General features: G+C 40.2%; 5 protein-coding genes across 5 annotated transcripts in view; 2 read left to right on the forward strand and 3 right to left on the reverse strand.

The window, feature by feature from the left end:
- The first annotated feature begins 4,143 nt into the window (after positions 1–4,143).
- f13a1b (coagulation factor XIII, A1 polypeptide b) lies at positions 4,144–21,431 on the forward strand. The gene is made up of 15 exons (XM_080890384.1): positions 4,144–4,298; positions 8,340–8,564; positions 9,587–9,775; positions 11,398–11,646; positions 11,758–11,876; positions 11,955–12,062; positions 12,149–12,323; positions 16,434–16,572; positions 16,873–16,976; positions 17,150–17,238; positions 17,403–17,556; positions 18,190–18,465; positions 18,669–18,829; positions 19,525–19,661; positions 19,855–21,431. Exons 2-15 carry the CDS (start codon positions 8,378–8,380, stop codon positions 19,994–19,996), a joined length of 2,229 nt encoding a protein of 742 aa, XP_080746510.1. The 5' UTR covers positions 4,144–4,298; positions 8,340–8,377; the 3' UTR covers positions 19,997–21,431.
- Positions 21,432–21,651: 220 nt separating this feature from the next.
- On the reverse strand, positions 21,652–37,371 carry LOC308401834 (protein mono-ADP-ribosyltransferase PARP14-like). The gene is made up of 13 exons (XM_080890280.1): positions 37,130–37,371; positions 36,913–37,037; positions 31,158–32,672; positions 30,837–31,073; positions 30,242–30,466; positions 30,101–30,155; positions 29,793–29,939; positions 28,302–28,511; positions 28,041–28,217; positions 27,300–27,926; positions 26,299–26,435; positions 25,056–25,236; positions 21,652–22,011 (listed from the first exon to the last, which is right to left on the reverse strand). The coding sequence occupies exons 1-13, from the start codon at positions 37,299–37,301 to the stop codon at positions 21,725–21,727; spliced, it is 4,095 nt and encodes a 1,364-aa protein (XP_080746406.1). The 5' UTR covers positions 37,302–37,371; the 3' UTR covers positions 21,652–21,724.
- Positions 23,883–40,269, forward strand: LOC308401998 (coagulation factor XIII A chain-like). Its single transcript, XM_080890501.1, has 4 exons — positions 23,883–24,922; positions 25,202–25,283; positions 38,953–39,089; positions 39,589–40,269. Exons 1-4 carry the CDS (start codon positions 24,915–24,917, stop codon positions 39,728–39,730), a joined length of 369 nt encoding a protein of 122 aa, XP_080746627.1. The 5' UTR covers positions 23,883–24,914; the 3' UTR covers positions 39,731–40,269.
- Positions 40,270–40,720: 451 nt separating this feature from the next.
- Positions 40,721–47,508, reverse strand: LOC308407928 (protein mono-ADP-ribosyltransferase PARP14-like; the record flags this gene model as incomplete). Its single annotated transcript, XM_080899905.1, has 5 exons — positions 40,721–41,037; positions 43,629–43,809; positions 44,715–44,851; positions 46,670–47,290; positions 47,403–47,508. The coding sequence occupies 5 exons, from the start codon at positions 47,506–47,508 to the stop codon at positions 40,751–40,753; spliced, it is 1,332 nt and encodes a 443-aa protein (XP_080756031.1). The 3' UTR covers positions 40,721–40,750.
- Positions 47,509–63,921: 16,413 nt separating this feature from the next.
- Positions 63,922–71,620, reverse strand: part of LOC308404793 (protein mono-ADP-ribosyltransferase PARP14-like) — a 10,595-nt gene continuing 2,896 nt past the window's right edge. Inside the window, exons 3-14 of the mRNA XM_080895014.1 lie at positions 70,525–71,620; positions 70,204–70,440; positions 69,602–69,826; positions 69,411–69,465; positions 69,102–69,248; positions 68,292–68,354; positions 68,031–68,207; positions 67,766–67,942; positions 67,020–67,649; positions 66,543–66,679; positions 65,405–65,585; positions 63,922–64,512 (exon numbers count right to left, since the gene is read on the reverse strand). The exon at positions 70,525–71,620 is cut by the window's right edge and continues 419 nt beyond it. Coding sequence (XP_080751140.1) covers positions 64,226–64,512; positions 65,405–65,585; positions 66,543–66,679; positions 67,020–67,649; positions 67,766–67,942; positions 68,031–68,207; positions 68,292–68,354; positions 69,102–69,248; positions 69,411–69,465; positions 69,602–69,826; positions 70,204–70,440; positions 70,525–71,620 — 3,412 coding nt within the window. The 3' untranslated portion in view covers positions 63,922–64,225. The remainder of the gene's footprint in view (positions 64,513–65,404; positions 65,586–66,542; positions 66,680–67,019; positions 67,650–67,765; positions 67,943–68,030; positions 68,208–68,291; positions 68,355–69,101; positions 69,249–69,410; positions 69,466–69,601; positions 69,827–70,203; positions 70,441–70,524) is intronic.

Consider the following 71,620-nt stretch of genomic DNA (forward strand, 5'->3'; position numbering starts at 1 on the left):
ACACGCGAGCCTTGTGCTTTGCACTGGGAAGAGGGGGGAGCGGCTGATAGGTTTGTAGCATAAACCTATTCACTGGAACGTTAAGGACAATTTAATTACACAGCAAAGCAAGACACGAGTAGGCAAAGTTCTTTATCTTTCTCGTGCACAGGAGAGAACTGGAAAAACGCCGTCCCTTCGCTTGACCCCAGTCGCTCTCATCCGCTCCCCTGTAACACTGCTCTTTTATTGAGGTTACATGAATATGCATAGGTTCATTGACATACGACGTCTACATACACACAAAGAGTACCTTACCTGTGCGTTGTGTAAGTGTGTGTGTGTGGGGTCAGTGTGTGACCACATAAAGACTTCCCTAAACCTGCTGGTCTGGAAGTCCAGCAGTTCATCTAAACAAAAGGCACTTAGACTAAAACAGATATAGATACGTTTATCCTACCACAAAACAATAAGAGAAGGTACGACCTCTCCCATGCTCCTAGGATGTGGGTGTGAATGCCAGAACACTCTGGAATGCACACAAAGTTGCAGACTACTAAAGTAGTCTAACTACCCCTAACCCTAACCCTACACATCCAATCACTAAACAATCGATTATACACCTCTAAGCATATATGGTTAAATATTTCTTAATACAAATGACAATAATAAAATCTAAACCCATCAGAGGCGGTAGTTACACTCGCAGTAGCACAGGAAGAGAGCGGGAGGGAAAGAGAGAAAGAGAGCCAGGGATAACAACGTCACTGTCACAGTACGGCTGTGTGCAGGCAAGAGTAGGACCCAAACGCAAACTCACAGAGTCAAAAGGTAAACTCAAAAAACACAGCTTTATTGCTGGCGTGAAGTGGGACACGAAAAACAATACAAAGTAAACTAACCTGGGAAAACTAAAGCACAAGGTGCCACAGGGAAAAATCACACAGCTATGAGGGAGGACGCAACACTGACAAAGAGAAACTTGGGGCTTAAATACACTGAGGGATAACGAGGGGGAATGAGCCACAGGAGGAGAGCACAGCTGAGAGTAATTAAGCAGGACGAGGCAAGGGAAGCAAAACTAGAAACATTAACATAGAACAGACTGTGAAAGTAAAACAGGAAACACACTGACGGAACTCAAGACATGTGAACTTAACAGGCTGGGGGAGACAGAACATAGGGATCTGAAACATGGAACAGAAAGGCACAGAAGATCAACATGAACATAACAACGCCACAGGGGAAGAGTAAAACTGAACACGATGAACACAGAAACACCAGACCTCTTCACAATAAAACAGGAAACATAATGAGACGTAGACAAACTTCACAATGAAAGACGCAGACATGAAACACATGAAGAGCAGGGGAGATTTACCATAGTTGGAAACACGAGGGGGAAATAATAACTAGAACACTTAAGCATGATAACAAATGAACTTAGGAACCTGAAGGGCTTACATAAACTAAAACATCAAAATGAACTAAAACTCAAAACACTGGGTCATAAGACCCAGGATTGTGACAGTCACATTGGAAAGGTATAGTAATCATCCACAACTATTTTCAGCTGCGGATGATAAAGGATTCAGAAAGTTTATTCATGCAGGCCCGTATGACAGAGAATGTGCATCTTCTTTTTGTTTTCATATTTTAATTTATATTTAATTGTGTTGTGGTTTGCAGGTTTAGTTAAAAGTTGAACTGTGACCAGTTGGTTTTTGTATTATATGATTTATTTATTACATTTTATGTGGAGTGAATAAATAAAAGTATATTTACGGTGGCCCCAACAGACAAAACACGTAAAAACTTAGAAGCACATAACAACTCCGAAGCACCTACAAACTCAAAAACACGTAAAAACTCCAAAACACAACAGAAGTACTCCAGGATGCTGGGCGCAGTGCTGAGCTTTTGTTACCCAGAGGCTACACAAGCCAGCAAGTACCAACGACCGGATTTGGTGTGTGGTAGTAACAGGTAAATGAAAGTTTTTTTAAATTATTTGAATATACTTGAATATACTATATGAGTGCTTGTGTATTTATACACAAGCACTCATATAGTGCTAGAGCACTTTCCTGTGTGCAGTGTGTCTTGTTTTGCTTCCCCTTGTCTCGTTAGGTCTGATTTGTCCCAGCTGAGGGCCCACCTGTTCCCAATCCTCTCTTTATCTTTCTGTGTATTTAAGTCCTCTGTCCTCCTTTGTTTAATGTCAGGGCGTCTGTTGTCTTTTGCGCCATGTCTATGTCATATCAGGTATCTTTGTATCCACGCCAAGTTTCATGTTTAGAGTTTTTCATGTTTTATTTTTAGTTTCCCCAGTTTAGGTCATTGTTTGTTCTCGTCTTTGTTTGACATATGCATTACTTTGTATTTTTCCATCAGCCATATTAAACGGCTCTTTTTTCTTGTTGACTCAATTACGTTCTACGTTCTGTCTGCACTCGGGTCTACTGTTCATACTTCACACAGTCAGCTACTCAGCCAGACTGTAACAAAAACAATGTATGCAACTTGAGATTCAACGAGTGTGAGGCTGAAGCAGTGTAGAAATGTCCCAACAAGTAAAGCAAGTACTTCCTTAGTTGCCTTAGTGTTAAAATAGGAATTTTCACCCAGTGATTCCAGTGGATCATTGGGCTTTCAAGAGTTAAAATGTTCCCATGAGCCAGTTTTAGAAATGATAGAATAAATAGCTTTGCCATACCGTCTAACCTTAGCCTTTTTAAAAAAAACCAGACCACGCTCTTACAAACATAACCAGGTATGTTTTTATTCCCCCAAGCTGACCAGGCTTTAACCCCAGTTTTTCACATCAGGATTTTTCTTTCACATCTGATATGGTTTCTACATAAACTTTGTATTCCTGCCAGCAGAGAAAATGTTATGCTTTTTTCTTGGAGTCATTTGACAAACCAAGAAGCTTGATTTGTGAAGCTATTTATTATATACATACAAATATACTTTAAACACAGCACAAACAGACTGAGATGGCAAATACTTTTTAGTGGCGTAGCAGAGTTATCATAACCTTGAAATAATAAAAAACCAAAGCCAACACTTTCAATAAAACTAGCACATGAGCAAATAGCAACAACAAACAGAGTCACCGCTATTAAAAGTGAATGAACATGCAGCACAAAGACCACATCTTATACTGAGTAAAAGGGTTATATTTAAAAAAGAAAGCTAAAACAAATCACATTTAATTTATAAACACACTGAAATAGACATCCTCCATCAAAATGCTTTTGAACCAACAATGAACCGACATAAGTGGGAGGAAACTATAAATAATTTACAATGCTAAATTAATACATAACAAACATAACACAAGGTCGACAGCTACTTTTTGTGAGTTAAATTTACTATTAATTTCAGAAGCACTTATGTTTAAGTCTAGAGTGAACCTTCTAGGTGTACAGTACTGTGCAAAAGTCTTGAGCCATTCTCATTTCTTTATATTTAGCTTTGAAAGTGGGAAAAAGGTGCAATGATTTAGGGATAGCACACAAAGTGTCTCATTCTGTGTGTTTTTCCATCCAGGTATGTTCTTACTGCTTTGACAGTATGTTTGGGATCATTGCCATGATGAAAAAGGAAGCTTGTCAATCAGACAAAAATGTATAAATTTTCCTCATTTTTTAAAGATCACACTGCCTAACAGAAACTGTAATAATACCTTTTTGATACTATTGTTATATGTTTTAAACTGCACGATGTGTGATGTAAAATGAGCTAGAAAAAGGTGGTTTTATTTGAAGCATTTCTGAAAACAAAATAAAATAAAAACATTCTGAATTGCTACTCTGCCACGTACTGCATCTACTTTTATGACTGTAAACAGCAACATTTAAGAAGTGTTGTGTTTAATAACAGTTTCCGCAGTGTTCAAGGTAGAAAGAGTTAAGTGCAGGTTTATTCATGTGAGTCCTCAAATATCTCAAACCAGAAACTTAGTCAGTGACTTTATGTGCCTGAGCCGCATCCATCTGTGGGTTGTATGAAGATGGTACATTCCACATCCTGTTTCTAAGCTGGACAGCACAGTTACACGTCTTTCTCTGCAGATGTCTCACACACACACACACACACACACACACACACACACACACACACACACACACACACACACACACACACGCGCTTTTCCTTCCTTCAGTGGGGTATATAAGGAGAAGCAGAAGACTCCTGCATGGGGCAGCAGCAGACCGACTCCAACAAACAACAGCTTTCCTCTACAACTTCAGCTGAGGTGTGTCTGTGTCCGCTCCACATTTTGAGCTCTTTCCATATACGAAGATTGACTGGTAAGTAACAGCTTTGGTGAAACTATTTTACTACACTAAAATTCCTTTGCAATTTGGCAAATGTTTGTTTATAACTTCCAGATGTGAAGAAATGTATTTCCATCTGAGAGTCATTTAAGAACTGTTGTTGTGCAATCACAACAACTCTGAGTGTGTCTAACGAAGCTTCTAGCACATCACTATATGCCCTATCATCACTCTTACTGATACACTTTGTTGCATTTTAATTTAGTTATGTTTAGTGGGTCACATTTTCACATTTTCCACCAAATTAACTAAATGTAATAACCAAGTGGTTATAACCTGAACATTATCAGTGGGCAGTAACTGTGAGAAAATGACCAGAGTTATTAATATATGTGCAAATGAAAAAACTATAACCAGAGGTTAATCACTAACTATGCACATGCTGCGTCTACAAACCCTTTAATGCATCCCAGACTTAGTCTGCTTAAATAAAGGCTTTAACGAGAGTCTTTGGCTCTTTTCAGGGTTTTATTGTTTTACCTGCAGGGTTTTTTTTTCTGTGTCAGCAGTTGCCCCAAAAACACTGAAAAAAACAAACACATTAAGCACTCCAGTGTTATTCGAAAACAGAGAAGTAGTGTTGTAAAGTAACAAAACAGGTTTAATTATGATTGCAGCTATTCAGTTTATGACAGTTTTGCAGATTCACTTCAGCATTCACAGTGTCATACTTTATCCAATCCACTAACTTTTTGAGTTAGGTTAATTGTGTCCTTTTTGCTTTAATATATTCATTTGGTGGGTATTATTACTCTCCCAAGTTAATATTTTACTAAATATGACCGTATAATAGCTCAGCTGCAAAAAGAGAAAAGGTAATGACCACTGTGGTGACTAATCAAACTGCTGGATTCAAACTTGGCCCTAGGTGTGAATAAACCAAAAGGATGCAAACAGACACAGTTGGTGTACTCAGTGACTCATTAAATCCACAAAACAAGAAACAGGACAAAAATGACATCAACCCTTTAGCCCAGATGGGGGTTACCAAAACCCTGCTTGCAACAGGCAGAGTGGGCTGCCACTGCCGTGCAGGAAGGCGTGCAGCTAGTGCCATAAAGATTACATAAGTATAGGAAAGGCTGATTTAAGCATTATATACACAAGTGCTGCTTTCATAAGATGCTTGCAGGGTGCACACTATGTGGAGTCTGTGGTAAAAACACCTGGCTCAGAGTAAAACCCACTGTTGTATAATGTGGGGGTGTGTGCTGGATGACTCATCATACAGCACAGTGAGCGCTCTGTTTTCACCTGAACCACCAGTGGCACAGATTGCCTCATTGGGATGCCTTGGAAAGACAGAGTGATGCAAAGTATCATTAAGCCCAATATAGCCTACATAATTTGAAATATCCCATGCATTATGGCACAAAACGTAATGTGGGAGGACCTCTTGGAGTGGGCATGCTGGTTGAACCTTTCATCCCCAGTAAGAGGAAATACATGTCAAACAGCTCTGCTAAGTTATACCTCTGTTTGTTTTTTTGCCTTTACTCAAGTCTCAAGTCTAAAAGCAAGGCTCTTAGCAACAGTAGTTGCATGATTAAGCCAAAAACAACCCGAAGCCTCGAGGGCGTGAGGGGTGTGACTTTGACATTAAATGGATTCAAAAGGTCAAACATGCAAGTTATCTCTTTATGCATCATAAAGCATAAAGCACAACCTGATATTCCAATTCATCCTCATCACAGTTCTTACTCTGATGACTTAACCTCTCCAAGCAAAGAGTAATTTACTGGGAACTTCCAGGTGAGCCGGTGGATATCCAATCAAATAATTCCTATCCTGGCCACCATCTATTGTTTATGAATGCAGGTCATTTTAAAAAGCTAACAAAAGGCACATTATCATCAGACAACAACCACTGCATTTGAGATTGGAGTTCAGCAAATGCAATCCTCATTTTACTCACTGTTTACCAGCATGCAAAAAAGCCTGCTCTGATGTGATTGGCTAATAAAACACAGACCACAAGTGGCTGCTGAGAGAAACCACACATTTCCAGTAATGAAAAGCTTCTCCTTTGTCCTTAGATTATGTATGTGAATGCAAAGAGTAGCAAGCTTACCACCATAATCAGAGAGCTTACATTGTCAAAAACAATGGGCGTCCCAGGGGGGCTCAACCCACCAGCTCTTTGGTTGAAACAGAAACAGGCTGAACTACGGGGCTGCAGAGTGTGCTGTGTCTTCCTGTCTAATGGGCCTCTATTTGCTCTTAAGTTATAGAAGCTGTATCTTTACATCTTTTCTCTCATTAATAATAATAATAATAATGGATACTTTATTGATCCCCATGGGGAAATTACTTGTTTTTCTCTGCATTTGACCCATTCACTCAGTGAAGCAGTGGGCAGCCCACTAAGCAGGCGCCCGGGGAGCAGTGTGTAGGGACGGTACCTTGCTCAGGGGTACCTCAGGGTAGCCGTTAAGTGGATTCGAATCGCCGACCTTCCGATCATGGGGCGACCACTTTACCTACTGAGCTATCCCTGCCCATATTGATTAAACAGCCAGGCTCTGTTAATCCACAGCTTTATTTCCTGAGTTTTTGTATGAAGGTTTTGATATCTGAACTAAGAGTGACTACACTGCTAAAGCAGGAAACTCTCATGAGTGGGCTCAAACCACAAAGGTAGCAGCCGAATGTGCTGACCTATTACCAAAGAAACAACCGCAGTTTGAAAACACTGAGGTCACAGTGTGGCTCACTATTAGCACCACGAAGACACCTCTATACGTGGATTAACCATGAATTAAAAGCAAAAAGTTATCGATTTTCACCAGTGGCATTGTGCTTTATGTCACAACCTTTATGTAATCTGACCCGATGTTAGCAAAAAACAACTTTGAACAAATACAGACTGTTCCCTTTTCTATAAACTCAAACAGACTCAACCTTTTGACCACCAGTGACAGATATGACTGGCTCAGTAAGTTAGAATATGTAAGATATGGATATAAAATGCCCCAAACCACCTAAAGATTCAGATTTAAAAGTAAAAAAATATATAAATATCACAGTAATAAAAGCATGCAGTTACATTTCAAACATTTGGGGAAAAAACTACTGCCACTGTATAACATACAATCACTGGTACTACTAGTAGTAATAACACATACCCCCATTTTTAAATCTCCTCGTAATGATTTCAGGAGCTTTGCTTTTGTTTTCTGCCACAGCTCAGCTTCATGTACCTTTATCACCTACAATGTGTTGTCTGTCTTTCAAAACACTTTGCAAACTGACATGTGAATAAAGTCTATTGATATTATTGCCAAACTAAGTAATCTTACTTCAGTAAACACACTGAAGTAAGATTCTTTGTGGTTTCCATTCATGACTGGAATAAGTCCTTTTCTTTTAGACATGATAAATGCTCTGTGCTGAAGCTTATGTCATTTTTTCCACGTTCTGTAACCACAAAAACAAACATTATTTGTGGAGTGAAAATAAATCATAAAACACTAAAATTGTCTTTCATGACCAGGAGCTTGCAGGAATGGGAGTGACTATAAACCAAGTCTCTATCCAAGCCACAAACACACATGCAAGCCATGTGTGACATAAAAGATATAACCCGAAAAGTATTTATCGAGGCATGTGGAAGGTTTGGTTACACCCCAACTTCATCTTAGCGTGTGATCTTTTTGGACTTTAATCTATCTATATATGTATGAAAATCTTTCCCCAATTTTCCAGAGGTGGAAGGCAGATCAATTTGAAAACAGGCCTTTAGGAGCTTGACAGATGAATTGGAAAGAAAATAATTTTACCAACAGTAAATAAAACAAGATGGTTGTTGTTGTTGATGGTAATGGTGTCGGTCTTTAATTCTGTTATGGAGGTGAGCACATTCTTCTTCACTTTCTTTATGTTCTTACAGATTCTGCTTCAGTCTGTGGCATGTGCCCAGATTTGGACTTGTTTAAAGTTGCATGACACTGACTCTACTATTTCACCCAGCATTGCTAATAATTTAGTATTCACACATCCTCTCTTCCCTCCTAGTTCCTGTCTGAAATCACCCACCCTGAGCAATCACTATCATGTCTGATGAAGCTACCATCGCGGCTCCTTCTCCTGCTCCTCCCGCTCCCACTGGACCTCCTCCCAAAGTGACAAACCGTGGCCGCGCCGCAGCTCCTGCTGCCAGCGCCAACTCTGAGACAAGCGACATCCCCGAGTATGAGTACTTTATTCAACCAGGCCCCAGGGGATACCCTCCTCTGACAGGTGAAGGAGGAATTTCATGTTTATGTATGTGATACGTTTCTTGAAAATATGCATGCATTGAAGTGAGAAAAAAGTTCAGTAAACCCAAAGGGGAAGACGCTTGTCAGATCATGTAAAGAACTGGACGAGTCTGTTCTTCTCGACAGTAAGCTGTTATTTATAGAAAATTTAAAAAAAAAAGTTATTTGATGACACAGTGGGTCTTCTGTGGAGAAGATAAAGCCCCTTTCCTGTCAGTTTCCAGTACGTTTTACGCATGACTGACACATGAATGACGTCCAAAGGGGATAAATTCTGCTCACTTCCTGCTGCATGTCACTGCACTGCAGTCTGAATTACCGTCAAAGAGCTGCACACACAGAGATATCCAGATGTAACAGGAATTTATGAAAGCAATGACTGGAATTACATCAGTAAACAACCGCAAATGAACAGTCGATTGAATTTCCCTATTGGCGCAACACTTATGTTTTTAATAAGGAGAGAACAGTTCAGACTGTGTTCCCAAAAGATAGCTTTTCATCACATAAACTGTTGACTACGACCATCCAAAGGCTTTCTGTGGGAGGCAAAGCACAAAATAAGAGTGACCTTTTCAATGCCGAGAGCAGGACTGGGGAACCACTGAAGTGTAATATTAAGCCAGAGAAATAACCAAGTTAAAGTTTTCAGATAAGGTCATTTGAGGACTTTCAGCTCAGCCGTCCCCACTGCAAGTGAATAAGCTTGATAAAGTTTTGAACTTTTGAAGAACATACTGGGTTCTGAATATCATGTAGGTCAGAAATAATAAAAAAAAAAAAATACGTTTTTCTAGAAAATACAGTTTTTTTCTGGAAGCATGATCAGCAGCATCTGATATCCACTTTCTCTACAGATGCTTCTCTTCATTTTCTGTCACTCATCTGATTTCCTCCAAAGTGGGGCGATCACTGTCCTCTTGTGGTAGGAGACAAAAAAAAGAAACATTGAGAATTTATGCATCCTGTGTCTTCTCTCTTTGTTTCTCCCTGTCTGTTCAGAATATCTGGACATCAGTGAGGTGGACATGATGAAAAGGCCCGATGAGAGCAACAAGATAGCTCATCACACCGCGCTGTACCACTCTGACTATCTAATCGTGCGCAGAGGACAAGAGTTCCAGGTCAAGATCACCTTCAGTCGTCCCTACAAACCTGCTGAAGATAAGTTCGCTTTGGAGTTTGTCATCGGTGAGTTAAATCCACTAAGTACTACTCTTATCTGTGGTCCCCATGGAGCAGGTGGTAACGTAGTTTTAAAGTAAACAACTAAGGGCTTAAAGGTACTTTTTGTAATTACCCTTTACAGTATTTAACTAAAAACACTACCAGGGGACAAAATTTTACCAGATAGATGTGTTGCAATGCAAGAAACTTGATTCAGATGCAGATCAGATTCACTTTTTAGGATTTCCTTACCTGGATTATTTGGCATGCATCAAGCCGGGGTGTCGACATTTTCACATCTGTGCTTCTCTTCAAGTTTTAATTTTTCTTTTCAACCAGCCTGATCTGTTTCTCTCCTAGTGAGGCCTTAAATTTCTTCCAGGCCACTGTGACAAATAAAAATTCAAGGTGTTCTTAAATGAAGATTTCACTGATTCGCTGCACCATCTAGTGGTACAAAGTGGTATTACATGCAAAAGTCAACACGTCTCTGTCGCCGAACTGCAGAGCCCCCCCTTCGGATGATCTGATATCCTCGTGTTGGTGTTGTTCCCAGACCATCATGAAAATGTTGTTCCAGGTTCAACATTGCAAGTGACCAATCACATTGTTGTGACGTTATTCCTTTGCGCGCCAAGCCATTCGTGCATTTATGAAATTCCAATGTTGCAAGGACAATATTAATTCTGCTTACTGTTTATTAAAGGGTTACGGTTAGGGTTAGGGTCAGGGTCCGTTGATCGGCGGACAGAGGCGGTTTCACGCAGCTTAAGTACAGTTTTTTGTTTTACGCCGGTTTTTCCCGAAGTCGCAAAGGTATGACGTCACAACATTCTGATTGGTCACTTGCAATGTTGATCCTGGAACAACATTTAGTATGATGATCTGGGAACAACACCAACACGAGGATATCAGATCAACCGAGCTCCTTCAGTGACAGACTGCTGCATCCTAGATGCATGAAGGAGCGTTTCCACACGTTCTTTCTCCCTGCAGCTGTCAGACTGTACAATCAAAACTGCTCCCACCAAACACAGATGTTTACATCAGCGCTGTAATTTTATCAACCGATTCACACTACAACCTGGGTTTGCCTCTTATCTGTATTTAATTTTATTTAATTTTAATAACGGTACAATACTCAGTTTTTTGGTAACTATAGTCCTTGATGTAAATATATAAAAAATTGTGTATGTTTCTATTCTGTGTCCTGTTTGTTTGTATATGTGTCTTTCTTGCTGCTGTTACAACCAAATTTCCCCTTGTGGGACAATTAAAGGATTGTTCTATTTCTATTCTTGGTGCTACCTCAGTTTTGCATCCTGTTAATAATGTTAGTTAAGTTTGGAGTATTTCTAAATAGTTTTAGACAAAAGGCTTTATGTGTCTTTGACCCAACACAGCTGATTTAAATGGCTACATTACCTCCTCAACATGTCTTGAAGTTCTCCCGAGGCCTGGTAATGAACTAATCATTTGATTCAGGTGGGTTGACCCAGGGGGGATATCTAAAAAAAAGAGTACAGTTTTTTATTATTATTATTGCTTTAGGAACAATCAGAGCAGACCTGCATAAACATAAATCACCAGAATATATTTACTTAAAGGTGATGATGTAAATGTGCTGATGTTTGCTGCTCCCTCAGGCTCCAGCCCTCAGTTCAGCAAGGGCACCTACGTCCCTGTCTTCCCCACAAAGCAGCGTCAGACCACTTGGGAAGGCCGCATCACAAACACCTCTGACAACGTGGTCACCATGGCCATCACCCCAGCAGCAAACTGCATTGTGGGGAAGTACCAGATGTACGTTGCCGTGGTGACACCTTATGGCATCCGCAGGACCAGGAAGGAAAGCACCAGGGACATGTACATCCTCTTCAATCCCTGGGTGGCAGGTGTGCTGTGTTGTTTTCTTTTTTTATGTGTATGTCTTTGAAAGTCTGAACTGTAACATCCCAGTTTGGCTTTCGTCCTACTCAAGCACCCCACATGTTGTCTTCCCTCAGAGGATGCTGTGTTCCTGGATGATGAGACGGAGAGGCAGGAGTGTGTGATGACCGAGATGGGGATCATCTATCACGGCTCCTATGATGACATTGCTGAGAGGGACTGGAACTATGGACAGGTAGGAGAAAACAAGACTGAGGCACTTCAGGGCTTATCAGTTAAGTCTTGTGACTGACCTGAGGGTTTTTATGCCTAGTTCAACTATGGAATCCTGGATTCCTGTTTGTACATCATGGACCGGGCTGAAATGCCCATCACCAACAGAGGAGACCCCATCAAGATCGTCAGAGTAGCCTCTGCCATGGTGAGAGCAATGCTAATATGAGTGGTGCTTTCCCGTACCCTGTGTTTAATCAGTGAATATCTAAAGCCTTGTCTTTTTCCTTGCAGCTGAACTCTCGGGATGATGAAGGCGTTTTGGTGGGGAACTGGAGTGGTGACTACACCTATGGAGTGGCACCCACTTCCTGGACCGGCAGCACGGACATCCTGCTCACCTACAACAGCAGCAAGATGCCTGTCTGCTACGCTCAGTGCTGGGTGTACGCTGCTGTTTTCAACACCTGTGAGAGCTTTACTGGATCTAAGTAGCTCAAAAATGACTCTCCATTTCAAACTATTTATTTATTTATAAGAACTCTGTGGGGAAAAACAAATCTGTTAAGGAAGGTTCAGCATAAGATATATGCTGAACCTTATATACACACACCCAGCACGCCCCTGCGGGCGGTTTATCCTTCAAGCTCGGGTCCTCTACCAGAGGCCTGGGAGCTTGAGGGTCCTGCGCAGTATCTTAGCTGTTCCCAGGACTGCGCTCTTCTGGACAGAGATCTCCGATGTTATTCCCGGGATCTGCTGGAGCCACTCGCCTAGCTTGGGAGTCACCGCACCTAGTGCTCCGATTACCACGGGGACCACCGTTACCTTCACCCTCCACATCCTCTCGAGCTCTTCTCTGAGCCCTTGGTATTTCTCCAGCTTCTCGTGTTCCTTCTTCCTGATATTGCTGTCATTCGGAACCGCTACATCGATCACTACGGCCGTCTTCTTCTGTTTGTCTACCACCACTATGTCCGGTTGGTTAGCCACCACCATTTTGTCCGTCTGTATCTGGAAGTCCCACAGGATCTTAGCTCGGTCATTCTCCACCACCCTTGGGGGCATCTCCCATTTTGACCTCGGGACTTCCAGGTTATACTCGGCACAGATGTTCCTGTACACTATGCCGGCCACTTGGTTATGGCGTTCCATGTATGCCTTGCCTGCTAGCATCTTGCACCCTGCTGTTATGTGCTGGATTGTCTCTGGGGCATCTTTACACAGCCTGCACCTGGGGTCTTGCCTGGTGTGATAGACCCCAGCCTCTATGGATCTTGTACTCAGAGCTTGTTCTTGTGCTGCCATGATTAGTGCCTCTGTGCTGTCTTTCAGTCCAGCTTTGTCCAGCCACTGGTAGGATTTCTGGATATCAGCCACCTCCTCTATCTGCCGGTGGTACATACCGTGCAGGGGCCTGTCCTTCCATGATGGTTCCTCGTCTCCCTCCTCTTTCTTGGGTTTCTGCTGCCTGAGGTATTCACTGAGCACTCGGTCAGTTGGGGCCATCTTCCCAATGTATTCTTGGATGTTCGTTGTCTCATCCTGGACTGTGGTGCTGACACTCACCAGTCCCCGGCCCCCTTCCTTCCGCTTAGCGTACAGCCTCAGGGTGCTGGACTTGGGGTGAAACCCTCCATGCATGGTAAGGAGCTTTCTTGTCTTTATGTCAGTGGCTTCTATCTCCTCCTTTGGCCAGCCTATTACCCCAGCAGGGTACCTGATCACGGGCAGGGCGTATGTGTTGATGGCCCGGATCTTGTTCTTACCATTCAGCTGACTCCTCAGGACTTGCCTGACCCTCTGCAGGTACTTGGTGGTTGCAGCCTTTCTAGCGGCCTCTTCATGGTTCCCATTTGCCTGCGGGATCCCCAGGTACTTGTAACTGTCCTCTATGTCTGCAATGTTGCCTTCTGGTAGTTCAATCCCCTCAGTTCTGACTACCTTCCCTCTCTTTGTTACCATCCGACTACACTTCTCCAGTCCGAACGACATTCCAATGTCATTGCTGTATAGCCTGGTAGTGTGGATCAGTGAATCGATGTCTCGTTCACTCTTGGCATACAGCTTGATGTCATCCATGTACAGGAGGTGGCTGACAACTGCTCCGTTCCGTAGTCGGTATCCGTAGCCAGTCTTGTTAATGATCTCACTGAGGGGGTTCAGGCCTATGCAGAACAGCAGTGGGGACAGAGCATCTCCTTGGTAGATCCCGCACTTGATGGTAACTTGTGCTATGGGCTTGGAGTTGGCCTCTAGTGTTGTACGCCACATCCCCATTGAGTTCCTGATGAAGGCTCTTAGGGTCCCATTGATCTTGTACAATTCTAGGCATTCCAGTATCCAGCTGTGGGGCATTGAGTCATAGGCCTTCTTGTAATCAATCCAGGCAGTGCACAGGTTGGTCAGTCTGGTCTTGCAGTCTTGGCTGATTGTTCTGTCTACCAGTAGCTGGTGTTTTGCGCCTCTGGTATTCTTGCCAATTCCTTTCTGTGTCCCGCTCATGTATTGACCCATGTGCCTGTTCATCTTAGCCGATATGATGCCTGACAGGAGCTTCCATGTAGTACTGAGGCAGGTTATTGGTCGGTAGTTGGAGGGGACCGGTCCCTTCTTGGGGTCCTTGGGGATCAGGACCGTCCGGCCTTCAGTTAGCCATTCCGGGTGGCTCTCGTTAACTAGCAGCTGGTTCATTTGTGCTGCCAGACGCTCGTGGAGTGCAGTCAGCTTCTTCAGCCAGTAGGCGTGAACCATGTCGGGCCCTGGTGCTGTCCAACTCTTCATACTGGAGACCCTTTCTTGGATATCTGCCACTGTTACTGGACCCTGTTCAGGGAGGTCGCTGTGGTCTGCCCTCAGATCCACTAGCCACTGAGCATTGCCGTTATGGGTTGCATCCTTCTCCCATATGCTCTTCCAGTATTGCTCCGTCTCCAGCCTTGGTGGTGCTGTTCTCTTATTGTTCCCTTGCCACTGAGAGTACACCTTTGCTGGTTCTGTGGAGAACAGCTGGTTTATTCTCCTGCCTTCTATCTCTCTGGTGTACCTCCTCAAGCGGCTGGCCAAGGCTGTGAGTCTTTGCTTGGCAGTTTCCAAGGCCTCAGGTATGGACAGCTTGCTGTATTTCTTAGGCACCTTATTCGTCGCACCTTTCTGCAACTCCGTTAGTTGGCTAACCTCCCTCCGTGCTACTTTGATCTTGCCCTCTAGCCTCCTTCTCCATGGAGGGCACTGCCCCTTGTGGCTGTTCAACTTGTAGCCAAGCATCTCACTGATCACTGCTGCCGTATTGTAGATCAGCTTGTTAGTGTCGGTAATCGTGGTTGTAGGTATTGCCCGTAGTGCTGCATTAACATCATCTAGCAGACCTTCTGAGGGTACTTCACGTAATCTTGGTAACCGGCTACGGGGGATCCAGGTTTCAAGCTTGGCCATGATCCTATTTTTCAGGTCAGTTCCTCTCGCACTCAACGATCCTTCTCCTATCGCACTTGGGGCTATGTACCCAATCTCGGGTGGGGGTGATGATATCTCCCCACTGACCTGGCGTCCTGACTCCTCCTTGCCGTAGCATTTGTGTTGTACCTCGTCAATCTCTAGCTGTGAGAGCAGTCCCTTCTTTCGAATGTTGGAACACTGAGCTACTAGTTGTTTCGCCGTCATTGTGGATGTTGGGTATCGAAGAATCCATAGGTCCCTCATCCTATTCATGTAGCCCCTTCCGCCGGGGTTACTTGCGTAGTAGCATTCCAACAACGCCCTGTTTTCGTCCCTTGCCCACCGATGCCTTCTTGTTCCAGTAGCCCACTTTTCGTCAGGGTGCCCTGGTTCCTCAACACCTGACGCGGACCTTGTTGATCCGGGCGACGTCCGAGCCGGCATGCCTTCATATTTATCTGTCTCACTCATGTCTGCGGTAGGCTTGCTTAGCATAGGGGGTCTAGCCTTAGGACCCTTACTGGATACAGACGCCCCAGGCAGGAATCGAACTTGCGATCCTCTGTTCCAAAGGCGTGTAGTCTAACCACTACGCTATCCAGCTGCTGTATATATATATGTATATCTATATATATATATATATATCTATATATATATATATATATATATATATATATATATATATATATATATATATATATATATATACACACACACACACACACACACAGCATAATGGCCACTACTCAGTGACTGCTCTGGTTGGAAAAAGAAAAGGGAAAGCCCTTTGGCTCCCTTCATCTTTGACCTCACGAAAAATGTCCATAATGAGTTTATGGTCTCTAGTTCCTTTAGATTCTCAGTCAGGTCCAACCCTGTCTTGGTATGTCTGATTTTATTAAAATACATAAATAAATAAATAAATAAACAAAAATATAGACTAAGATAACTGCCAAAATCCTCAGTTTGGGGGTTTAAACATGATGTCTGCTCATCATTGGTTGATGTCACAGTGGGTGCCTTTTACATACAGTCTCCTTTGACTCTGCACCAGCTCACTCAGTTTAGAACCACATTTCTTAAGCTCTTGACTCCCGCCCTTGTTTTTGATTTGACTGTAAGTTCTGCCTCTGCATTTCAGTCTTACGCTGTCTGGGCATCCCATCTCGGGTCGTCACCAACTACTACTCAGCTCACGACAACGATGGAAACTTGAAGACTGACATAATCATGGATGAAAACGGCAAGATTGATCGAAACAGAACCAGGGACTCCATCTGGTACTGAAACTTTCCATTTAACAGATATCCTGAGATTTCTTTACTTGCCTTGGTCTACATGTTTTGCACTCCTGTTGGTAGGTGTCTGTTAACACACTTCAAATGGTAGTACTCAGAATCAGACTTTTTTGTTCTCCAGAGAATTGCAACAAAATTTACTGAGAAATAAATTTACAGTATTCTCGTAGGAGCACCAGATAATCAAGATTAAGTAATTGATTCTGAAAATATACCTAAATTAAATTATTAGATACAAACTAAACTGGATTATATATTTACCACTGTTTCTTTTTTTGTCAGGAACTATCACTGCTGGAACGAGTGCTACATGTCCAGACCTGACCTCCCTCCTGGCTTTGGGGGCTGGCAGGTTGTGGATGCAACACCACAGGAGACCAGTGATGGTGAGCAAAAATTTAGCAAAAATTTAGTAATAAGGTTAGGGAATTCTATAATCTCCTCCCTTGGTTTTCCCAATGCTGTAGGGTTAGGTCAAAGCAATGTAAAAGGAGAGGCAAATGTTTTCTGTGCTTTGAGTCACACTGATTTTTTGATTTTTCCTTTGTAATCCATAAAGGCATGTACAGATGTGGACCTGCGTCAGTCCAGGCCATCAAGCACGGACAGATTTGCTTCCCATTTGACGCTGCGTTCGTGTTTGCCGAGGTGAATGCCTTTGAATTACTCTCTTTCTAGAATTACTGAGAATGTGTTTGTATTTAATGACGTCGCTCGCTGGTTGTTGTGTTTTATGACCAATAACCAGGCAGTTTGATGACAGAAGGCACACAGTATTTGTTTTTACAGTGCCTATTTCTTTCCTTCTACAGATTAACAGTGATGTGGTGTTTCATTCCCGGAGGAAAGATGGGACCATGGAGCCAGTCAGAGTGAACCGAACTCACGTAGGCCGCCTGGTTCTGACCAAATCTCCAGGAGATGTGACCCGCCGCGACATTACAGATCAATACAAATTTGCTGAAGGTCAGGGACTACATCGAACACAAATGTCAGTGTTTCAGGAAGCAGCAGATCTGTTTTCTGTGCTGGAGCCTGAGCTCAGAATGCCACAGTAAATGAAGGAGCAGCTTTAAAATGTGCAAAATAAATGCAGTCACCTTGACATCATGAAATAATGAAAAAAAGAAAAGAAAATGGAAACACTTGAGCAGAAACACACTGTTAGGCTTCATTTTTACAGTGATGGATTACCCTGCTCCGCCAGTCTCTAAGTCAGTGTTTAAATCCTTGGAGCTGAAATGCCAGGTGGCAAGTTCAAACGGGAGAACAGCTCATTGTTGGCACTCTTGAATGCTGTCGGGCATCATGAACTCCAATACGGTTGCCAGATTAGGCAGTGTTTTTAGGAAAACACTGTGAATTTGAGTTATTTTCATTTGGAAATCAGCTCCATTTGGCATCGTGCTGTATTGTTTTTATCCACAGTTGGTACTCTGGACTAAAAGACTCCTGGTGCTTCATTTATCACAAACTGGGCAAAGATTAGACGATTCTGAGACAAGACCATTTTAAAAATGCAAAGCAAATAAAAAAGGACGTCAGAATTTATTCTGTTAATATACAAACACACTAATGTTTTTCAAATGCCCAACACAGGCAGCACAGAGGAGCGGACAGTCCTGGAAAAAGCAGAGGAGTACGGCTGCAAACGAGAGAAGTCCAGCCCTCCCGCGGCTGATGTGGACGTGGTCCTGCCCAACCTGGAGATCAGCGTGGGTGACAACTTTGAGCTGAACGTGGAGTTCGAAAACAAGAGCGATGAGCGCCGCACTGTGGACGCCTACATCAGCGGGAGTGTGGTGTATTATACTGGAGTTGCCAGCACCGAATTCCTGTTCCTGACCCCCAGGGTGGTGATTGAACCCAAAATGAGTGAGTCAGGTGTACGGCATGGAAATGAAGAGGCATAGTCATGAAACCACAGATGATTACCAAATGTAGACAACTGTTTCAGTGTAATCCTGAGTTATGGACAAATGTCTGCCTCGATGAGTATTTAATCTTTTATCTTATCTCTAACTTTGATTTAAGGAAATATACACACATCAAAGTAGAAATATTTTTATATTTAACAGATAAGAAGGAGGTGGCAATTGTGGAGTCGAAGAAATATATGAAGCGTCTGGTGGAACAAGCTAACCTCCACTTCATTGTTACGGGGAAGATCAGAGAGACCGGTCTAATCATCACCGCAATGAAAGTCGTCACCCTGCGCAACCCCAAACTCATCATCGAGGTCTGAAATGATTCCTTGTGGTGGCCCCCGAGAGATCAAACACATTGCGTCTTAAGGAAACGCTAGCAAATAGAAAAATGCTGGAAAAGCACACAAACACAATGGAAATTGAATAAAAAACAACAGAAGCAAAACAAGGAAATACCACAAAATCCAAAAATAAATAAATAAATAAATAAATAAAATCACAAAACAAAATGAAGTGTTTCACCATTATGTGATGGAACAGCTGTGAAAGTGACAAGCTAACAGTAAACGGCTAATAGCAAACATATGACTCGTGTGGTTAAAACACACGATACCTGTATCCTTTCTTTCCTCTCGACAATGATGAACCCTCTGCTTCTTTTAAGTGAGCCTCAGTGTAACACTGCACGTTTCTTCACTGCTGCAGTTCGTCCGTCATTTTATCTTGTCCCTAGAAACACTTTGTTTCACAATTTATTTATTTTTTGTCCTTAGAGTTTTTTTTTCTATTTCTGATGTGTTTTGTGTGCTTTTGCAGCATTTTTCTCTTTGCTGGTGTTTCTTCAGTTGCAGTGTGCATCCTACATCACATTAAAGACAAACCTGGTTCCACTCGGGCAGTTTACTTTGCTTTTATTACATGTTTGATGTCCTATCCAGCAACTGTTTATCATATACAAAGTTGGATTTTGGGGGTAGATTTTTTACATTTCCTGTGTGTACTTCAGGTGTCTGGTAGAGGCAAAGTGAGTGAAGAGATGATAGCAACTGTGGAGTTCACAAACCCCTTCAGCTTCAACCTGGAGAACGTCTACATTCGCATGGAAGGACCTGGGATGATGGAGCCAAAGTCCAGGTATTACAGGTGAGTGATCATGAACAACTGTTTGTATAAAATATTTCCACATAAAACCAAAAACTGGTTTCAGTTTCATCTTATTCCTTTGGATGAGATTTTATAACCTCCAAATAGTAGCAAAAGGAAAAAAAACAAAACACCTATTTCAAAGGATTCTGCGTCTTGCTTTAATATTTTTGACGTGTTTGTCTTTTCTCAGGTTGGTCATAGGAGGCTCTTCTCTGACCTGGACTGAGTATTTCACTCCGCAGAGGGCCGGGACAAGCAGGGTGATCGCCACTCTGGACTGTCCTGCTCTCCGGCAGGTCCAAGGCCAGGCGTCTGTCACCATCAACCCCTGAGAATTGCTACGTTCACAAACGCCCAGCATTATTTAGCCTCAGTTATTCTTTTACCACATATAGGCCTATATCATTGTTATGCAACTACAGTTTTTCAGCTACATAGCTTCAGCATTGCTGATATTGTTTTCAAATGCTGCACAGATAGTAGTCAAATTAATAGCTAGCTGCTAAATGGCTTATATTTTATATAATATAATCCGGTTGTTAAGTGATGACGTGACAAATCCTACTTCCGTGCCTAAAGTAGTCTGCGTTTAATATGGCTTTTGTGTTGTTAACATGTTTAATGTTTTGTATTTTCTTCTATTTAATCTCAAAAAGCTCCTAAAACAGTCAGTGATCACTGTTGACCTCCCTCGGCTTTTATTACCGCTAATCATTTATTTAAGCTCAGTTTTTAAAACCTTAGGATGTAACTACAGCCCAGCCCATGCAGCAGTATATGAATGACTAACCTCGTATTGTGGATGGATTATCTCAGTTGTTGTCCTGGCTGAAGTTTGGTCCTTTTACAGCATCCTGCCATGCGATTACATTTGTTCCTGACCACCGAGAACACTCACGTTAACTTTTATCGAGTGGAAAAAAAGTTAGCTTGTTTACATTATGCTAACATAGCTGTGTCGCTAGCGGTCATGAGGCACATCATTATATACCAGCTAGCCAAACTTCAGTAACCCTACAAACGTCACTGCTGTTTAGTTTTCTGTCTTCATTTATGCTGGAAGTGATAACAGAGCTGTACGTTTGAATTTGTTTCCAAAACCCCACAGTCAGGACATGCTATATTGTATTTAGATAGAAGCTAGCGAGCTAACTTCCTGCTAACTTCTAACTCCGTTAAATGTCATAAATTCCGTTTTCATGGATGCCTGGATGTTAAACTCAATTGTTACACCTGGTAGAGCAGAACGCTGATCATTTTATTAAAGATGAAAGACTTTAGACAGTTTTTCAACTCTCAGTAATGCCATAGTGATCGTTTGATATATGGACCTGCAGCGGAGTTTAGGCCCAGACACGGCTAGTGACGTCAGACTTAACGAACGGATATATATAACAGATTCAGTTTTGTAGTAAATGAACTCCAAAGGAAACATATAGAGCCCTTTTCTTGTAAAACACATTTAGCTGTGGACAAAAATGCCACAGACAAGAAAGATTATCATCCCACTGGAGCTTTTCTCTCTTCACTCATGTTTTTAACTCTCATTTTAACACAGTTAACTTTTTTAACTCTTCTACCAGATGGTTTACTATGTTTAACAGTTACTTGATTATGAATTCAAATATTTTTTAGATGTTGTTTGCATAATGTCACCACAATTCAAATGAAATGTCACAGTTTACGAATGGACCAGGCAATCATACAGTAAATCTTTATTAGAGTATTGTGACATGTTCTTGGACTAATTAGATGTGATTCAAAGTGCTTTACACTTTACAAAGTGAAGATGTAAGATGCAAATGTCAACCAAATCAAAGATTAAAAACTGCATGATTGTGTAACATGTTTCCAGTGTTTATGTACACATATGTAACTTTTCTAATTCAGTGACAGGTCAATAATTAAGCTTAAAATCAGACATAATTCTATAATTCAAACTCGAAATCTCACTGTATATAACTGTAGTGTGAAATGTGCATATTAGTTTTATTATTTTTCTTTTTGGATTTTTCAGACACCTTTGTTTGTAAACAGTGGAAAAAACTTTTCCTTTACTCTCACTTGAATGTGATGAGGTAGTCAGGGTACGCTTGGTTGTCATGAAACACAACATACATGCTGGGGTTATCTATTCTGTCTACCACACTGTCATAGCGGTCGTGAGGCTGCTGGTGGTTTCTAGGTGGAGGCACCTTCATATCATGTCGGCCATGAGTGCAGACGCCTGTGAGGACTCGGGCGACGAACATTAACTGAGAACCATCAGCAGCTGGCTTGGAGTAGGTGGGCTGAGCCGAGTAGTTGGCATTTACAGCAAAGTAGGTCCCACGACCATATGAAGTTGCTGAGGGTAGGAAGAAAAGAAAAAGAAAATTAACAATAGCTGATCACATTTACACTGTAGTGTCTTGAAATATAAATCACATGATACCCCTCAGTCTTCTAGCAGTAGATTCTTTAGGTGTCACAAATACCCTGGAAGTACAAGCTGTAGAACACAGAATTACTAGTTCACTAAACCCTCCTTTGTTACATGTACTGCTACTTTAATATCTTCCACCAGGTGTTTTAACTACACTGTTGATTGTAATTGACATGTTTTATTAGTGCATGCAGGAACATGAAAATCTTTCCTTTCAGCCCAATAAGGAATCAAGCGCTGTTATTGTACTAGACCTGAAAACACCTCCACAATCACTTAAACCCAAGGTTTTATGTGTCACGAAAGCCACAAATGCTTAACAAGATTAAAAACAACAACAACAAAGCCTTGCCTTTCATATCACCCTTGAAACACCAAAGTCACCAGAAGAGAAAATAATTTATTCAGCCTTAATATATGAATGCTCTCATAATCACAGTGTATTTTTACCTGCATTGTCCTGACAGTATACAGGAACAAGCAGTGGTTATACTGGATTGCCTGTTACTTGTCAAAGGTCTATTTAAACACATTAGCTCTCCTCCTTTGTAATTAGTAACAAATACTATAGTAAAAACTTAAATTGATGCACCATTAGAGTCAATTCTCTGAAGCGGGGATCATCTTTTAACCATTCTCGTATCAAGTTGTGCCCTGGCCTGAAAATCCATACAGTTATACTTACACTCATATAACAGGAAAATACTTATTACCATTATGAAAATTCACTGAATGCAAACTGTGAAAAAACTGAATGTCACCCTAAAAAAGATTGAAGCAGGGGTGCTGACCTTGAGGTCAAGGCTAATGAGATTTGAACTCAAACAAGATCTTTATTAGAGACACCTATGGTATCGATTTGAAAATCCTATGTTGCCTTGTTTTGTGTTATTTTGTTTGCAAAGTTGGTCACTTATGCCAACCAATGCCCGCTCGATGGACTGATGGGGTAAAAAAATCCCCCCAAAAACCCGAAACTCAATACCTTAATAATTAAATCATCTTTAGCAGCAATAACTTTAAGTAATCATTTCCTGTGTGGCTTTATCAGTCTCACACATTGTTCTGGTGACATTTCAGCCCACTCTTCTTTAGCGCGTTGCTTCAGTTCATTAAGGTTTGCAGGCATTCATTTATGCACAGCTCTCTTAAGGTCCCACCACATCATTTGAGCAAGGACACTGGGCCATTGCAGCATTTGCAGCTATTGTGTTGTAGATTTGCTGCTATGCTTGAAATCATTGTGCTTTTACGTAATCCAGTATTGGATTTTTTTTAGCTGTCAGCCTCACATTAGACTCTCTAGAACAGAGGTGCTCATGTTGACTTGTGGTTGCAAAAAAAAAAAAAAAAAAAGAAGCAACCCTTACAAACAACACACAGTCAACAGACAGTCTGTTTTTAGTTGTACAGTCATAAACTTTAACATTTAACATGCTAACGACACCTGCAGAGTCTGAGATGTAGCTCTTGGGTGTTTTGCAATTTCTCTGAGCATTGCAAGATCTTGATCTTGGGGCAAGTTTGCTGGGACGTCCACTCCTAGGAAGATTGTGGTATTGTGTTGACACACACCTGAATGCTCTCGACCAGTAGTAGTGCCAAAACTTCTGTTTTTATAAAGATGCTCACACACATGTAAGCATTAAGGGGACACTTTGGCTTTCATACACTGCTTCCTCCTTTTAGCTTAATTTTTGTTAAATGAATAATGAAACTTAATATACCACGTTTTCCTATCATCTGAGGTTTTATTTACTTAATTTTAGACTAACTCTGCAACGACGAAAGGGTGGTCTAACCCCGGAGGTCGAAGAAAGAAGCTGAGAATCACCCAACTGGAAGACACTGGTAGCTGCAGCAATAAAAATGAAGGTTAAAAGCTCCTTAGACAGAGGTTCTAGTCTAAGTACATTTGAAAGGTATAAGGGGGCATTAAAATGGGAGTGGAAAACTGGAGCACCAAAATAAAGCTGTGGGAAAATTGGGAGTGATGGGAGTGTCATCTGTAACTGCTGTTATGGTTGTAAATCTAACTTTGCTTGCATCTGAACTGCGTGAACACAGAGGTCATCCCACAGATGGTCCACCCGTTAAAGGGGGACAGAGGGCCTCAGGATCAAGAAGACCTGGACCTTGCAATGCTGGAGTGCATGTTGTAAGTGATCTCTTTGAAGAAAAGAGATCAAAGGGGGAATTGTGATATTATTCTGTTATTATATGCTACCTTATATATGTAATCAAAATAGTTGAATTATGTTAACTGCTGTAGATCATATTATACCCTTTAATATAGAGTGTGTGATTAGTATGTAGTTTTAGTTTGCATTATACTTCTGACCTAAAAGAGTGTGAAAATCATTAGATCTATTGGATTGACCTGTATTACTCGACACTGTTGAATGTGTTACACTGTTTCTTGACATTTCATACTGCTGAATCATGAAGAGAATGCTGTGTGCAGAGGACCTTGTGCCGATAATAGAAGAGACAGACCACATTCCACACCCCCACCTTACAGAAAGCAGAGAAAGACAGGGAGCCGAGGTCATAACTTAGGCGCTGTAACAGAGAAAGAATGTGATGTTTTGGCTTTTACGACTAGATGGGGGCCACTAGAGACTATAAAAAGCTGAGCAACCCGTCACCATTTTGAGACTTGCTGTGACCCTCTTCAGGCATGTCTCCCCATCATGATGGTCCTTATGCTCTTAAGTGTTGAATTGTATGGAAATAAATGATTGTTGATTGAGCATAAATACACCGAGTATTGTCCTTCCTTCAGCCCAAAGATTCAAAGAATTGGGAGATTTCAACAACTGCTAATGACAAGGTTACTTTTATTTTGCCCTGCAACAGAAAACCTGCAACTCTAAGAAGACTCTGGTGTTGACTTTGGTTAGAACATGTTATGCAAATTATTGGCACTGACAGTTTGCACTTGTGGATTATAAAAAGATTATCACCATTTTGTCCAGCAAAGCGCCTGTTGAATCCAGTTTTCATTATGGAGTTGCAATTTTCCTGGGTCGTCCCGTGGTACAGAAGTTTCTCCCCTGCTCCTCCCTCCTGTGCATTCTTATCAGAAATGTGCTTCTTCTGTGCTTCATAGGCGCGACGCAGGTGAACGTTCTGCAAACGCTCAATCTGACAAGAGAGAAGATGGACAAAGGATCAACAAGCTGCCAAACAAGGTAATCAAGGATATTAATTACATCTGAGGGGTAGTTTTATGCTCATATTCTGAGGGCCATAAATTGAGGTGTGCATCTCAGGTATGAGAAGATTCTGTGTTGTAAACATCGATCAATTAATTACCTTAAATCTGCAAATCTGAAAAACTGAAAACATGATGATTTGCAGGCAGGTTTTACAACTGTATTGAAACTTTCTTTGTATTGTGAATGAGAAAATTATGTCATCATCAATTCAGTGGACTTCAGATATATGAAACTAAAACTAAAATCCAGAATGAATGAATACAATTAAAAAATAAATAAATACAATTTAATTAAATAAATCATATCTTTCAAATGGTGAATTTAGTTTGTTTATATAATGTGACATTGACTGATTTCTTGTAACTTGGAATTACATTGTGATCTTTTTTACTCTTCCATTTTATCTATAAATTTATTAGTTAAATATCCTTTATTTACTGATAAATGAAGTTTTTGCATCTATGTTGGGAGTGAAGCACTGGAACAGACTGAGTGAGGAACTGAAACAATGTCCCAGCATGACCACTACAAAGATACGGTTTGCACTCGCTTTTTACACAAACACTGTGTTTATATATGTGTATGTGTGTGCACATGTATATTTGCATCAGTATGTGTGTATATGTATGTATATATCTCTGGGCATGTTACTGGGGTTACAAAACCAAATACACGGAACAAACTTCGAGGTAGAATTTATGATAGGATATGTCATAAAAAGGAAGCAATAATAAATAAATAAATGAATAAATAAATAAATAAATAAATGATAGGAATTACTGTAAATAATATACCTAAATATACATAAATATTAAAGCAAATAAAAACAGAAATATTTTTTACACTTTACACTTCATTAATAACATTTAATATCATTGGTTGTACTGACTACAAAAGAATAAAGTAGTGATGAAGCAGCATGCATATAATAAAACAGGTAATACAATTAGAAACTGAAACGTTCCTTTACGCAAGGAGAGCCACCCACCTTCATCACAGTTTTGGCGACGGTTCGTTTGAAGGCCTCCTTCACTGTTCGGTACTCTGCAGAAGAAGACTCCAGGGGAATGACCATCATATTTTCACTGGCAGCCATGCTGTCCCAGTACAGAGGGAAAGTAAAGTCTGAAAGAGACAAGCATATATAGCTTATACAGCATACAAACAAGAAGACACAGAAAGAGCTTATGCTAAGCTTTATTATTTGCCATTTACTACAAATTCTTGTAGTAAATTCTCATTCCCTCATACAATGCATCAACCATAGATGTAGTGTCTTGATGGAGGGTTGTGGGTAGCGTAGGTCACAGTGGGTAGAGCCATCTTCCTAGACCCCTGTTTCACAAACCCACACACGTCTGCCAGCTACTGGGCAATTCTTTGGCACCTTGAGCCCGGGAATTTGAGCTTGGCTCACACTAGGGTGGCCAAAGTCTAGGAGGGTCAGTTGCCTGTTGCCTCTAGCCCTCTGGGACTCCCACCCCTTGGCTCTGAGCTGCCCATTTAAGGGCCTCCTTTCTTCTCCTGCTGGCATGGAGGCACAGATATCACTGAGATGTGTGGCCTCAGGTCTTTGGTACTCTTGGGGGCTTCAAATGGTTCTCCTGGATCCATCTCTATCATGCTCTGGCTCCTGAGAGGTGTTATTGCAGCTTCCCACACTCATTTTCATGTATATTTCGTGACAAAGACGCATACACATACTCTTCTCTCTCACTCTCTCTCTCTCTGTCTGTCACACACACATGCACACACAGATATTTATGTAGCTGTGCATTTTTAAAGTTTTGTGTTCGAGGTGTTGTATGATTGTTTTTCTTACAGGTGCGGCAGGTTGCAATATATTATGCATTTCTATTTGTACTCCATCCTTTCATTACATCTTATACACTTTAACATTTGTTTCTTTTGAGTTTGTATTACTCTCAAGCATCAAACTCCAGTATCAGTCGGGCTCATTTTGTAAATCATTGAGAACTATCTTCTCACCTGTGAGATTCTCAAGTCGTTTCAGCTTCGTTGTCTGTCTCAGTGATTGTGTGGCCACCATTCTCTGTAGATTAACCTCCCATGTGAGTCCCTGTGCATCTGTTATTCCTTCTGTTAATTCGTCGCTTTCCAGTTGGTGATTGGCTGTTCTGGGAAGTCTTTCCCAGTTACCGTTATGTGCCAGGATGCACCAAACAACTCGAAGGTACAAATCCTCCTCCTCCCTGACTCTTACCTCTCTAGCAAGAGCCATTAACTGACACTGATTCATTTTCTGCATCACCCGGGTGACCCCGTCTTTTAGCCCGCTCACTGTTAGGGTGCCAGCCTGATCTGTTTGCATGAATAAACCCTCAGACTCCACCAGCTCCTTCAGCTCCATCATGTCATCCTGGTCGAGGGGTTCCAGTTCCTCCTTTGAGAAGGTGTTACTGGAGCACTGCGTCTGATATTGATGCTTCAGCTTTTCCATGGCATCGTCAACGTCCTTTTTGGAAAGACCCAGGAACGTGAAGACAGACTGCTGACTTGTAGAGCTGATTTGGAGACTGCTGAGGTATGCACTCACAGAATGAGGAGGCTGTTGTTGCTGTACTTGAACTGGAAGTACTGGAAGTACTGGAAGTACTAGAACAAATCAGTAAAAAATTTCAGTAAAATAAATTTGTAATCAGTTTTTATTTTAAAATTCATTACACTAAATAACTACACAAAATGTCAGTTTGTGAATATTTCTGTCACCTCTGTTGATGACAGCTGGGGAATACATCTGCATCGCTTCCTCTTTAAAAGTCAAGAAGACATCGATCTTAATCAGGATGAGACGGATGTCAGTGAGGCTGGTCATGATTGATGCAGATGACTTGATCCCTCGAAAAATGGCTCCTGCCACAATCGCAGGATCCAAACCTCCAGCTCCTGCAAAAACACCCCTGCCTCTTAGGTGTGTGTGTGTGTAGCACAACAAACAGAATAAATAGAAATGCTGAACAAAATACTTACCAGCACACATGGCAGGAATTGCCACTGAATTATATTTATGTGATTCACAGTAACAAATGATATCACACACAAGTTGTTCAATGAGGACTTCATCCTGTTCTCCATGCACATGTAAAATAGCTTTACTGAGGAAGTTTCCAGACTGGGTCACGAAAATTTCTCCTCGATTCACTGTTGCTGCCGCCTGTGGTTCAGCTAAAGTTGAGATGTCTTTGCATAAGCCATATATAGAGAAAGAAAAAATATATTTTAAAGGATGTCAGTGAAGGCAAGTTTGTGCTACATGCTAATCTTGTGCTAGTTTTAGCATGCTAAAAAAGCTAATCAGCACCAGGACTGATGATTCTGATGATGGAGGTTACCAACCTTTACATAACTATTGCCATCTATTTTGGTAAATGGTAAAAAATGGTAAATGGCCTGTATTTGTATAGCGCTTTACTTAGTCCCTATGGACCTCAAAGCGCTTTACACTACATTCAGTCATCCACCCATTCACACACTGGTGATGGCAAGCTACATTGTAGCCACAGCTACCCTGGAGCGCACTGATTTTGTTAGTAACATGCCAAATTTTGCTACTGTAATGTTTAGGGTCAGTTGCACAGTTGAGTAACAAATACATTTTGATTTGTTAGCATGTAATAAAAATCACAAATACCAATCTTATGGTAACATTAAAAGAAAAACTGGGGTTTCAAAAAGAGTAAGATAATCTTAGTAAAATGAATGTCTAATGCCTATTGGTAAAATATATTTAATAAATGTATTTAATTAGTAAGTACAGCTTTGGAAATAGCAACAATAATAATAATGCCACAGTTTCATCTTAAGTTCCAATTTGTGTCACAGTTGGATACGTTTCCTGAATAGTTACTCATCAACCCTATATTCCCAAATCAATCCACATGCATTTATGGGAAATGGTACTCAAAGGTAAGTCAAAGGCTAATCCCTGCCAAACCTTCTTGGCTGAAGATCAAACATTTCTCATGCTGAGTTGACACCACAGGCAGCGTACCAGTTCACCTGTTCATCTCTGTTCCCTGCCAGACTGTCACTGAGTCACTTGTCTGTGTTACAGTTTGATTGCTTTCCATCACCTACGCCTGAGAGTTTTACATTTTGCCATCCACTAAGCCTGTTCCTGCTGAATGTGCCTAATTTGCACTAGATTTCATTATGTGAAACTATAACCATGATAGGTATGAGATCCAAAATATAAGAAATTATCTAGTTTTACAGCTCCATATACATTAGAAATTAGTGGCTTTCTAATACTTATGATGTTCAACCATGACTATCTGTTAAGCTCTTCGTAATTATATGCTGAGGTTTTTAGCTAATGTAAGTGACCTGCTGATAATGCTACATGAAAACTTTGATCCTCAAAGATTATATTCATATGGGCATCCCCATTTTTGAGCAGATATTCATGAACAGCTGTTTGACTTTGCCATAGTGATCCTCCTGCTCACCAAGGTTACTTACCAAAGTTAAAACTTTGGGAGTCTGTTATGTTCACCACAGCATCTGTAGTCTCATTAGTGATGTCACCAAACACCACATGTAGTTTAACTCCACTTCCCACTGTTATGACGATGTCATCTAGGTCGCTGGTGAGGGACCTGAAGATTGCTGAGACGAAGAACACCACACATTGATTTTGTCTGATATTTAGTCTGATGGCTGAGGGTGATAATGAAGATGGTAAAATATAACACTGGCTGAAGGCTTTTTATCTGCTCACTATTCATTAATCTCACATAATGAAGACAGTCTGAGTAGTGCTAGTTTACCTTGGCCTCCCTGGTTCATATTTAAGCCGAGCTGTTTGTAGACATCGTGGTAGCACTGTAGATAAAAACACAGAATAACATGATGAAAGATGGATGCCTTCATGTTACATATCAGATCAGGACATACCAACTGACACTGACCTCCTCAGAATCAGGGTAACCAGGTTTAATGACAATGTGGATGTTTGTAAGAGATCCAGAGGATGCAGATAATCCAAACTGGTGAATGATGTCGGTCAACACCTGAATAGCTTCTCTCAGCGGGTATTGTAAAACAATTCCTGGCCCAATGATTGGAATGGCCACTGAACCCAAATTCAGCTGTGCACAAAGCTCCAGACACCTCTTCAGACCGTTACCAAGAGCCTGCAAATCAAAAGTTACATATTTTAAACTATGTTTTCAAACTCTTGGATTGCACACTGCAACTAACAGAGCACACATGGAAAACAGTGAGGCTTTGGAGGATAAATCCTCCCTTGCAGTTATAGGTACAGTTAATTGACTAGTTTGTGTGTTAATGCTTTTACTTTTCAGTTAAATATTTTATTATCTTTTCTTTTGTCTGTTCCTCTAGTTTTGAGTATACATGCTTAGATATCATCTGATTATTCAAATTAATACTTTCATCTATGTACAGCTATAAAGTGCATTTCAATGGTTTTCTGAAGGTAAATTAAATATGAATTAGCACTTTTCCATCACCAGAAGTGTTAATGAAAGTCCTTAATTTTACCTGAACACTCTGTCCTCTTACTCCATCCCAAGGCAAGCACTCAATGAAGAAAATCCTGGAGCAGCCCAGAGATGGAGGTGCATCAACCAGCTGAACATCACCAGGGGCGAGGGCACAACTGGCTAAGACTGAATCAAACTTTAACTTTAATATATTCCCAGCTTTGGCCAACAAACTTTTGCCAATATTTGTAGAAGTCAGCTGTTTGTTGAGCATGGGGACCACCAGAACATCCACCTGCAGAAATAATATTGAATAACATGAATGTTGATATTTTATTTTGAGACTATGGGAAATAGAATTGAATGGAAATAATCAAACCTGTTCATTTTCTAAACTGCTGAGTTTGATCTTCAGGTTTGTTCTGTTGATTGCAGAGTTTCCAACTGTGCTGTACATGCTGCTGCTGTAGCTGAGAGATCTAGGTGTATCACTGAGTCTGCTGGTGTTTCGTGGTCTTTGCACGTTTGGGATGGCTGCAGTTTGCTTATCTCGGATAATGACGTAACAGGAGCTCTCTATCAGCTCTTTAGTCACTTTACCCTCTTCCTGGAAGTACTGCTGAGCCCCTGGTCCATCTAGAGTCAAAGTGTCTACTACAACACTGTCTAGAGTTGATGTTAGGGCCTCCTTGGCCTCCTGAACATGACATCGAGGACCAGACACAAACACACAAGGATTTGGAAAATGTGAGGCTTGTAAGGTCACCTTGGTCTGCTTCATGCCAATCAAGTCTAGGATTTTATTAAAACAGTCGACCATTTCAGGATGAAGCAGATTGATGGTTTCTTGAGTTGAAACTTGATTCAACTGGAAGTCATGAAGAACTTCATTGAGCTTGGCCACATTTTCACTGAAGCCCACCAGTTGGACGTTGGTTGTTGAGGTTCCCCTGGCGCCTGGCATGTAGCTGATGTCCACTCTGAACTCTCTACTGTTTGCCTCGTTCTTGGCTTTCATCAGAATTTCTTTCAACCTGTTGAGATCTATTGCACCCTGCAGCTGTACAGTGGTCACTTTAAAGTCTCTCATTACTGCTGCCTCAGCCATATTTAAAGCATCAGAGGACAAACTGGACAGAACCAGATCTGCACCCACCTCAAAGAAAACAGGGTTTCTGAGCCTTTGCTGGAAGCGAGTTTGGTATTTTGGGATGGCATCACTGGTCTTCATGAAGGTTAGCAGAGCTGTAGGGAACTTAACGCTCTTCTCCTTTACGTTCTTAATCAGTTCAACCAGTTTTGTAGCTCCTGACTGCACCTCTTTGTCAGGGCCCTCCAAAGTGATCATGGCACTACCTCTGATGATTGTAACCTCTGGACAATTAGCACGCATTTCTCGATTGAACTCTTCTTCTATGAGCTTGAAGTTCCTCTCCACAATTGGCATTACCTTTTTGGTGGGTAGGCGTTTTTCCAGAATTGCAATCTTCTCCTTCACGGCATCAACCTCTCCCACAACCACAGCATAGCCACTCTCTGTGTAAACTTTGATATCATCTGTCTTAAAGGCCGAGTCCTGCAGTATCATTTTCACCAGTTTTGGCTCAAGCACATGATAGCAGAGGTAGGTCTCGGTAAGCCGAATAAAGACCCGATCCACTTGGCACTCCCATTTCTCTGCAGCGCCACCAAAACCACCTCCTGGCCCCTTGTCAACCTCTCCTCTAACCAAAACCTCCTCTTCATCGAAATTTAGCTCCACTGTGCAGCCGATTGATGACAGTTGTTTTTCAAAAATTGTGTATGCTTTACAGTTGTCTCTCAGGAAAAACAGCAGGAAAACATCTATCCTGAAAGTCTTCTCAAGACCTTTTATGTTTGAGTTTCTAGAGATCTGAAAGAGGGAAAGAAAAAAAAATCTGTCAATTTATGATATACGATAGGCTACTTATTGTAAACAGTGGGAGTGTACCACATAGGGTTGGACATTAAGTAATACATAACCCTTATTCAAAACCTCTAATCAACGTAATCTTCGCCATGTCATGTATTTTATTTCTTTTCTTTTTAAATCTGTTAATAATTCATCCATTATGTACTATGTTAGCTATGTCCAGTCTACAGCATACACGAGATCCATCATGGAGTAAACATGAAACACTGAGCCCACTGCTAAATTAAAATTCAGTGTTTGTTGTTTGGACACATCAATCATTCAATCATCATAAACTAGTTCTACAAAAAAACAAACAAAAAACAACAACATTGATTTTATGGCAGTTGCCCCAATTCATACAGTCCTTTCTGTTATGTAGGTAAAACCACCTTAAATTAATATTTTTGTTTATATGTTTTTCTTTTTGATTGCTATGTCTGACTATGACACTGTGTTATAAAAGAAATATGCTACAGGCCTGTTTCTAAAACAGTCTGGGTATTTGTGTACAATGTAAATGAAAGCAGAATGCAATGACTGGTGAATAATCTAAAACATGATGTTGAGGGTTTTTTTTTAATCTGTGTGCAAACGAGACGCAGTGTCCATGGATTCCACAAGGAATTTAAAATTTTGTGTGACCGAACCACACAGACAAACAATCTCTGGCCACTATATTAGGTACACCTGTTTAAGCTTATTAATACATATGGATAATCAACCAATCACATGCCACTAACCATTTAGACATGGTCAAGAGGATCTTCTGAAGTTCAAACTGAGCATCAGAATGAAAAATAAATTTGAGCTGCTTTAATTTATTTATTTTCCCACACAACCATCTCTAGGGATTACAGAGAATGGACTGAAAAAGAGAAAATATCCAATTCTCTGCATGAAAACGTCTTCTTGATGTCAGAGGTCAGAGGATGGCCAGACTGCTTCGAGTTGATAGGAAGGAAACAGTAACTCAAATAACATCACAACATTATAATAAAAAATTAACAGCAAAGATTTAAAGCAGCACTGAAGTCTTCTCTGTTACTCTCAAGGTGTACCTAATAAAGTGTCCAGTGAGAGTGTTACCATCTGGCTTTTTATGACCTATGTTTTTAAAAACAGTATGTCACAAAACGGCTGTGTGAGGGAAGGAAAAGGACCCAAACGGAAACTCACAGAGATGAAAAATGTGAACTGCTTTATTGCAGGTGTAGAGGTGATACAAATAGAAATAAACTAAACTGCGACAACCTATAAACTCATGGGGAGACACAGGGAGAGTCACACAGCTATGAGGGAGGACACTTACCTAAATCCACAGAGGGATGACAAGGAAGTGAGAACACACGAGGAGTACAGCTGATACGAATAACCATAACGAGACAGGGGAAGCTAGACTGAACAGAAAAAACACGGGACCTTCACAGTAAAACAGGAAACATGATATGGGTGGGAGTGGAGGAGAGGCAGGTGGGAACGAGGGAACACAAGGGAGAGCACAGGCAGACGGCCTGGGGAAACATGATGGAACACAAGGCACAAGGACTCACACAAAGAAACAAACACAGAGGGAGACACAGGGGGTAAAGACACGAGGGGAATCTAATAATCAAAAGCAAAGCAGAAAAACCAATTATAGAATAAACACAGTGGACGTAAAACACAAATAATAACACCAAGTGACAAAAATACAAGCGAACTCAAAACACTTTGTCAAAAGGACCCAGGACCATGACACAGTATCTTTGATGGTATGGAGGTGGAGTAACATACAGGGAGTGCAGAATTATTAGGCAAATGAGTATTTTGTCCACATCATCCTCTTCATGCATGTTGTCTTACTCCAAGCTGTATAGGCTCGAAAGCCTACTACCAATTAAGCATATTAGGTGATGTGCATCTCTGTAATGAGAAGGGGCGTGGTCTAATGACATCAACACCCTATATCAGGTGTGCATAATTATTAGGCAACGTCCTTTCCTTTGGCAAAATGGGTCAAAAGAAGGACTTGACAGGCTCAGAAAAGTCAAAAATAGTGAGATATCTTGCAGAGGGATGCAGCAGTCTCAAAATTGCAAAGCTTCTGAAGCGTGATCATCGAACAATCAAGCGTTTCATTCAAAATAGTCAACATTACTAAATCTCCATTTGCACTATTTGCCTATTTGCACTACTCTGCCTGGTTTACACTCAATGTCATTTACCCTTACCTGAATATTGTATATTGTATATTGCATAGCTTTCTTGCTAATTTGTATTGTATTTATTTATTTAAATTTTTACTTTTTAATTATTTTATTTGCATTTTTTAATCACTCTCTTTATTTAAATGTTCATTTGCTATTTCATCTAGGGTTTGAGAGTAACGAAATTTCTATTCTCCGTATGTCCTGTACATGTGGCAGAATTGACAAATAAAGTTGACTTTGACTTTGACTTTGAACAGGGTCGCAAGAAGCGTGTGGAAAAACCAAGGCGCAAAATAACTCCCCATGAACTGAGAAAAGTCAAGCGTGCAGCTGCCAAGATGCCACTTGCCACCAGTTTGGCCATATTTCAGAGCTGCAACATCACTGGAGTGCCCAAAAGCACAAGGTGTGCAATACTCAGAGACATGGCCAAGGTAAGAAAGGCTGAAAGACGACCACCACTGAACAAGACACACAAGCTGAAACGTCAAGACTGGGCCAAGAAATATCTCAAGACTGGTTTTTCTAAGGTTTTATGGACTGATGAAATGAGAGTGAGTCTTGATGGGCCAGATGGATGGGCCCGTGGCTGGATTGGTAAAGGGCAGAGAGCTCCAGTCCGACTCAGACGCCAGCAAGGTGGAGGTGGATTACTGGTTTGGGCTGGTATCATCAAAGATGAGCTTGTGGGGCCTTTTCGGGTTGAGGATGGAGTCAAGCTCAACTCCCAGTCCTACTGCCAGTTTCTGGAAGACACCTTCTTCAAGCAGTGGTACAGGAAGAAGTCTGCATCCTTCAAGAAAAACATGATTTCCATGCAGGACAATGCTCCATCACACGCGTCCAAGTACTCCACAGCGTGGCTGGCAAGAAAGGGTATAAAAGAAGAAAAACTAATGACATGGCCACCTTGTTCACCTGATCTGAACCCCATTGAGAACCTGTGGTCCATCATCAAATGTGAGATTTACAAGGAGGGAAAACAGTACACCTCTCTGAACAGTGTCTGGGAGGCTGTGGTTGCTGCTGCACGCAATGTTGATGGTGAACAGATCAAAACACTGACAGAATCCATGGATGGCAGGCTTTTGAGTGTCCTTGCAAAGAAAGGTGGCTATATTGGTCGCTGATTTGTTTTTGTTTTGTTTTTGAATGTCAGAAATGTATATTTGTGAATGTGGAGATGTTATATTGGTGTCACTGGTAAAAATAAATAATTGAAATGGGTATATATTTGTTTTTTGTTAAGTTGCCTAATAATTATGCACAGTAATAGTCACCTGCACACACAGATATCCCCCTAAAATAGCTAAAACTAAAAACAAACTAAAAACTACTTCCACAAACATTCAGCTTTGATATTAATGAGTTTTTTGGGTTCATTGAGAACATGGTTGTTGTTCAATAATAAAATTATTCCTCAAAAATACAACTTGCCTAATAATTCTGCACTCCCTGTACATGGCATTGCTTCCTTGTCTACAAAGGCATTAATGCAAAATAGTATGTGAAGTATTTGCATCTGTATCTGCACACTGTGCCATCCACATGATGTATTTTTCAGGGAAGGCTTTCTTATTTAAAAAATGCTGAACTAGACTGTATATTTACACTCTGTATTAACAGCAAGACTCAGAAGTGAAAGAAACCTGAGAAGTGTCAGCCACTGAAAACACTGAGTCACAATGAAATGAAAGCTATAAAAAAAGAGGGCCCAGCAAAAGTGGAACAAACACATAGTTCTCTATATTTGTCCCTGACGTCAAATTTAATGATCGTGTATCTTTTTTTTAAAAAGCACTGTTTTACTATTTAAAATGTATTCTTTGCAGTACTTACAGTGTCTTTGAAATATTTTATAATCATCTGTTTTTTGTCAATATTGTCCTCAGCTGTCCAACTTCCCCTGGAGGCTAACTCACTCCTCTTAAACTGATTTGGCCACATTATTCTGACACTCAGTTTTTACTGTAACCAAAAGTCATGTTTGAAAGAGCAGTAAACTGTACCAGTGATTGGCTTGGCGTTGGCTGGTCAGAGATCTGTGGTGAACTTGTCCGGCTCACGGTCAGCCGCACTTCTCCACTCGGAAGAGTGATGGTGTGAAACTTCCTCTGCAAAACTCTGTCTTGATCTGGAAAACATCCATAAACAGAGTCACTGAAACAGCCTGAATTTAAACACAAATCTAAAAAAAAATATTTTACAAATGACCGACTGTCCTACCCTCTTTTAACTTGAAACAGATTTTATAAACGCTTCCTCCGAGTTTTTCAAGATTTCCGCAGTCGCCACCCCCGGAGTCTCGCCTTTTCTGAAAGTATCTCCTCACTTTCTCCTTCTCTCTGTCTGTAAAGTCAGTGGCTTCAAAAAACAGTGGATACGGATATTCATCCATTTTATCTGCAATTCTACACTAACACGAGAACTTTCAACCCGTCAAACACTCGTTTGTGCCGCTCTGTCACGGCCCGTTTTTGTTTCAGTTTCAGTTTTCAAGAATCGCATCCTCGTGTTTACACTCCCACACAGCAGTAGGAAAAGTGCACATTTAATTCTAAGGGGCTTTTCTCGTCTCACCTGCTCTGCAGGTACTTTAAAGGTGTTTCAGCTGTCAGAGTATAACTCTAAATTATATTCATGTCTTAATATGGTTTTGAGAAAGACATTTTACCAGTAATTATGCTGACAGCAAATAAGGGTTTGAACTTTATGTTTTATCTGATCCGATAGAAACATTTGAGAAAATCTGAAACAACAACAAATATATTTCACATAAACCCATCCATCCATCCATTCGTCCTCTTGCGCTTATCACTATCTGGACGCAGTGGAGCTGGAGCGTATCCCAGCTACCATAGGTCTGTAGAGGCGGGGCACACCCTGAACATACAGGAATCCCTCCGTGTAAAACCTTCCTTATAACCCTTACCACACCAACCCCGACTGAACGAGTGTCAGAGGAATGAATCTTAAAATCTGGACATCAGTCCCAGGTTTTGTACCTGTATCTTTCATTTTTCATTCTCAAAGAGTTTATTTTAAGAGCAAACACAGTGTATCTAAAAATTCACAGGGCAAAAAAGCGTTATTGATTTAATAAATTTTGAAACAGTTTAAAATTTTCATGAAGCTACTAAACAAACTCAACATCCTTTATTATTCACTGCTCAGGAAATTAAACATCTTTCACTTTAGTGTGAAACACTACAGTTACTTTTGTGCTCTCATAAGTCATCAGTTACAGATTTGTCTTGATCTTCCACATTCTCACATGTAGTTTCAAGTAGTAATCTAAAAATATCTAAAGCTCAGAACCCAAACTTTAGAGTCCAATTGAAGTAAGCTTAGTTTATTATGCATGAACAAATAAACAAATTTTTCAACATATGGTTTGAATAACATTGTTGAAATGCTCATATTTTAGGTGTAAATTGTCAGAAAGACCAGAAGTGACCACACATAAATTGTATGTCTCAACATCAGCAATGATCTGTGCCTCTTTAAATATGTCCTTCCCATTCAAAGGTGCTTCAGCAGCCCCGCCTACAAGGGCTGGGAAAATCCGCCTCTTCTATTTCCATCTCACTCTGCTAAGTAAGGACCCAGACTGCACTGTGGCAGAAGCAGTTACACAAAGTAAAACTTGTGCTGTCATGAGCAGCCAGTTTTCTTTAAATTTAAGTTCAGGAATTTAAACACAGAGATGTTTGAAGATGGATTTATGTGCCGTTAATGTTGTGTAGTTGACAGAGTGACTATTTGATTGGCTGCTCAGTTAATAGTAAGTTATATAAGAAGATAATAATAACAACAACAACAACAACAACAACAACAACAACAATAATAATAATAATAATAATAATAATAATAATAATAATAATAATAATAATAATAATAAGATCATTAGAGCAAAAATGTTGTTCAACACAAAACAGACAGCCCCCTATGAGCAAACGGTTTGCTTTGCTTTCATTACATGTTTGATGTCCTGTTTATCAAAGTTGGATTTTAGGGGTGGATTTTTACATGTCCTGTGTGTACTTCAGGTGTCTGGTAGAGGCAAAGTGAGTGAAGAGATGATAGCAACTGTGGAGTTCACAAACCCCTTCAGCTTCAACCTGGAGAACGTCTACATTCGCATGGAAGGACCTGGGATGATGGAGCCAAAGTCCAGGTATTACAGGTGAGTGATCATGAACAACTGTTTGTATAAAATATTTCCACATAAAACCAAAAACTGGTTTCAGTTTCATCTTATTCCTTTGGATCTTTCCAGATTAACGATTTTAAGATAAGATAAGATAAGATAAGATAAGATAAGATAAGATAGAACTTTATTAATCCCTCGGGTGGGTTCCTCTGGGAAATTCGACTTCCAAAAAAAGCACAGCAACGACCGAAGTTACAGTTACAGAATTGTTATATATACACACACACACACACACACACACACACACACACACACACACACACACACACACACACACACACACACACACACACACACACACACATATATAAATACAGAGACAAATATAAATAAAATATACAAAGGGGATAAATAGAATAAATAGGAATAAAAAATAAAAATACAAGTGAATTTTATAGCCTCTAAATAGTAGCAAAAGGAAAAAAAACCCACTTTTTGCTTTAATATTTTTGACGTGTTTGTCTTTTCTCAGGTTGGTCATAGGAGGCTCTTCTCTGACCTGGACTGAGTATTTCACTCTGCAGAGGACCGGGACAAGCAGGGTGATCACCACTCTGGACTGTCCTGCTCTCCGGCAGGTTCACGGCCAGGCGTCTGTCACCATCAACCCCTGAGAATCCGTGAACATGAAGCTAAATAAACGGATATTCATTTATCCGTTCATTCTTCAGTTATTCTTTTACCACATAGAGGCCTATATCGTCATTATCCAACTCCAGTTTTTCAGCTATATAGCTTTAGCATTGGTGATATTTTTTTCAAATGCTGCAGATAGTAGTAAAATGAATAGCTAGTAGCTAGATGGCTTATATTTTAAACATAGATTCAGTTTTGTAGTAAATGAAAACACAAGGAAGGTTGACTTGCCTTTTTGATATATGGGAAAGCTATCTTTTTGACCCTTTGACAAAGTGAATAATTTTTAGCTCTAAAATTAGTACATTTAAATAAATTTTTGATAATTTTTTGGCCACTAGGGGGGAGAATTACTCCAAAAGAAACATCTCAAGACACAGACAAGAAAGATTATCATCCTTTGGAGCTATTATCTCATCACTCATGTGTTTAACGCTCATTTTACCACAGTTAACATTTTAAACTACTATACCAGATGGTTTGCTATGTTCAGCAGTTACCTGATTATGAACTGAACAAGTTTGCATATGTGTTTGCTTAATTTGATCACAATTTAATTAAATATCACAGTTTCTTTTTAAATGTTGATCACCCACGTCCTCTAATTTTTCCTTTTTCAAGAATGGACCACACAGTCATACAGTAAATCTTTATTAGGGTTATGTGCCATGTTCTCAGATTAATTAGGTGTGATTCAAAGTGCTTTACACTTGGCAAAGTGAAGATATAAGGTGCAAATTTTTGCCAAATAAAAATTTTAAACGGCATGATTGCGTAATATGTTTCCAGTGTTTATGTACATATATTTCTACTTCAGTAGCAGGTCAATAATTAAGCATAAAATCAGACAGAATTCAATACTTAAGAAATAAACTCGTAATTTCATTAAATATAATTGTTTGTAATGTGAAATGTACATATATAAGTTTTATAATTTTCTTTTTGTATTTTTCAGACACCATCATTTGTCAACAGTGGAAAACACTTTTCCTTTACTCTCACTTGAACGTGATGAGGTAGTCAGGGTACGCTTGGTTGTCATGAAACACAACATACATGCTGGGGTTATCTATTCTGTCTACCACACTGTCATAGCGGTCGTGAGGCTGCTGGGGGTCTCGAGGTGGAGGCACCATCATATCACTTTGGCCCAGAGTGTAGACGCCTGTGAGGACTCGGGCGACGAACATTAACTGAGAACCATCAGCAGCTGGCTTGGAGTAGGTGGGGTGGGCTGAGTAGCTGGCTTTTACAGCAAAGTAGGTCCCACGACCGTATGAAGTTGCTGAGGGTAGGAAGAAAAAAAGAAAGTTAACAATAGGTGATCCTCTTTAAACTGTAGTGACTTGCAGCATCAATCACATGATACCGCTCAGCCTCCTGGCAGTAGATCTTTAGGTGTCACAAATACCCTGGAAGTACAAGCTGTAGAACACAGAATTACTAGTTCACTATACTGTTAATTTCATATCTTTCACCAGGTGTTTAGACCACATTGTTGACTGTAACTGACATGTTTTATTAGTGCATGCAGGAACATAAAATATCTGTTCAACCCGATAAGGAATCAAATGCTGTTATTGTACTAGGCCTGAAAACACCTTCACAGTCACATAAAACACCAGTTTTTATGTGTCCCAAAGCCACAAATGCTTACTAATGTTTAAACAAACACAACCCCCCCCCCCCCCCCCCCCCCCCCCAAAAAAAAAAAATCCCTGCCTTCCATGCCATCCTTGAAACATCAGTGTCACCAGAAGTGAAAATAATTTATTCAGTCTTAATACATGAATGCTCTCATACTCACAGTGTATTCTTACCTGCATTGTCCTGACAGTATACAGGACCAAATAGTGTAATACTTGATGGGCTGTTACTTGTCAAAGGTCTATTTAAACACATTGACTCTCATCATTTGTAATTAATAACAAATACTGTAATAAACAAATAAATCTGTTCACCATTAGAGTCAGTTTTGTGAAGCGTGGAACATCAGACAACAAGATTTTTAATAGAGACGCCTATGGTATCTATTTGACAATCCTATGTCGCCTTGTTTTGTGTTATGGTGTTCACGAAGTCGGTTGCTCATGTCAAACAACGCTTGCCCGGTGGGCAAATACAGTAAAAAAAAACTATTAATACAAAGTGGGTTTTTTTTCATGTGCCACTTCATAAGGTAAAAAAACTGATCAAGCTAAGTCTCATACAGGATGTTATTATTTATTTAACAAAAACTAAACCAAAATGCAGAAGCAGTGAATAACAAAACTAAGTACAAGCTATGACTCAGTACCTTAATAATTAAACCATCATAAGCAGCAATGACTTTAAGTAGTCATTCCCTGTGTCACTTTATCTAGCTCTAACATTGTTATGGAGAAATTTCGTCCCGCTCTTCTTTACTCTTGCTTCACTTCATCGAGGTTTGCAGGAATTCATTCATGCACAGCTCTCTTAAGGTCCCACCACATCATTTAAGCAAGGACACTGGGCCATTGCAGCATTTGCAGCCATTCTGTTGTAGATTTTCTGCTGTGCTTGGGATCACTGTCTTACTGCATGATCTATATTGGATATGCTTTAGCTGTCAGACAGATAATGTCACATTAGACTCTTTAGAACAGAGGCGCTCATGGTTTACTCAATGACTGCAATGTGCCCAGGTCTTGTGGTTGCAACAGTTGACACACACCTGAATACTCTAGAACAGCGGTCCCCAACCTTTTTTGTGTCATGGACTGGTTTATAACCGACAATATTTTGTGTGTCGGTCCGTGAAATACAACAAAATAAAACCAGTACTGGTACCCCCCCCCCAAAAAAGAAGATTTATTCATAACACAAGGGAAAAGACCCAGGGAAACCAAGTTAATGATAAAAAAGATAAAAAATTAACGATAAAAACGATTGCCAAAACTTCTGTTTTTATAAAAATACTTTATAAAGGGGTCACTTTGGCTTTCATACACTGCTTCCTCCTTTTGGCTTAATTTTTGTTAAATGAATAATGAAACTTAATATACCTTATATATCTTCCTGTCATCTGAGGTTTTTATTTACTTAATTTCAAGACTGCTAATGACAAGGTTACTTTTATTATGCTCTGATAACTAAAACCTTTTAATGTAAAGACAATGTTTTTTCTTTCAACATTTAATTGTAACTCTACTTGTTTACTTTAACTGCCATAAATGTAAATTATTTCAATGTGTTTAATTTATTGTGTTTATGTATGTTTTCTATTTCCTTTATTTATTGTTGTTTCTTTTGGGGTAGGTACTATGTTACTTTCTGTGTTGCGCATAGGCTCCTTTAAGAGACGCAAAGGGAAGTTAAGAAAGCATGTGCAAAGAAGCTAAGTTGTAAGTTAAATAAGTCACAAAAAAGATTAAATAATCTGTTTCAAAGTGAAGCGAAGTGTTGAAAGAAGAGGTGAAAGAAGTTGGGGAGTGTTTTTGTTAAGCATTGTTTAATTCCCCCATGGTTACATGCAGCCAGCGAGGTACAGTAACTGTGTTTTGTTTATCGCATATTTGTTAACTTTGATTTAAATGTTTATTTGTAATATTTATGCCTGGTCATTCTTTACGGTTATGTAATGACAGTTTGACTGTGGATTTTATGGTGGTTTGGAGGAGAAGTGTGACGGAAGAATAAATCCATCTGTGAATGAAGAACCATGGAGTTGTGTATTACCTGGAGGGAGTGATATTTAGTGTTTTGCAAATATTTGTGCAATTGTAAGAAGACTCCGGTGTTGACTTTGGTTAGAACATGGTTTTGGCACTGACAGATTGCATGTGGTACTTTCCAAAAGCTTAAGAGATAAATGCTGGCATGTTCTGTAGTTGTGGATTATAAAAAGACCATCACCATTTTGTCCAGCAAAGCGCCTGTTGAATCCAGTTTTCATTATGGAGTCGCAATTGTCCTGGGTCGTCCCGTGGTACAGAAGTTTCTCCCCTGCTCCTCCCTCCTGTGCATTCTTATCAGAAATGAGCTTCTTCTGTGCTTCATAGGCGCGACGCAGGTGAACGTTCTGCAAACGCTCAATCTGACGACAGAGAAGAAGGACAAAGGATCAACAAGCTGCCAAACAAGGTAGTCAAGGATATTAATTACATCTGAGGGGTCGTTTTATGCTTATATATTCTCTGGGACATAAAATGAGGCGTGCATCTCAGGTATGAGAAGCGTCTGTGTTATGAACAGCAATCAATTAATTACTTTAATACTGCAAATTATGTCGTCATCAATTCAGTGGACTTCAGCGATATGGTGGACTGAAACTAAAATCCTCCTAAAATCCCAAATGAATGAATAAATACAATTGAATTAAATAAATCATATCTTTCAAATGGTGAATTTAGTTTGTTTATATAATGTGACATTGACTGATTTCTTGTAACTTGAAATTATATTATGATGTTTTACTCTTCCATTTTATATGTACATTAATTATTTAAATATAATTTATTTATTAATAAATGAAGTTTTAGCATCTCTGTATGTGGAAGTGAAGCACTGGAACAGGCTGAGTGAGGAACTGAAACAAAGTCCCAGCATGACCGCTCTGACCGGTCGTTCTCACCCACTATTTACACAGACAGTGTGTATATACATGTACGGGTGTGCGCATGTATGTTCATGTATATTTGTGTCAGTATCTGTTTATATGTACATATATCTGTAAATATGTATATCTCAACAAACTGTGAGGAAGAATTTATGATAGGATACGTCATAAACATGAAGCAATAATAAATAAATAATGGGGAATTACTGTGAATAATATACATAAATATTAAAGCAAGTTAAAACAGAAATATCTGTGTTCCACTTCACAGTTGCATAATATTTCATTAATAACATTTAAGAAGAATAAAGTAGTGATGAAGCAGCATGCGTATAATAAGACAGGTAATATAAGTAGAAACTGATGCAGGGAGAGCAACACACCTTCATCACAGTTTTGGTGACAGTTCGTTTGAAGGCCTCCTTCACTGTCTGGTACTCTGGAGAAGAAGACTCCAGGGGAATGACCTTCATACTTTCACTGGCAGCCATGCTGTCCCAGTACAGAGGGAAAGTAAAGTCTAAAAGAGACAAGCATATATAGCATACAAACGAGAAGACACAGAAAGAGCCTATGCTGAGATTTATTTTTTGCTATTTACTACAAATCTTGCAGTAAATACCAATCAACAAACAACAAATCAAAAAATCTATATTTTCATGGGATGGTCTGTGAATAAAACCAAAATGAAACATGTAATAGGGCCTGTCTGACAATAACATAACACTGCTTCTAAGTTAGACATTTAAACATGAAATAACAGGGCAATATGATCCTCAGTTATCTGCTGATGTGGGATTTTTATATTTCTTGTTTAAAAATGAACTGTTTATGCTTACTTTCATAATGACTTTTGCAACCTTCTTTACTTCAAACTGTTTTTTATCACTCATACACGTAGTGTCTTGACGGAGGGTTGTGGGTTGCGTTTCACACGCCCCTGTTTCATACCCCCACATACATCTGCCGGGTACTGGACAATTCTTGGGCGCCTGGAGCTCAGGAACTTGAGCTTTTTTGCTCACACCACAGTGGCTGGCCTCTAGCAGGGTCGGTTACCTATTGCCAATAGTACTCTGGGACTCTCAGGGCTCTAGAGTGTGACCAGTTTGGTTGCATATGCACCTTAGTTTTTCCATGGTGTGACTAAAAAAAATCCTAGGTCGCACCGGTGTGACCAGCCGTTCAGTACAAAAAAAATAAAAAGTGTCCGCAATTCCGAAAGTCTCCGTGTGGTCAACAACAGACACACATTATGCCCATATTGTGGTCTAAATCAATCAGAGATAACCGGGCGGGACCTCTGTGATTGGCCGTGGTCCAGATATTCCTGTAGTCCTTTGCGTGTATGCGTTTGAAAGTGCAGGTGAATAGAGGTGAGTAGCTTGAAGGGATAAAATGACTTCCGACAAGAAAGCCTCATTTCTGCTGTTTAATAGTGAAGAAATTTTAACTTTTTAAAATTATGCCAAATTGTGAAACCCTTAGATTATGCCAAAGCACTTTAAGCACAAGCACTTTTTCAGTAACTTATCTTTCTTGTAGAAATGTGCACCAAATAAAGAACTTTGTGTTGACAAGATTATTTACAAATCAATACTGTCTGTATGGACAGCAAGTAAAAAAAAAGTGAACATGTAAAATGGTCTGTATTTATATAGCGCTTTACTAGTCCCTAAGGACCCCAAAGCGCTTTACATATCCAGTCATCCACCCATTCACACACTCGTGATGGCAAGCTACATTGTAGCCACAGCCACCCTGGGGCGCACTGACAGAGGCGAGGCTGCCGGACACTGGCGCCACCGGGCCCTCTGACCACCACCAGCAGGCAACGGGTGAAGTGTCTTGCCGAAGGACACAACGACCGAGACTGTCCAAGCCAGGGCTCGAACCAGCAACCTTCCGATTACAAGGCGAACTCCCAACTCTTGAGCCACAATCGCCCCTAACTGTGGGGTTAAATGATGTGGTTGAAAAATTTGGGTGCGCTTAACTTTTGTGCTGGTGGACCTAAGAAAAAAAGTTAGGCGCACCAGTGCAACTGAGGCAAAAAGTTAATCTAGAGCACTGCATTTATGTACCTGTGCATTTGCAAATTTCTGTGTACCAGCTGTTGTATGTTTGTTTTTCTTACAGGTACAGTAGTTTGCTATACATTATTCATTTCTATTTCTACACTGTCCTTTCATTAAATCTTGATTTCATTTCATGGAAATCTCTTTAATAAATCATTAAATCAAAATCTTAACAATTGTTTGTTTTAACTTTATATTGCTCTCAAGCATCAAACTCTAGTATCAGTCAGGCTCTTTACACAACACTGAGATCTTCTCACCTGTCAGATTCTCAAGTCGCTTTAGCTTCATCGCCTGTCTGTTCAGTTGCTGTGTGGCCACCATCATCTGTAGATTAACCTCCCATACGAGTCCCTGTGCATCTGTTATTCCTTCTGTTAATTCGTTGTTTTCCAGTTGGTGATTGGCTGTTCTGGGAAGTCTTTCCCAGTTTCCGTTATGTGCCAGGATGCACCAAACAACTCGGAGGTACAAATCCTCCTCCACCCTGACTCTCACCTCATTAGCAAGACCCATTAATTGACACTGATTCATTTTCTGCATCACCCGGGTGACCCCGCCTTTTAGCCCGCTCACTGTTAGGGCGCCAGACTGATCTGTTTGCATGAATAAACCCTCAGACTCCACCAGCTCCTTCAGCTCCATCATGTCGTCCTGGTCGAGGAGTTCCAGTTCCTCCTTTGAGAAGGTGTTACTGGAGCACTGTGTGTGATATTGATGCTTCAGCTTTTCCATGGCATCGTCAACGTCTTTTTTGGAAAGACCCAGGAACGTGAAGACAGACTGCTGACTTGTAGAGCTGATATGGAGACTGCTGAGGTATGCACTCACAGAATGAGGAGGCTGTTGTTGCTGTACTTGAACTGGAAGTACTGGAAGTACTAGAACAAATCAGGAAAAGTTTTCAGTAAAATATTTTGAATCAGTTTTTATTTTAAAATTCATTACACTAAATAACTACACAAAATGTCAGTTTGTGAATATTTCTGTCACCTCTGTTGATGACAGCTGGGGAATACATCTGCATCGCTTCCTCTTTAAAAGTCAAGAAGACATCGATCTTAATCAGGACGAGACGGATGTTGGTGAGGCTGGTCATGATTGATGCAGATGACTTGATCCCTCGAAGAATGGCTCCTGCTACAATCGCAGGATTTAACCCTCCAGCTCCTGTTAAAACACCACTTGCATTTAGGTGTATGTGTGTGTTTCACAACAAACAGAATAAATAGAAATGCTGAACAAGATACTTACCAGCACACATGGCAGGAATTGCCACTGAGTTGTATTTATGAATTTCACAATAACGCATGATACCACACACAAGTTGTTCAATGAGGACCTCATCCTGTTTCCCATGCACGTGTAAAATAGTTTTACATGGGAAGTTTCCAGACTGGGTCTCGAAAATTTGTCCTCGATTCACTTTTGCTGCACAGAAAGTGACAGAGGATGGATGAGTGAGAGTCAGATAAGTAAGATGAGAAGGTAAGTAGCAGCTTCTCTTTTTCTCACCTGCTTTCAGTTTAGCTTCCACCTCTGGTCCAGCTACAGTTAAGATGTCTTTGCATACTCCATCTGTAGATGACGAAAAATAAGAAAATATATATTAAAGGTCTTACAATCCGTCAATAAAGGCAAGTTTGTGAAGCTGTGCTATATGCTAATCTTGTTCTAATTTTAGCATGCTAACACAGCTAATCAGCACCAGGACTGACTGGTGATGATGGTGGTTATTGACCTTTACATAACTATTGCCATCCATTTTTTTAGTAACATGCCGACTTTTGCTACTGTAAAGTTTAGGGCAAGTTGCACAGTTGGTTAACAAATAGATTTCGATTTGTTAGCATATAATAAAAATCACAAAAGCCAACCTTTTAGTAGCAGGAAAGGAAAAGTTAGGACTCCAAAAAGTCTAAGATAATCTTATTAAAATGAATATGTAGTGCCTATTGGTTAAATACTGATATATTTACATATTTAATAATTGTATTTAATTAGTAAGCACAACTTTGGATCAACAGTAGACAGCAACAACAATAAGACACTTGATGCCACAGTATTATTTTATGTTCCCTTTTGTGGCACAGTTGAATACTTGCAGTGTAGTATCAGACATTCTACCCATTTAATTTCTTAGTCTTGCTTCCTGCTTACAGTTACTCATCAACCCAATTTCCCCAAATCAATCCACATACATTTATGAGAATTGGTATTCTAAGGTATGTAAAAGGTTAATCCTTGCCAAACATGCTTGGCTAGAAATCAAACGATACTCACGCCGAGTACACACTACAGGCAGCATACCTGTTCACCTTTGTTCCCTGCCGGACTGTCACTGAGTCACTTATTTTTTTTACTGTTTGATAATCTCAGTCCTGATTGCTTTCCAGCACCTGTGCCTCAGAGTTTTGCATTTTGTCATCCACTAAGCCTGTTCCTGCTGAATATGCCTAATATGCACTATGGGCTTTAAAATGTGGGCCGTCAGAGGCCTGTGGCCAAAGTTGGAGACCTATTTGACAAGGACACCCTACTATGTTTTAATGGCTTGACACAGAAATTTGGCATTCCAACCAAACATTTCTTCAAATCAGAAGCTTCATATCAAAAACTCAAAAATCCCTAACATTGCCCACTCTAAACTCATTAGAGGACATAGCAATAAACCATCAGCTGAATAAAGGTTTAATATCCCGTTTTTACAGCAACCTCAGAGATGGCTCTCAAACATCCTCAGAAAAAGAAAGACTCGCATGGTGTCAAGACTTAGAGTGTAGAATAACTACAGAGGAATGGCAAAAAGCCTGCTTGAAAGCCCAAACACAATCTATAAACACCCAATTTAAACTAATCCAGTATAAATGGCTAATGAGAACATATATCACCCCAACATTATTAAACAAATTTGACCCCAAAACTCTGGACAAATGTGTTAAATGTGGGAAAAAAGGCACACTGATGCATTGCCTGTGGGAATGCTCAGAAATCCAAAAGTTTTGGAAAGAAGTTTTAGATGTAATTGCTCATATTACAAGTGTCAAGCTGGACCTATGTCCTAAACTATGCATCCTAGGAATTTTCCCTGCTGAAATTCGGGGATTGTGGTTTTTTTTAACCACAATCTTCTGCCTGTTACAGGCGAAATATAGCATAGCCAAATCATGGAGATCCATTAGTAGACCACACTTGAGAACTTGGTTGTCGACACTGTCAAAATCCCTTGCTTTGGAGAAACTTACGTCTATGATAAAGGGTAAACATGCTTCCTTTAAAAAAATGTGGGGAAAGTTTTTGTTATTTTTGGAAAGTGAGGAGATGATCGATAGTGAACAGAAATGACTATATCCATTTAACCTGTATGGGAGAAGTAGTGTTGCAGCTGTTAAAGAGAACCTGGGGGGCCTGCGAGTGCTGGGCCTGTTCAATAGAAGGACAGGAGAAGAGATGTGAAATTAAATGGACTGGAACTGAAGAGGACACAGCTTATCATTGCAACCGTTAGGTCGGATGCCTCTCTAACTAACTTGACACCCTTGGACTAAACTTAAGACCGAAGCCCTGGAATAATGCACTTAAACCTAATGTCTCACTGTGTTATACCTGTTTTTTTCTGGAGCACTGTCTGTTAACCCTTGATTTTTTTTTTTTTTTTTTTTTTTTTTTTCTTTTTTGGGGGGGGGGGGGGGGGGGGGGGTTTGTTTGTTTTTTTTTTTTTTTGGGGGGGGGGGTTGTTTTGCTTTGTTTTACTTATCTATATATATATATATTTTCTGTAATAATATCTGAATGATCTACATGGGAGAGTATGTATAACTATATCTATGTGTTTCCCCAACACTGTTCATACACGATGTACATACATTACTATTATACACTCAAATTTTTTTTTTATTAATTTCCTCCTCTATTTTATGTAAACTCTCTCTTCCTGTTGGTTAAAATGTTGTTGGAAAAGCAATAAATAAAAAATAAATCTTTGAGAAAAAAAAAGCACTATGATTTCACATATATAGTTTCACACATATAATATGTACCTGCTGGGATGATGACATTTTTTATATAATTTGGATCATTTCTTTATCTTGTCAAGGTCTGTGTCATTGTTGTAAATTGTTTAAGATGTAGATTATTTATGTTATGTTATTTTATGTAGTTAAAGTTATGGTGCTTTTATTTTGAAAGTCAAGCTTGTTTACAAGTCTCGCTTTTTCCTTTCTGGAAGTCGGGGAAACACCTGTAAGTGTGGAGCAAGAATGAGCCTGTAATGTTCTTTATTGAAAGTCACATTAAGTACAATGAACTTTAACTACACGCTTAAAAGGAAACCTCTGAAGAATGGTGACTAATTCATTTTTTGCAGCCAACGAGGTATTATTGGTCTATTTTGTTTTGTTGTACAGTGTTATTTTAGGCGCTGTGTCTTACGTTGAGTCTTTATGTTGTTAATGCTGTGTAGTTTTCACGGTGGCTTTGGAGAGCAGTCTTCAAATAAACCAGTGACAGAAAACCAATTGCGTTGGTCTGTGCTTCGAGGGAATTATATAATATGTGAAACTATAACCATGATCAGTACTAGATCCCAAATACAAAAAGTTATCTAGTTTTGCTGGCCCATGTGCATTAGAAAGTAGTGGCATAATTACTTATGCTGCTGGACCATGACTATCTATTGTATTTTTGCTGAGTATATATAATTATATGGTTTTTAGCTAATATACGTGACCTACTGATAATGCTAGATGAAAACTTTGATCTTCAAAGATTATATTCATATGGCTATCCCCATTTCTGTGCAGATATTAATGAACAGCTGTCTGCCTTTGCCATCCGTAAAGAGCTATGCTACCATTGTGGATAAAAATAATTTTACAGATGCAACTGGGTTGTCCTGCTCACTACATCTTCTTGTCTTTCCCAGTTTCACCTACCAAGGTCAAAACTTTTGAAGTTGGTTGTGTTCACCACAGCATCTGTAGTCTCATTAGTGATGTCACCAAACACCACGTGTAGTTTAACCGCGCTTCCCACTGTCATGATGATGTCATCTAGGTCGCTGGTGAGGGACCTGAAGATTGCTGAGAGGAAGAAGACCACACATTAGCTTTTGTTTGATATATTTAATCTGATGACTGAGGGTACTAATGAAGATGGTAAAATATGGCACAGGCTTAATGAATGTTTTTATCTGCTCACTATGCATTAATGTCACATAATGAAGACAGTATGAGTAGTGCAAGTTTACCTTGGCCTCCCTGGTTCATATTTAAGCTGAGCTGTTTGTAGACATCGTGGTAGCACTGTAGATAAAAACACAGAATAACATGATAGATAATTGATTCCTGCATGTTACAGATCAGATCAGGACATATCAACTGACACTGACCTCCTCAGAATCAGGGTAACCAGGTTTAATGACAATGTGGATGTTTGTAAGAGATCCAGAGGATGCAGATAATCCAAACTGGTGAATGACGTCAGTCAACACTTGAATGGCTTCTCTCAGCGGGTATTTTAAAATAACACCTGCCCCAATGATTGGAATGGCCACTGAACCAAAATTCTGCCGTACACAAAGCTTCAGACACTTTTTTAGACCGTTACCAAGAGCCTGCAAATCAAAATTTACATATTTTTAAACAATGCTTTCAAACTTAACTCTTGTATTGCACACTGCAACAGAGCACGGAAAACTGTGGGATCCACAAAAAAGTTCAGTTTGGTTGCATAAATCTTCCTTTGCAGTTATCTGGTTTGTGCATTAATATTTTGGCATTAATTTAGTATTTTATTATCTTTAATTATCTTTTCTTTTGTGTTTTCCATCACCAGAAGTGTTAATGAAAGTCCTTAATTTTACCTGAACGCTCTTTCCTCTTACTCCGTCCCAAGGCAAGCACTCAATGAAGAAAATCTTGGAGCAGCCCAGAGATGGAGGTGCATCAACCAGCTGAACATCACCAGGGGCGAGGGCACAACTGGCTAAGACTGAATCAAACTTTAACTTTAATACATTCCCAGCTTTGGCCAACAAACTGTTGCCAATATTTGTCGAAGTCAGCTGTTTGTTGAGCATGGGGACCACCAGAACATCCGCCTGCAGAAATAATATTGAATAACATGAATGTTGATATTTTATTTTGGGATTATGGGAAATAGAATTGAATGGAAATAATCAAACCTGTTCATTTTCTAAACTGCTGAGTTTGATCTTCAGGTTTGTTCTGTTGATTGCAGAGTTTCCAACTGTGCTGTACATGCTGCTGCTGTAGCTGAGAGATCTAGGTGTGTCGCTGAGTCTGCTGGTGTTTCGTGGTCTTTGCACATTTGGGGTGGCTGCAGTTTGCTTATCTCGGATAATGACGTGACAGGAACCCTCTATCAGCTCTTTAGTCACTTTACCCTCTTCCTGGAAGTACTGCTGAGCCCCTGGTCCATCTAGAGTCAAAGTGTCTACTACAACACTGTCTAGAGTTGATGTTAGGGCCTCCTTGACCTCCTGAACATGACATCGAGGACCAGACACCAACACACAAGGATTTGGAAAATGTGAGGCTTGTAAGGTCACCTTGGTCTGCTTCATGCCAATCAAGTCTAAGATTTTATTAAAACAGTCGACCATTTCAGGATGAAGCAGATTGATGTTTTCTTGAGTTGAAACTTGATTCAACTGGAAGTCATGAAGAACTTCATTGAGCTTGGCCACATTTTCACTGTAGCCCACCAGTTGGACGTTGGTTGTTGAGGTTCCACTGGCGCCTGGCATGTAGCTGATGTCCACTCTGAACTCTCTACTGTTTGCCTCGTACTTGGCTTTCATCAGAATTTCTTTCAACCTGTTGAGATCTATTGCACCCTGCAGCTGTACAGTGGTCACTTTAAAGTCTCTCATTACTGCTGCCTCTGCCTCATTCAGAGCATCAGAGGACAAACTGGACAGAACCAGATCTGCACCCACCTCAAAGAAAACAGGGTTTCTGAGCCTTTGCTGGAAGCGAGTTTGGTATTTTGGGATGGCATCACTGGTCTTCATGAAGGTTAGCAGAGCTGTAGGGAACTTAACGCTCTTCTCCTTTACGTTCTTAATCAGTTCAACCAGTTTTGTAGCTCCTGACTGCACCTCTTTGTCAGGGCCCTCCAAAGTGATCATGGCACTACCTCTGATGATTGCAACCTCTGGACAATTAGCACGCATTTCTCGATTGTACTCTTCTTCTATGAGCTTGAACTTCTTCTCCACAATTGGCACTTCCTTTTTGGTGGGTAGGCTTTTTTCCAGAATTGCAATCTTCTCCTTCATGTCATCAACCTCTCCTACAACCACAGCATAGCCACTCTCTGTGTAAACTTTGATATCATCTGTCTTAAAGGCCGAATCCTGCAGTACCATTTTCATCTGTTTTGGCTCAAGCACATGATAGCAGAGGTAGGTCTCGGTGAGCTGGACAAAGACCTGATCCACGTGATACTCCCATTTCTCTGCAGAACCACCAAAACCTCCTCCTGGACCCTTGTCAACCTCCCCTCTAACCAAAACCTCCTCTTCATCAAAATTTAGCTCCACTGTGCAGCCGATTGAAGACAGTTGTTTTTCCAAAAATTTGTATGCTTTACAGTTGTCTCTCAGGAAAAACATCAGGAAAACATCTATCCTGAAAGTCTTCTCAAGACCTTTTATGTTTGGGTTTCTAGAGATCTGAAAGAAGGAAAGAAATCAAACAAATTTGTCAGTTGATGCTTAAAGATGGGCTACTTATTGTAAACAATTTACCACATAGGGTTGGGCAGTAAGTCAAAAATGAATCATATTCTTCATCCATTATGTACTATCTCTGCTATGTCCAGTATATGTCCAGTCTGTGGCATGCATGACCCCCTTCATGGAGGAAACATAAAACACTGCCAAATATAATTACCATTTCCATTGCTTGGACATATATGTGGCTATAGTAAAGACAACATCAAACAAAAAGAAGACAACTATGGGAAAATACCAAAACTATCTCAGTTTTAGTGGTTCAGTATATTTACAGCACAAACCTAGTTTTTGTATGCTTGCCTTACAATCATAATCATTCATTATTCGAACCTGAGGAAAATGTTTAATTAATCACAATTTTGATTTAACGTCCAACCGTCCAGCCCTAGCTCCACAACGTCCAACACTCAAACACCATTTTAATCAGCAACTCTTAAGAGAAAAAAGACATGTCTTAGTATTTGTTTCTTAACCCTTTAAAGCTGGTCGGAGCGGGCACACTCTGTTTTGCATAGCTATTTTTAAATCCCCGTAGCGCTGCAACCAAGTAAGCTAGCGCAATAATTTTTTTGTATATGAAGCCGGAGGAGTTGTACTTACATCTTATGCCATCAGCTTGTCCTAGGTCACAGTTTCCTTCCACATATAGCTTTGCAAAAACTGCATAAAAAGCACTTGCAGCAAGTTGATTTATTTTCGTTTTTCCTGCAGTATATAAAATTTGGTGTATTTCAAAAATAAAACTATGAAGACACTTAAAATAAATTTCCTGTGGTGGGAAACTATTTTGTGCAACTTTTTTGTATTTACAGTTTTGAGGGATAAGCCTCTTATATTTTTCTAACTAGAAATATATGTTAAAAAAACAAAAAAAAATTTGTAGTTTATTGCACTTTTTTGCAAATTATGTAATTACTATGCACTTAATGCATACATATTATTAAAATTTGGGTTGTATTGATGTATAGAAACTTGAAATGCTCCCAGAAATGGCACTACAGCATGTAAAAATATAATATAAGCTCTGGCGGACTTGGTTCTATGGTAGGTCTTAAAGGGTTAAATAAACCAGTTCTAAAAAAAGTTGTTGAGCATTTGCCACTGTGGAATTAAAGAAATTATTTTGTGGCTACAATATATTCTGCATCATTAATGATATAATCTATAGTATTGATACTGCATTAAGATGTTTATTAAAACCTGCTGACTTTATATTAACCTTTTTATTACAGGTACAGCTAAGACCATTTTATACACATTGCATTTTGTGCTCAGTAAAGAGTTAAAGCTCAGTCAATTAAAAGTCTCAAGCTTTGTTTGGCACAAATGTCCAGGCAATCTATTGTGTAGGTGACTTAAGAGCAACAGAAGGTTAAAACTGCATACACACTTACAAAACACATATAGTACATATAATCTAGAAACAGGCTTGAGTGAAGGCCTGAATGTATTCAGCTTCTTGTTACAACCTGTGGCATTTGAGTTTACTTAGTAACAGGTGACAGAAGATGGGTCAACAGGAGGACAAGTCCACGGGGACCTCCAGGGCCTGAAATCATCGCCATATTTCGGAAAAGAACTTCTGTGTCTGACCGTAGCTCTAAAAATCATCTCATTGTCTGTACAAGATACAAATGATGTCCTTAGAAATACAAAAATATGTTATAGAACGCATGAGGGGGTGTCAAACCCTGATGATATATAAACCATTCTCTGTGTATTTTTGGGCAGAAGACATATGCTGATGTGATGCTGTGTACTTCTTCCCGCATGTAAAGTGTAAAGTGTGCGTGTTAGTCCCCATAGGGAAATAGTTCCTCTGCATTTAACCCATTCACCCAGTGAAGCAGTGGGCAGCCGCCAGTGCAGCGCCCGGGGAGCAGTGTGTAGGGACGGTACCTTGCTCAGCGGTACCTCAGGGTAGCCGTTCAGTGGAGTTGAACCCCCGACCTTCCGATCATGGGGCCACCACTCTACCTACTGAGCTATCCCTGCAAAACTATGTGTGTTCTTAATAAACTCTTCATCTGATTGCACTCTACTGGGGCCTCCATTGGTTTGTTTTTGTGCCACTTGTCGAATTCGGGACAGATTCATACAGTCCTATGTTGATAAAAACACATTAAATTAATATCTGTTTATATGTTTTTGTTTTTGATTGTTATATCTGACTCTGACACTGTGTTAGAACAGAAATATACTACAACCCTGTTTCTAAAACGGACAGGATATTGTGCACAATGTAACTGAAAGTAGAATGCAATGACTGGTGATAATTTAGAACACAATATTATTTCATTTGTGTGCCAACGGGATGCAGTATCAATGGATTCCACAAAGAATTTAATATTTTGTTGTATTTCAGATATATATATCTACTGGGATTTTCCTACACAACCATCTCCAGGGATTACAGAGAATGGAATGAAAAAGAGAAAATATCCAATTCTCTGCATGAAAACGTCTTCTTGATGTCAGAGGTCAGAGGATGGCCAGACTGCTTTGACTTGATAGGAAGGAAACATTAACTCAAATAACACCACAACATTATAATAAAAATTTAACTGCAAAGATTTAAAGCAGCACTGAAGTCTTCCCTGTTACTCTCAAGGTGTACCTAATAAAGTGTCCAGTGAGAGTGTTACCATCTGGCCTTTTATGACCTATGTGTTTTGTTTTGTTTTTAAAAAACAGTATCTTTGATGATATGGAAGTGGAGTATCATACATGGCATTGGTTACTTGCTTGTCTACAAAAGCTTTAATACTAAATATTATATCTGTATCTGCACAGTGTGCCATGATGTATTTTTCAGGTAATGTGTTCTTATTTAAACAATGCTGAACATGTATTTTACACTCTGTATTAACAGCGAGACTCAGAAGTGAAAGAAGCCTGAGAACTGTCAGTCACTGAAAACACTGAGTCACAATGAAATGAAAACTATAACAAAGAAATTGTTTTTGTCAATATTGTCCTCAGCTGTCCAACTTTTCCTGGAGGCTAACTCACTCCTCTTAAACTGATTTGGCCACATTATTCTGGCGCTCAGTTTTTACTGTAACCAAAAGTCATGTTTGAAAGTGCAGTAAACTGTACCAGTGATTGGCTTGTCGATGGCTGGTCAGAGGTCTGTGGTGAACTTGTCCGGCTCACGGTCAGCCGCACTTCTCCACTCGGAAGAGTGATGGTGTGAAACTTCCTCTGCAAAACTCTGTCTTGATCTGGAAAACATCCATAAACAGAGTCACTGAAACAGCCTGAATTTAAACACAAATCTAATTTTTTTTTTTTTTTTTTTTTTTTTTTTTTTTTACAAATGACCGACTGTCCTACCTTCTTTTTCCTTGAAACAGATTTTATAAACGCTTCCTCCGAGTTTTTCAAGATTTCCACAGTCGCCACCCCCGGAGTCTCGCCTTTTCTGAAAGTATCTCCTCACTTTCTCCTTCTCTCTGTCTGTAAAGTCAGTGGCTTTAAAAAACAGTGGATACTGATATTCATCCATTTTATCTGCAATTCTACACTGACATGAGAACTTTCAGCCCGTCAAACACTTGTTTGTGCCGCTCTGTGAGTGCCTGTTTTTGTTTCAGTTTCAGTTTTAAGGTATCGCCTCTTCGTGTTTACACTCCCACACCCAGCAATGGAAAAAGTCCGCACTTAATTCTCAGGGGCTTTTCTCGTCTCACCTGCTCTGCAGGTACTTTAAAGGTGTTTCAGCTGTCAGAGTATAACTCTAAATTATATTTATGTCTTAATATGGTTTTGAGAAAGACATTTTACCAGTAATTATCCTGACAGCAAATAAGGGTTTTATGCTTCATCTGATCAGATAGAAATATTTTAGTAAAACAACAACTGAAACAACAACAAATATATTTCACATAAACCCATCCATCCATCCATCCATCCATCCATTCGTCCTCTTGCGCTTATCCCTATCTGGACGCAGTGGAGCTGGAGCGTATCCCAGCTACCATAGGTCTGTAGAGGCGGGGCACACCCTGAACATACAGGAATCCCTCCGTGTAAAACCTTCCTGCAGTATTACCACACCGACCCACTAGGTGTCATTATAGACCCAAAACTGTGTCGGTGCAGTGAGATGTAATAGTAATCCAGGGAAATTTGATATTCAAGTTGTTTTTATTCATGTTTTGCTTCATTTGACATTTAGGTTTAATTCATGATGTGGCCTCCAGAGTGAAAGAAAACACATGTAATAGCAATAGAGTCATTTCTAAAATGTTAATTCGTTAATACAATGAATGAAAATATGTTATTTAAAATGTTTATAGAAACTATGAAGCAGTTTTAAGAAGTAAAGCACAATTATTGATGTACTGATAAAATACATTTATGCAGGTGTTACACTGTGTGTTCATTAATTAATTAATCCATTCATTCATTAATGAAACAGTTTAAATTGATGTTAGGCAATGAATGATCTAGCTAAGAAAGACAACAAATTTAATTTGGATGTTCAGACACACACGGCCCTGACTCAGTGAGTGTCAGAGGAATGAATCCTAAAATTTGGAAATCAGTCACAGTTTTTGTACCTATATCCTTTATTTTTCTTTCTCAAAGAATTTATTTTAAGAGCTAAAAAAGTATATCTAAAAATTCAGAGGGAAAAAAAAAATCATTGTTGATGTAAGACATTTTAAAAACACTTTGTTTTTCATAATGCTACTAAACAAACTCAAAATCACATATTATTCACTTCTGAGGAAATTGCAAATATTTAAGAACCCAATCTTTAGAGTCCAATTGAAGTAAGCTTTGTTTATTATGCATTAACAAATAATGACATGGTTTTTCAAAATATGGTTTGAATAGCATTGTTGAAATGCTCATATTTTTGGTGTAAATTGTCAGAAAGACCAGAAGTGACCACGTATATATGTTGCACTGTCTCAACATCAACAGTGATCTGTGCTTCTTTAAATATGTCCTTCCCATTCAAAGGTGCTTCAGCAGTTTTTCCTTCAGAGTGATTATTTTTATGGCTGCTCAGTTGATAGTAAGTTAGATCAGCAAACAGTGACAGCGTTGACTGAGAGTGGGAAGGAAAAACTCCCTTTAACAGGATGAAACCTTTTAGCAGAACCAGACTCAGGGAGGGGCAGCCATCTGCCTCCCCGCAGCTAAGAAAAATACATCAGTTTATAGAAAATATTTTAACAGTGTGACAGTAATTTGAAAAGAAAAACAAACTACAATATCTCTTAAAATACAACAGTGAAGCCATACAATAAACCTGAACAGAACCGATACAAATATTAATCATTTTATAACCACCCCCAAAGCCAGATTTACACAGGATACAACATACTCAAGTACCCTTTTGCACCAGAGGTAGTACTGTGAAATCACTGCTCAATCATAATGTTAAACTTCTACCTTCATCTGCTTGCATGGTTGCATTGCTCCAGTTGTGACTTGGGGTGTTTTCACACCTGCGCCGTTTAATCTATTTAAATCAAACATGGGTTAGTTTTCCTCCTTGGTATGGTTCGATTGTCCAGGTGTGAACAGTAATTGTACTTGGTGTGGACCAAAACAATGCCTATTTGGTCTTACTTTGATTGGCATGGCCAGGCTCTGGCAGATGGTCTCAGTACAGTTCCAAAACCCCACAGCGGTTTGTTTATGCTGTGGACGTGATCCAACCCCAACTAACAGGTGTATGTTACAAGTTTGAACTAAAGAAAGAAACTCCTGTAGCCGTGTAGACTTTGTATTCTCAATCCACGGAGGTGCTGTAGATGTACAAAGATCTCTACAGAGTAGCAGCTCGCTGGAAAATGAATATAAATTTTCAGTTTTCTCTCCCAGCACTTTCTTCTTGTATTTAAAGTAGAAAGCTCAGGTCATAAAGGTACTTTATGTAATTACCCTTTAAAGTATTTAAATACAAACTTTACTGCAGGGGACAGACTTTTACTATGTGGATTTGTTGCAATCTCAGAAAATTGATTCAGATCCAGATCAGATCCACTTCTTTGGATTTTGTTACCTGGAATTTTCGGCATTTGTGTGTCAAAATTTTCAAATCTGTGTTTCTCTTTAAATATTAATATTTCCTTTTAACCAGCCTGATCTGTTTGTCTCCTTGTCAGGCTTTAAATTTCTTCCAGGCCACTGTGAGAAATAAAAATGTAAGAATGTGTTCTTAAATGAAGCTTTCACTGATTCGCTGCACCATCTAGGGGTACAAAGTGGTATTACATAAAAAATTCAACATGTTTCTGGTTCTACCTCATTATTGCAATCTGTTAATAATCTCAGTTAAGTTTGGAAGATTTTTAGATATTTTTAGACCAAGGGCTTTACAATAAGCACCTTCAAAGCTACTTTATGGTGAATTAAAGTAAAGCTGCACCTTAGAACACACATGCATCAACACTACAATGAGCGGGTTGAGGGAGGTTTGGAGTCTTCTCCCACCCCCATTCTCTGCGGCCTGCTGGAGCGGGAGGGCTAGGTGGAGTTGGCCGTCCGACTGCGGTCTGGAGTGTGGGGCCTCCCTGCTGCTACGGAGTCGAGGTGGTCTGCCTCTCCCCACCGCAGGGAAAAGGGTAACACCACCTGGGTCTGGGTGCAGTTCCCCCCTCCAGGGGCAAGGGTACCTAGACCTGGTTTGTAGAGTACGCTTGGGGAGTGTGATCGTGTGTACAGCCTCTCTTTATGTCTGTCTCCACGTTGGTTGAGTGTGGAGTGAGTGCATATGAGAGCATGAGGGGGGGAATGGATGTTTGTGTCTGTGTGTGCCTGTATGTCTGTGTCTATATGTCAGGTTGGGTATCAGACGCCACCTCTCTGGGGACACCTCAGGCCCTCCAAGGTTTGGAGGCCTATCTCCACTTACCACCACTTCCCCTGCCGGTGGCGGACTCCCTCAGGTGTCGGTGTGTTGGTGGTTCTTTGTGTCTGGGGATGGGCGTCCAGGTACACACCGGCTCACTCCTTGGCGGCCGCTTATCGGGGCCTGGAGCCTGGGGCTCGCTCGGGCCCCTTCGGGGATGGGGTGCCCCCGGCCTCTCGGCCTGGGGCTCGGTCACTCAGGCACAGCTGGGGGCCGGCGGAGCTCACGGGCGCGTCACTGCAACTCCCCCTGGCTTCTGCTCCGCGGCTGCTGAGTGACCCCTCATCTGGGACTCTCCTCAGCTCTTACTGGGACAGTGGCGCGGCTGCCCCTCTGTTGGTCTTCCTTGGTTTCTTGTATTCTGGGGGCCTCTGGATGTCTGGAGTTTTGATCTCCTCCATACCTGCTTCACACCCTGGAGGACGGGGCTGTGGCCCCCCCACACTCCCTAGCAGATCGTTACATGGAGAAACCTTTGGAATACAAGCACGCTGATCCACACAGGTATGCACACGGGTGTTCACTGCTCGTAGACCCAAATTACACCTTTCTTGGCTGCTACTTCGAAGCACATCTGTCCTGCGTGCTGCACAACAACATTGAATATTTAGTATTTACTGCTGTTTACACTTAGCTAGATTAATGCGATGGTGTTGTGTTTAGTATGTTGCTTTGTTTCTTTTTTTTTTTGTCTTTTTTTGCTTGTTTTCTATTCTTCTCTCAACAGGTGATCCAGGAGATTTTTATTTTTTTTCTCCCCCCCTTTCTCTCTGTCCCTCTCCCCTTCTGTTTTTCCTTTCCTTCCTCTTTCTTTCTCCCTTTCCTATCTCTCACTCATGTCTGTCCCGTCTGTAACATCTGTAAATAAAATATAATAAATAATAAAAACAAAGATCGACCAAATGGACCAATACGGCAATGCCACGATGATCCATTTGGCAAAGTAAATCCATTGGGTATCCTTGTTGGTCTTCAGACAACAATTCTGATGGCTAAAGAACCAAATGGGACAGGCGGAAAAAAAAAAAAAAAAAGAATTAAAGTAAAGCTGCGATGCTGTGTCTTCTTAAGTAGAGACTTAAAGGTGCGCATCACATTATAAATTGAAATGTCCCATATGTGAAACTTTTAGCCTGCAATTACAACAATAATAAAAAAAAAAATCTCATCAGGATGTTTGGGTATCCTCTGTTGTGTTGTTTTAATTTTTATGTGTGTGTCTTTTAAAGTCTGAACTGTAACATCACAGTTTGGTTTTTGTCCCACTCAATCACCTGACATGTTGTCGTCCCTCAGAGGATGCTGTGTTTCTGGATGATGAGATGGAGAGGGAGGAGTGTGATGACCGAGATGGGGATCATCTATCATGGTTTCTATGATGACATTGCTGAGACTGACTGGAACTATGGACAGGTCAGAGAAAACCAGACTGAGGCTCTTCAGGACTTATTTACCAGTTGTCTTGTGACTGACCTGAGGGTTTTTATGCCTAGTTCAGGGGTCGGCAACCTGCGGCTCCGGAGCCGCATGCGGCTCTTTAGTCCTTATAGTGTGGCTCCGCGTGGTTTGGGAAAATAAATTAGAAGTATTTAGCTGAAGTGTATTTTATTTATGTTAGTTCTTTTTTAACTTGTAGTTCTAGAAATATAAAAATACAATTATATTCTATTATTTTTTCATCGCTCAAAATAAGCGTCATACCCGCCGAAACAACATGCATTTATCGAGACTTTCAACCCCAGGTAGGCCAGTTATGGATCTTCGGATCCACATTATGTCAGCAGCTATTCTCCTCCCTGAACTATGTTAAAAACAAACACCGCTCACGCCTCACAGATGACAGCTTACAGTCCTGCGTAAAGATGAAAGCCCTGATTTGCAGACGCTGTGCGCAGAGGTTCAGGAGCAGAAGTCCCATTGTAAACATATCACGGCAGACCTGACGATGTTTCCATGAACACGCGTTACAGCTTCTCTTTATTGACCACTTTTCACACACGGTTGCTGTACGCATACAGCCGGCTGTAGCTTTTCAGCTCACAGCCCGACACACACCAACAACAGCATAGAGAGCACAGACGTTAAGGCGGCGAGGCGTGATTGCGGGTGCCGCTCAGGTGCGTCCGCCTCCCCTGCAGCAGCGCTTCAGACCACGCCCCGCCACACACATTGACCAGGTAAAATACATATTTAGGCAGAATTTTGCAAATATCAATTTTCTTTTTTTTTTTTGCAGCATAGTGCTTTTTTTCCAATTATTTTTTAAAAGTCATGTCAAGGCTCCAAAAGCCCAAAGGTGATATAAGGCTGGCGGCTCACCACAGTTTCTGTTTGCTACATGGATCATTTTAGTTCAGCTGGGTGTCTTTCCTTTTGTTATATTTCTTTAAGAGTTCAAAATGTGTTCATTACATAAATAACATGTAAGTTTCTCTGTAGCACTTCATGGATTTCATAAGCAACACACCTTAGTTGTTCACACAAAGCATAAAAGTAAAAAACAATATATACAGTGTTATCTTCATTTTAGATGTCAAAAAGTATTTGCGGCTCCCAGTGTTTTCTTTTGCTTGGAAACCGGGTCCAAATGGCTCTTTGGGTGTAAAAGGTTGCTGACCCCTGGCCTAGTTCAACGTGTTCATTTCCCATTTAGAGTAAGATAGACAATAACGAAGGTGTAAATTAGAGCTCGTGTCCCTGAGATTCTCAGTCAGGTCCAACACTGTCTTGGTATGGTCTGGTTTTATTAAAATAAATAAATAAATAAATAAAATATAAACTAAGATAACTGCCAAAATCCTCAGCTTGGGGGTTTAAACAGGAAGTCTGCTGTTGATTACCCACCTCTAATTTCTCAAGAATGGACCATTGTCAGTCAGTAAATCTTTATTAGGGTATTGTGCCATGTTCTCAGATTAATTAGATGTATTCAAAGCACTTTACACTTGGCAAGGTGAAGATGTAAGAAGATCAACCAAATAAAAGATTAAAACCTGCATAATTGTGTAACATGTTTCCAGTGTTTATGTACATATATGTAACTTTTAATTTCATTTGAAGCAGCTGCTGTTTAGCTAGGTCGGTGACAGTGACAATTCAATTTGTAACTTTTATATTATTCATAATTGATTTTTCAGACACTTTCATTTATAAACAGTGGAAAACACTTTTCCTTTACTCTCACTTGAATGTGATGAGGTAATCAGGGTACGCTTGGTTGTCATGAAACACAACATACATGCTGGGGTTATCCATTTTGTCTACCACACTGTCATAGCGGTCATGAGGCTGCTGGGTGTTTCGAGGTGGAGGCACCTTCATGGTAGCTTGGCCCTGAGCGAAGACACCTGTGAGGACTCGGGCGACGAACATTAACTGAGAACCATCAGCAGCTGGTTTGGAGTAGGTGGGTTGAGCCGAGTAGTTGGCATTTACAGCAAAGTAGGTCCCAAGACCGTATGCAGTTGCTGAGGGTGAAAAGAGAAAAGGAAATTAACAACAGATGATTGTATTTACACTGTAGTGACACAGAACTAGTTACTAGTTCACTAACCCTGCCTTTGTTACAAGTACTGTTTATTTCATATCTTTCACCAGGTGTTCAAGATTTTAACCATGCAGTGGATTGCAGCATGTTTTATTAGTGCATACAGGAACATAAAAACATGTCTTTAAGAAATCAAGTGCCGTTACTCTACTAGGCCTCGTTTTTATTGTTAACTCAGTGTCCCTGGGTCTTGTCCCTTGTGTTATGAATAAATCTTTTTTTTTTTTTTGGTACCGGTACTGGTTTTATTTTGTTGTACATATCTGCAACACCTTAAAGGCCGGTCCGTGAAAATTCTGTTGGACATAAACTGATCCATGGTGCAAAAACGGTTGGGGACCACTGCTCTTCAGGTCCCACCACAACATTTGACTTTGGGCTATTGTAGCACTTTTCTTGTCTTCTTTTAGCCATTTTTTATTGTCCTATTGACCCAGCATTGTATAATTTTGAGCATTTGACTTTCTAGAACAGAGACGTTCATTGTTGACTGAATGACTCTAAGGTGCAAAATCGTTTAACGCATTTGGCTGTTAACTCACGGGCTGCTGATTTCAGACGACCCAGGGATGTAGTCTCTATGCTTAGAAGTCAAGCACTATTCTATTTTCACAGAGTTCTAGATATCTACCAAAGCAGGTGGAGGCATAATCATCCAGAGAAGAGCTGCTTTATAACAAGCTTTAAAACTCTAAAACCATAAAGAACACCAATCTTTCCATTAAGGAATATAAAGAATATAAGAAGTAAAGAACCATTTATAACACAAAGTTTTGGTTCAGTAAATGTGGACTCTATAAAAAGATTATTACCATTTTGTCCAGCAAAGCTCCTGTTGAATCCAGTTTTCACTATGGAGTCGCAATTTTCCTGGGTCGTCCCGTGGTACAGAAGTTTCTCCCCTGCTCCTCCCTCCTGTGCGTTCTTATCAGAAATGTGCTTCCTCTGTGCTTCATAGGTGCGCCGCAGGTGAACGTTCTGCAAACGCTCAATCTGACATGAGAGAAGAAGGACAAAGGATTAAAGAGCTGCCTAACAAGATAATCCAGGATATTAATTACATCTGAGGGGTAGTTCAAAGTATGTCATCATAGTGATGGCATAGTTTCAATGGTGGATTGAAAGTAAAATCCTCCTAAAATCCCAAATGAATGCTGAAATAAATAAACACAATTTAATTAAATGAATCATCTTTTAAAAGAGGAAATGAATTTATTTGTAAAATGTGACATTGACTGATTTGGAATTAAATTTTAATATTATTTTATTCTTCCCTTTTCTATATAAATGTGTTTTGTTACTGATAAAAGAAGTTTTCATATTACTGAATGTGGGAGTGAAGCTGTGGAACAGACTTAGTGAGGAACTCAAACACTAAGTCTGTTCCACAGTTTGTCTCCGTTTCTCGTCATGTTGTCAGTCTTCATGTCCTACTGCCATGTACCCCCCATGTGCAGTTTACTTCATGTTGCCACGCTGCTTAGTTACCATTCCAGGAGTTTTGTTTTGTACTTTCAGTTTGTAGTTCTCAGCAATAAAGCTGCATAAGTTCATGTTTCGTCTCTGGAGTGCTGCATTTGGGTCCAACCTCTGCTTGCCACACAGCCAGACCTTGACAAACCCCCTTTTAACATGTTGTTACTGATTATGATTATTTAGTGTTAAGCCCCAATAGCAAAAACAACCATAACAATACGTGGACGCATAAGCAAAATCATGTTTTCGATGACATTGCCATTGCAGGATTTTGTTTTTTGCTAATAGTCAAAAAACAAAACAAAAAAAGCCAAAGAATTGAATAAACAACTGTTATATTTAGTGAATCAAAATAAATAAACTGTTCTATTGACTAAAGAAGAATAAAGTAGCGACAAAGCAGCATTCATATTATAAGACAGGTAATATAAATAGAAACTGAAATGTTCCCTTACACAAAGGACAGCCACCCACCTTCATCACAGTTTTGGCAACAGTTCGTTTGAAGGCCTCCTTCACTGCCCGGTACTCTGCAGAGGAAGGCTCCAGTGTAACGACCTTCAAGCTCTCATTAGCAGCCATGCTGTCCCAGTACAGAGGGTAAGTAAAGTCTGAAAGAGACAAGCATATATAGCATATACCACATGAGAAGACACCCAGAGCCTATGTTGAGTTTTATTTTGCTATTTACTGCAAATCTTTAATGAAGCACGTAAAAAGAAAAAAAGATTTTAATAGTATCATGAATGAATACAACCAAAACTTGCAATGGAGCCCGTCTGACAATATTATAACACTCCTGTTAAATCAACATGATCCAACCTTATCAGCTGATCTAGGATTTTCATACTTTTTGTTTAAAAGTGAACAGTTTATTGTTGCTTTCATGTTTCACAATGACTTTTGCAACCTTCTTTACTACAAGTAGTTTTTTAGTTTCTTTCTTCTCACCTCTCAGATTCTCAAGTCGCTTTAGCTTCATCGCCTGTCTGCTCAGTTGCTGTGTGGCCATCATTGTCTGTAGATTAACCTCCCATACGAGTCCCTGTGCGTCTTTTATTCCTTCTGTTAATTCGTTGTTTTCCAGTTGGTGATTGGCTGTTCTGGGAAGTCTTTCCCAGTTTCCGTTATGTGCCAGGATGCACCAAACAACTCGGAGGTACAAATCCTCCTCCACCCTGACTCTCACCTCATTAGCAAGACCCATTAACTGACACTGATTCATTTTCTGCATCACCCGGGTGACCCCGTCTTTCAACCCACTCACTGTTAGAGAGCCAGACTGATCAGTTTGCATGAATAAACCCTCAGACTCCACCAGCTCCTTCAGCTCCATCATGCCGTCCTGGTCGAGGGGTTCCAGTTCCTCCTTTAAGAAGGTGTTACTGGAGCACTGTGTGTGATATTGATGCTTCAGCTTTTCCATGGCATCATCAACGTCTTTTTTGGAAAGACCCAGGAACGTGAAGACAGACTGCTGACTTGTAGAGCTGATTTGGAGACTGCTGAGGTATGCACTCACAGAATGAGGAGGCTGTTGTTGCTGTACTTGAACTGGAAGTACTGGAAGTACTGGAAGTACTAGAACAAATCAGTAAAAAATTTCAGTAAAATAAATTTGTAATCAGTTTTTATTTTCAAATTCGTTTTAAAATTCAATTGCACATAAGATGTCAGTTTGTGAATATTTCTGTCACCTCTGTTGATGACAGCTGAGGAATACATCTGCATCGCTTTCTCTTTAAAAGCCAAGAAGACATCGATCTTAATCAGGGTGAGACGGATGTTGGTGAGGCTGTTCATAGATGATGCAGAAGCCTTGATCCCTTGAAGAATGGCTCCTGCTACAATCGCAGGATTCAACCCTCCAGCTCCTGAAAAAACACCACTTGCATTTAGGTGTGTGTGTTTGTGTTTCACAACAAACTGAATGAATAGAAATGCCCAAAAAAAAATACTTACCAGCGCAGATGGCAGGAATTGCCACTGAACTGTATTTATAGCATTCACAATAGGCAATGATATCACACACAAGTTGTTCAATGAGAGCTTGATCCTTTTCTCCACATACATGAAAAATAGCTTTACAGGGGAAGTTTCCAGACTGGGTCACATAAATTTCTCCTCGATTCACTTTTGCTGCACAGAAAGTGACACAGGAAGCATGAGTGAGAGTCAGATAAGTAAGATGAGAAGGTAAGTAGCAGCTTCTCTTTTTCTCACCTGCTTTCAGTTTAGCTTCCACCTCTGGTCCAGCTACAGTTAAGATGTCTTTGCATACTCCATCTGTAGATGACGAAAAATCAGAAAAATATATATTAAAGAACTTATAATCTGTCCGTGAAGGAAAGCTTGTGAAGCATACAGTGAGTCATCAACCCTATTTCCCCTAATCAATCTAAATGCATTTATGGGAAATGGTACTCACAGGTAAGTCAAAGGTTAATCCCTGCCAAACCTGCTTGGCTGGAGATCAAACATTTCTCATGCCAGGTTGACACCACAGGCAGTATACCAGTTCACCACGTCACCTCTGTTCCCTGCCAGACTGTTATTGACTCACTTGTCTTTGTTATAGTTTGATCATCTGATTGCTTTCCATCGCCTGTGCCTCAGAGTTTTGGATTGCCATCCACTAAGACTAATGTGCATATTATGCGTAATATGCACTTTATTTCACTATGTGAAACTATAATCATGATAGGTATGAGATCCAAAATACAACAAATTATCTAGTGTTGCAGCTCCATATGCATCACAAAATGTCAAACTGTCAGTTATGCTCTTCATAAGTATATAGTGAGGTTTTTAGCTAATCCAAGAGGCTTGTTAATAATGCTAGATGAAAACTTCAAAGATTACAATCATATGGGTATCCCTATATCTGTGCAGATTTTCATGAAGAGCTGTTTTCCTTTGTCATCCATAGAGAGCTATGCTACCATTGTGGTTAAAAATAACTTCAAAGTTACATCATGGGCCTCCTGCTCACTCCGCCTTCCTGCCTTTATATGCATCCTCGGTTTCACCTACCAAGGTTAAAATTTTGGAAGTCTGTTGTGTTCACCACAGCATCTGTAGTCTCATTAGTGATGTCACCAAACACCACATGTAGTTTAACTCCACTTCCCACTGTTATGATGATGTCATCTAGGTCGCTGGTGAGGGACCTGAAGATTGCTGAGATGAAGAACACCACACATTAGATTTTGTTTGACATTTAATCTGATGACTGAGGGTGCTGATGAATATGGTAAAATATGACACTGGCTGAATGCTTTTTATCTGCTCACTATTCATTAATGTCACATAATAAAGACAGTCTGAGTAGTGCTAGTTTACCTTGGCCTCCCTGGTTCATATTTAAGCTGAGCTGTTTGTAGACATCATGGTAGCACTGTAAATAAAAACACAAGAATAACAACATAAATAATTGATGTCTGGTCAGGACAGCCCTGTTCTTGTTTTTTAAAGTGTTTTATAAATAAAGTATGATATGCATATCAGATCAGGACATATCGATTGACACTGACCGCCTCAGAATCAGGGTAACCAGGTTTAATGACAATGTGGATGTTTGTAAGAGATCCAGAGGATGCAGATAATCCAAACTGGTGAATGACGTCAGTCAACACTTGAATAGCTTCTCTCAGTGGGTATTGTAAAACAATTCCTGGCCCAATGATTGGAATGGCCACTGAACCCAAATTCAGCTGTGCACAGAGCTCCAGACACCTCTTCAGACCGTTACCAAGAGCCTGCAAATCAAAAGTTACATATTTTTAAACTATGTTTTCAAACTGTTGGATTGCACACTGCAACTAACAGAGCACACATGGAAAACAGTGAGGCTGCACAAAAAGTTCAATTTGGTTGCATAAGACTGCTCTTGCAGTTATCTGGTTGGTACATTAATGCTTTCGCTTTTCAATTAAATTAAGAAATATTTTATTGTATATTTTTTTGTCTCGATTCTACTTTTGCACATACACGTAGATATCATCTGATTATTCCAATTAATACTTTCATCTATGTACAGCTATAAAGTGGATTTCAATGGTTTTCTGAAGGTAAATTAAATATGAATTAGCACTTCTCCATCACCAGAAGTGTTAATGAAAGTCCTTAATTTTACCTGAACGCTCTTTCCTCTTACTCCGTCCCAAGGCAAGCACTCAATGAAGAAAATCCTGGAGCAGCCCAGAGATGGAGGTGCATCAACCAGCTGAACATCACCAGGGGCGAGGGCACAACTGGCTAAGACTGAATCAAACTTTAACTTTAATACATTCCCAGCTTTGGCCAACAAACTGTTGCCAATATTTGTAGAAGTCAGCTGCTTGTTGAGCATGGGGACCACCAGAACATCCGCCTGCAGAAATAATATTGAATAACATGAATGTTGATATTTTATTTTGGGATTATGGGAACTAGAATTGAATGGAAATAATCAAACCTGTTCATTTTCTAAACTGCTGAGTTTGATCTTCAGGTTTGTTCTGTTGATTGCAGAGTTTCCAACTGTGCTGTACATGCTGCTGCTGTAGCTGAGAGATCTAGGTGTGTCGCTGAGTCTGCTGGTGTTTCGTGGTCTTTGCACGTTTGGGGTGGCTGCAGTTTGCTTCTCTCGGATAATGACGTGACAGGAACCCTCTATCAGCTCTTTAGTCACTTTACCCTCTTCCTGGAAGTACTGCTGAGCCCCTGGTCCATCTAGAGTCAAAGTGTCTACTACAACACTGTCTAGAGTTGATGTTAGGGCCTCCTTGACCTCCTGAACATGACATCGAGGACCAGACACAAACACACAAGGATTTGGAAAATGTGAGGCTTGTAAGGTCACCTTGGTCTGCTTCATGCCAATCAAGTCTAAGATTTTATTAAAACAGTCGACCATTTCAGGATGAAGCAGATTGATGTTTTCTTGAGTTGAAACTTGATTCAACTGGAAGTCATGAAGAACTTCATTGAGCTTGGCCACATTTTCACTGTAGCCCACCAGTTGGATGTTGGTTGTTGAGGTTCCCCTGGCGCCTGGCATGTAGCTGATGTCCACTCTGAACTCTTTACTGTTTGCCTCGTTGTTGGCTTTCATCAGAATTTCTTTCAACCTGTTGAGATCTATTGCACCCTGCAGCTGTACAGTGGTCACTTTAAGGTCTCTCATTACTGCTGCCTCTGCCTCATTCAGAGCATCAGAGGACAAACTGGACAGAACCAGATCTGCACCCACCTCAAAGAAAACAGGGTTTCTGAGGCTCTGCTGGAAGCGAGTTTGGTATTTTGGGATGGCATCACTGGTCTTCATGAAGGTTAGCAGAGCTGTAGGGAACTTAACGCTCTTCTCCTTTACGTTCTTAATCAGTTCAACCAGTTTTGCAGCTCCTGACTGCACCTCTTTGTCAGGGCCCTCCAAAGTGATCATGGCACTACCTCTGATGATTGCAACCTCTGGACAATTAGCACGCATTTCTCGATTGAACTCTTCTTCTATGAGGTTGAACTTCTTCTCCACAATTGGCACTTCCTTTTTGGTGGGTAGGCGTTTTTCC

The sequence above is a fragment of the Rhamphochromis sp. 'chilingali' genome, assembly GCF_963969265.1.
Source record: "Rhamphochromis sp. 'chilingali' genome assembly, chromosome: 1".
NCBI classification, from domain to species: Eukaryota; Metazoa; Chordata; class Actinopteri; order Cichliformes; family Cichlidae; genus Rhamphochromis; species Rhamphochromis sp. 'chilingali'.

Bases quoted from the DNA above. Each gene is read 5' to 3' on its own strand.
- f13a1b (XM_080890384.1), top strand. From the start codon at position 8,378: ATGTCTGATGAAGCTACCATCGCGGCTCCTTCTCCTGCTCCTCCCGCT. The intron at 11,877-11,954 runs GTAGGAGAAAAC...TTTTATGCCTAG, and splicing joins GGGACTGGAACTATGGACAG to TTCAACTATGGAATCCTGGA. The intron at 12,324-16,433 runs GTGAGAGCTTTA...TCTGCATTTCAG, and splicing joins CGCTGCTGTTTTCAACACCT to TCTTACGCTGTCTGGGCATC.
- LOC308401998 (XM_080890501.1), top strand. The intron at 25,284-38,952 runs GTAATCAAGGAT...TGTGTACTTCAG, and splicing joins TCAACAAGCTGCCAAACAAG to GTGTCTGGTAGAGGCAAAGT. The intron at 39,090-39,588 runs GTGAGTGATCAT...GTCTTTTCTCAG, and splicing joins CCAAAGTCCAGGTATTACAG to GTTGGTCATAGGAGGCTCTT.
- LOC308401834 (XM_080890280.1), bottom strand. From the start codon at position 37,301: ATGGATGAATATCCGTATCCACTGTTTTTTGAAGCCACTGACTTTACA. The intron at 30,156-30,241 runs GTCAGTGTCAGT...TTTTATCTACAG, and splicing joins GTTACCCTGATTCTGAGGAG to TGCTACCACGATGTCTACAA. The intron at 28,218-28,301 runs GTAAGTATTTTG...GTGTTTTTGCAG, and splicing joins AATTCCTGCCATGTGTGCTG to GAGCTGGAGGTTTGGATCCT.